Here is a 72,089-nt window from a genome sequence, read left to right as displayed (position 1 = left end):
GTGCTGAAAGCGCTGCAGCAAAAATTGGGTGTGGCTTTGGGGGGCTGTAGGTAGCGCCTGCTGGTTGCATAGTACAGTAAAGATGTCTGATGATTGAGGTGTTAATTGCCTTTTGTAGCCCTTGGCCTCCCACTCAGCTCTTTCCTGCTAGGGTTGCCAACCCCCCCACCCCACAACTTCTTTTTTTTTTTTTTACACTGAGAAAACATTAAAAGTCTACTGATAGGGTGCATTTTTTTATACTGAGAACTTGAAATATTACAAACTCCTATTAGAAACTAAAAGGGGTAAATGGGGGTGGAAGGATAGAGACAGAAAAGGGTAGAGGGAGGAGAGATAAGAACGGGAGGGAGGGAGGGAGAGAACAAGATGGGGGACATGGGAATGTACAGTCAGGTCCATAAATATTGGGACATCAACACAATTCTAATCTTTTTGGCTCTATACACCACCACAATGGATTTGAAACGAAACAAACAAGATATGCTTTAACTGCAGACTTTCAGCTTTAATTTGAGGGTATATACATCCAAATCAGGTGAAAGGTGTAGGAATTACCACAGTTTGTATATGTGCCTCCCACTTTTTAAGGGACCAAAAGTAATGGGACAATTGGCTGCTCAGCTGTTCCATGGCCAGGTGTGTGTTATTCCCTCATTATCCCATTTACAAGGAGCAGATAAAAGGTCCAGAGTACATTTCAAGTGTACTATTTGCATTTGGAATCTGTTGCTGTCAACTCTCAATATGAGATCCAAAGAGCTGTCACTATCAGTGAAGCAAGCCATCATTAGCCTGAAAAAAACAAAACAAACCCATCAGAGAGATAGCAAAAACATTAGGCGTGGCCAAATCATCTCTTTGGAACATCCTTAAAAAGAAAGAACGCAGCCGTGAGCTTAGAAACACCAAAAGACCCGGAAGACCATGGAAAACAACTGTGGTGGATGACTGAAGAATTCTTCCCCTTGTGAAGAAAACACCCTTCACAACAGTTGGCCAGATCAAGAACACTCTCCAGGAGGTAGGTGTAGGTGTGTCAAAGTCAACAATCAAGAGAAGACTTCACCAGAGTGAATACAGAGGGTTCTTCACAAGATGTAAACCAATGGTGAGCCTCAAAAACAGGAAGGCCATATTAGAGTTTGCCAAACAACATCTAAAAAGCCTGCACAGTTCTGGAACAACATCCTATGGACAGATGAGACCAAGATCAACTTGTACCAGAGTGATGGGAAGAGAAGAGTATGGAGAAGGAAAGGAACTGCTCATGATCCAAAGCATACCACCTCAACAGTGAAGCATGGTGGCGGTAGTGTCATGGCGGGGGCATGTATGGCTGCCAATGGAACTGGTTCTCTTGTATTTATTGATGATTTGACTGCTGACAAAAGCAGCAGGATGAATTCTGAAGTGTTTCTGGCAATATCATCTGCTCATATTCAGCCAAATGCTTCAAAACTCATTGGGTGGCGCTTCACAGTGCAGATGGACAATGACCCAAAGCATACTGCAAAAGCAACCAAAGAGTTTTTTTAAGGGAAAGAAGTAAAATGTTATGCAATGGCCAAGTCAATCACCTGACCTGAATCCGATTGAGCATGCATTTCACTTGCTGAAGACAAAACTGAAGGGAAAATGCCCCAAGAACAAGCAGGAACTGAAGACAGTTGCAGTAGAGGCCTGGCAGAGCATCACCAGGGATGAAACCCAGCGTCTGGTGATGTCAATGTGTTTCAGGCTTCAGGCTGTAATTGACTGCAAAGGATTTTGCAATCAAGTATTAAAAAGTGAAAGTTTGATTTATGATTGTTAATCTGTCCCATTACTTTTGGTTCCTTTAAAAAGTGGGAGGCACATATACAAACTGTTGTAATTCCTACACCCTTCACCTGATTTGGATGTAAATACCCTCAAATTAAAGCTGAAAGTGTGCAGTTAAAGCACACCTGGTTCGTTTCATTTCAAATCCATTGTGGTGGTGTATAGAGCCAAAAAGATTAGAATTGTGTCGATGTCCCAATATATATGGACCTGACTGTAGGAGAGAGATGGAGGAAGAGAGATAGGTGATAGGGGGGATGAAAGAGAGAGAGAAGTGAGGGAGAGATGGGGGGAGAGGAATGGGGGGAAAGAGAGGGGGGTAAAGGAGAGAGGAGGCTGAGAGAGAGGGTGGTAAGAGAGAGAGGGGGTGAGTGAGAAAGAAAAGGGGGTGAGGCAGAAGAGGGGTGGGGTGAGGGTCGAAGGATAGAGACAGGAGAGGGGAGAATGAGGAGAGATGGGAATAAGAGGGGGGGGAGAGAGAGATGGAGGAGAGAGAGGAATGGGGGGAAAGGGGGGGTGAAAGAGAGTGAGAGGGGGGAAGAGAGAAAGGAGAGAGGGGAGGAAGGGGGAGAAAGAGAGGGGGGTGAGAGAGGATGAGCGAGAGAGGGGGTGGGTGAGAAAGAAGGGGGGCAAGAGAGAGAGAGAGGGTGAAAGAGAGAGAGAGGTTGAGAGAGGCAAGAGAGGGGGTGAGGGAGAGAGGGGTGATTGAAAGAGGAAGTGTGATGAAGAGAGTGGAGATGGGGTGAGAGAGAGAGGGAGAAGAAGGGGTGAGAGAGGGAGAGAGGGGGAAGTGTGGAGAGACTCTTGTCGTCTCCCCTACCAATGGCTCCTCCTTACTCCTCCACTGCTTTCTGCAGTTCCTGTCCAGGCACACTTCCAACCTCACCTTGGACACAGACAACACAGCATGAGGTTTCATCTGAGGAAATGGAAGGGGTACTTGACTGTGTTTCAAAAAACTATTTTCAGCATCTGATGCGTGTGTACCCAGCCCCGGACCGAGCAGTGTATAGTGGCGGGTATCACATAATTGAGGGATTACTCACAGACACAGTCACATCACTGGCTCTTCCTCTCGGCTCTCTTTCTTTATCCTGGGCTCCCTGTATTATGGAAGCCCAGGTTGCTTTGATAGAGGCCTTCAGCTCGTCTGCATTGTTGGGCTTGGCGTCTCATCTTCCTCTTGACAATACCCCATGGATTCTCTATGGGGTTTAGGTAAGGTGAGTTTAATGGCCAGACAAGCACAGTGATACCATGATCATTAAACCAGGTCCTTTTGCAGTGTGGGCAGGTGCCACATCCTGCTGGAAAATGAAATCAGCATCATCATAAAGCTGGTCAGCAGAGGGAAGCATGAAGTGCTCTAGAATTTCCTGGAAGAGGGCTGCACTGACTTTGGACTTGATAAAACACAGTGGACCAACACCAACAGATGACATGTCTCACCAAATCATTACTGACTTGGAAACTTCACACTGGACCTCATGCAACTTGGATTCTGTGCCTCTCCACTCTTCCTCTAGACTCTGGGACCTTGATTCCCAAATGAAATGCAAACTTTTCCACAGTCCGTGATGATTTGGGGAGCCATGTCAGCTGCTGGTGTTGATCCACTGTGTTTTAGCTTCCAGATGGGCAAAAACCTAGCAAGAAACAGAAACTGTGAGATCTTACTGATAAAACCCACAATAAACATTAGAAGCAATTCGTGCCCATTTGGGCTTAAAGACTAAGTACACCTTTTACAAAAAATAATAAACGCACATGTTTTTGCAGGTAGAAAAAATAAAATTTTTGTAAGAACTTACCGTAAAATTATTTTCTCAGAGTCCTCTGACAGTCACAGCCCGTTCAGATGTTCTTCGCTATTGGGTAATGCGCCCTCTCTGCAGGAGCAGGCTAGGTAGTGAAAACTTGACAAAAAAAGAGTTAAACAAAGACACACCTCTAGGGGGTTGTCCCTCTCGTCAATACCTCAGCTATTCAGTGCTGCTCTTCAGTTTCGCAGCAAGCAGTATAAGAGACAACGAACCCCAAAATAGAGGGACGGGGACTGCGACTGTCAGAGGACTCAGAGAAAATAATTTTACGGTAAGTTCTTACAAAAATTCTATTTTCTCTTACGTCCTCTGACAGTCGCAGCCCATTCAGATGTTCTTCACTATTGGGATGTCCCAAAGCAGTGTAGGTGTGAGGGGTGGGAAAAGACGCAACCAAAGAATGGCAACGTGTCAACAAGGGCAGAGAAAACTGAGCCAACAGGGCAACAGAAGCTCTACAGGAGCTAACCCCAGAAACAAAAATCCCCCCATGAAGAGAAAAAAACATGTCTCTTCAACAAACCGCCGCGCTCAAAACTTGCGGCCAAAGGAAGCATTCGAGGATGCCGTCGCGTCAAGCTTATAGAATTTTGTGAAAGCGTGCACAGACGACCAGATCGCCACTTTGTACACCTGAGCCACAGAAGCCCAATGGCGAAAAACCTAAGAGGCACTCACAGCTCTAGTAGAATGTGCCCTCACAGGGAAAGGAGGCACCTGATCCTTCAGTGAATAGGCCTGAACAATAATCTGTCTGATCCATTTGAAAATGGCTGCAGCAGACGCAGCCGAACCCTTCCGAGGTCCCTCAGGAAGGACAACCAGAGAATCAGACTTGCTAAAAGACTCCGTGGCTGACAGGTAAACCCTGATCGCCCAGACCACATCCAATGAATGCAGGGCAAACACCTTGGGATGCTTGGGCTTCGCACAAAGCGAAGGCAACACAATATCCTCGTTGAGGTGGAAATCCGACACCACCTTAGGGAGAAAAAAAACAAGTTGGTCGTAGGACCACTTTATCCCTATGAACAACCAGATAAGGTGAATGGCAAGACAGAGCCGCCAGATCAGACGCTCTGCGAGCAGAGGTGATATCTACCAGAAAAACTGAGTTTTTGTAAAATCTTACCTGTAAAATTCCTTTCTCTGAGTCCTCCGACAGTCGCCGCCTCTTCATATTAGTCACAATGGGGTATTAGACTTTGCTCCGAAGGAGTAGCTAGGCAACAGAATATGTTAACATTAAAGCTTTTAACATATCCCACCCACAGGGGGTGGTCCCCTCAGTCAATACCCTCCTACTTCCTGCAACCATATCTCAGTTTCAGTGGAATAGCAGTAGAGTATACAACCAAACCCCAAAAGAGGGGCGGGGGCGGCGACTGTCGGAGGACTCAGAGAAAGGAATTTTACAGGTAAGATTTTACAAAAATTCAGTTTTCTCTTACGTCCTCCGACAGTCGCCGCCTCTTCATATTCGTCACAATGGGGACGTCCCAAAGCAGTGCAAACATGAGGGGTGGGAAACACAGCCGCGCCGTAAGGCAACGCAGTCTCCACAACAAAGAAAGGAACCTTCCCAAAGGAAGGACACCAGCTGGGCAACAGGAAAAAAACTTGCTCAACAGGAGCAACAACCCAGGAAAAAACAAATAACCCAGGGATAAAAACATATCCCAACAGCCAGGGGTCCATAACAAAAGGACCCTAAGGAACTGCCGCACTAAGAACCTTGCGGCCAAAGGAAGCATCTGCCGATGCCTGAACATCTACTCTGTAGAATTTTGTGAAACTGTGTACGGTCGACCAGGTCGCCGCCTTACACACCTGGGCCACAGAAGCCCCATGACGACAGGCCCAAGACGTACTCAGACATCTAGTAGAGTGCGCCTTCACAGGCACAGGAGGAACTTTCCCCTGCAAAGCATATGCCTGTTCAATGGTCTGTCTGATCCATTTGGCGATGGTAGAAGCCGACGCCGCCATACCCTTCCGAGGACCCTCCGGAAGGACAAACAAAGAATCCGTCTTGTGAAAAGACTCAGTCGATTTAAGGTAAACCCTTATCGCCCGAACAACATCCAGAGAGTGTAATCTCACCTCCTTCGGATGTTTAGGCTTCGCGCACAGCGAAGGCAAGACAATATCCTCATTGAGATGGAATGCCGAAACTCGCTTCGGAAGAAAAGAAGGATTAGGTCGCAAGACCACCTTATCCAAGTGAATGACCAGATACGGAGACTTGCAGGACAAAGCCGTCAGCTCCGACACTCTGCGAGCCGAAGTGATCGCCACCAAAAAGGCGACCTTCTTGGACAACGAGATCTCCCTGATCTGTTCAAAGGGAGCACGTTGTAACACAGATAGAACGAGATTCAAGTCCCAAGGAGGCAGAGGTTCCCTCCTAGGAGGGACCAGATGCCGCACTCCTTGAACAAAAGTGGCAACCAAGGAGTTAGAAGCCACAGGACGTTGAAAAAGAACGGCCAGCGCAGACACCTGACCCTTGACCATAGCCAGCGCCAAACGCTGGTCGACACCCGTTTGAAGGAAGGACAACACTCGAGAAACCGAGTACGTGCGAGGTGAAAACCCCCTGGACTCACACCAGGCAAAATAGGCCTTCCAAGTACGGTAATAGACCTTCCCTGAGGAAGGTTTCCTCGCGTTGATCAAAGTGTGAATGACCTCAGGGGAGAGACCCCTATCCTTCAGGACCTCGGTCTCAACAGCCAGGCCGTCAAAGCCAGCGACTGTAAAGCAGGATGGAATATCGGGCCCTGAGACAGGAGATCGTCTCGAAGAGGTAGACGCCATGGGGCGTCGACCGCCAGATTCATGAGGTCTGCGTACCAGGACTGGCGAGGCCAGTCCGGTGCCACAAGAATCACCGTGCTGTGTTCCGAGTGCAACCTGCGGAGGAACCTGGACAGCAATTGAATCGGTGGAAACGCATACATCAGTCTGTACTGATGCCACGGGGCTACCAACGCGTCTGATGCGTCTGCCCGAGGGTCGCGCGTCCTTGCCACGAACCTTCTCACCTTGTTGTTCAGACGAGACGCGAACAGGTCCACATCTGGAAGACCCCACTTCGCGCACAACATTTGGAAGACAGCCAGGTGGAGAGACCATGCCCCCTGATCCAGGGTCTGGCGACTCAGATAGTCCGCCTGCCAGTTCTCCACCCCCGGAATGTGAACTGCCGTTATCGCCGGGACATGAGTCTCGGCCCAAGACAGAATGTCGGCCACTTCCCGAGCCGCTCGGGCACTCCTGGTGCCCCCTTGGTGGTTGATGTAGGCCACCGCCGTGGCATTGTCCGTCTGCACCCGAACCGGACAGCCCTGCAGTCGGTCCGTCCAGCGACGAAGGCAGAGATTTATCGCACGCAATTCCAGAATGTTGATCGGAAGGGAGGACTCCCCCTCCGACCAAGTTCCCTGGGCGGACAGAACGCCCAGAACACCACCCCAGCCTGACAGGCTGGCATCCGTGGTGATCACTGTCCATGAGATAGGACGAAAGGACTTGCCCCCCGATATCATCGGGGACTGGAGCCACCACAGAAGATCCCTTCTGGTGCGAAAGCTCAACGAAATTAGAAGATCCAGAGATTGCGGTCGCCCGTCCCACTTGGACAGGATCTCCGCCTGGAGACCCCGCGTGTGAAACTGGGCGAAGGGAATCGCCTCGAAAGCCGAGACCATCAATCCCAGACATCTCATGCACGTCCGGAGGGACGAGCACGGACTGTCCCTGAGGGACCTGACTTCCTCCTGAAGAGTCCTGAGCTTGTCTTCCGGCAGGAAGACCTTCGCCTGGATCGAGTCCAGGATCATTCCCAGGTAGGGAAGACGAACCGACGGACTCAGCGTCGACTTTGGAAAATTTATCGTCCAACCAAACTCCTGTAGAGTTTGCATCGTGACGGACAGGTCCTTTTCCAGACCCTGGCTGGACGCAGACCGAACCAGAATGTCGTCCAGATACCCCAGGACAGAGATGCCCTGAGCTCTCAACAAAGCCAGAACGGGAGCAAGCACCTTGGTGAAAACCCGAGGAGCCGAGGCGAGACCAAAAGGCAACGCTACGAATTGGTAATGATCCTCCGCAATGGCGAATCGAAGGAACCTCTGAGGTGACCCTCGAAAATCGGGATGTGAAGATACGCATCCTTCAGATCGATGGAGGCCATGAATTCCCCCGGAACCAGGGCAGCCACCACCGACCGCAGGGATTCCATGCGGAACCTGCGAACCCGCACAAAGCGGTTCAAAGCCTTTAAGTCCAGAATTGGACGAACCTTGCCCTCCTTCCTGGGCACGGTGAACAGATTTGAATAAAACCCCCGAAATCTGTCCCGATGAGGCACCGGAACCACCACTCCCTGAGCCCTCAGGTCCCGCACCGCTAGGTGCAGGTCCTGCAAACGCTCCGGAGACAGCTGAAGATTTGAGGGAAAGAATCTGCTCTCCGGCCGAGAGAGAAACTCGATCTTGTAGCCAGATCGAACGATTTCCTGAACCCACCGGTCCCGCACGCGGGCCAGCCAGGGTTGAAGAAAAAAGAGCAAGCGTCTCCCCACCCCAGAACTGGGTGAGGGCGCCCCCTTCAGGCCGCACTGTTATGGGTAGAGGGTCCGGACTGACCGGACTTCCGTTTTCCAGACCACGGCTTCTTTTGGGAGCCTTGACCCTTGAACGGTTTGCCCTTGTAGTGCGACCGAAAGGCACGAAAGGACCCCTGAGGAGGCCGAAAATTAGTATGCTTCTTACCAGGAGCCCCCTTAGCCTTGGGGAAGTGGGGCAAGAGCGTGCTCTTACCGCCCGTGATCCCCTTAATCAACGTATCCAAGGACTCCCCAAAAAGGTGAGATCCATCATAAGGCAGATTGGCTAAGGTCTTGCGCGAAGATTGGTCCACCGACCAACACTTCAACCAAACCAGCCGGCGAGACAACACCGCCACGCTTTGTACACGTGCAGCCAACGGCACTAAGTCCAAGTCCGCATCACACAGGTACATGACACCCTGATGGATTTGATCCACCATATCCAATGTCGCCGGCGAGGCCGAATCAGCCACTAGGACGCGCCTAAGCACCTGCGTCCAACTTGCGACAGCCTGGGCTGCCATAAGAGAGGCAAACAGAGCTTTAAGCATCGAACCCGTAACAGAATAAGTATGACGGGCAAGAGACTCCATCCTCCTATCCGTGGCATCTCGGAACACCGGGGTATCCTCTGCAGGAATCGCAGTGGATTTGTTCAAAACCGCAATGGCGTGATCCACCGGGGGTGGCACACACCACCGTTCATCAGTGGCAGGCGTGAAAGGATAACGCAGCCTGAACCTACTTGGCACAGCAAAAGGTTTGCGTAAATTGCGCCATTGTTCCTTAACAGCGTGCTGAAAATCATCAGTGCAGGGAAAGACCTGCGATGTCTTGCGTCTTTTCTGCGTCCCATAAGCCGCCAAGGCAGCGGGAGGACACAGTTCATCCTGCAAACGCAGCGTTTGTTTTATAGAAGCAACCAATTCATCCATGATTGCAAGCTCTTCAGGCGAGCCAGGGGGACAATTATCAACCCCTTCAACCTCAGCCTCCTCCTCGGACCCCACGAGATCCAGGGAGGAACGGGACCCTGATAAGGAGACCCCAGCCATAGCAGCCCCATCACCTTCACCCTCAGAATCAGAAGAAATAGAAACTCTGGGTCTTTTAGTGGATTGAGCAGCCACCAGCATCTGCACCTGAGCAGCAAGGTTAGCCACCACTTCGGCTAAATCCCCCCCTGGGGGGGAAACAGCAGTCCCCTGGCTTCCCACCAAGGTGGCAGGAAATTTGCCCTCCTGAGAATCCATTTGCCCCAAAAAAATATACCGGAGAATAAAGGGTTAACTGCCCCTTTAACAAGCGCGGCGAGCGCAGCCCACCGCACACACACACAAGCACAATGAGACCCCCACAGGGATAAAACTGAACACAGGCAATGGATATAGGAAGGAACAGAAGGATAAAACCTGAGGAGACCCCTGCTGCTGCCGCCTCGATCGGTGCACCCAGAAAAGAGGAAGTGATGCAATCAGGGCGCTCTATTAAAGCCTATGGAAGGCTACAAGAAAATGGCCGCCCGCAGTGAAAACATGCGGCTGGAGCAAGCGCAGGCAAAATGGCGCCGTTTGGCGCCGAAACCGCCGCTCCCCCACTACTGTGATGCATATAACACCACCCATGTAAAAAACATGGCGGGTCGCCGCAGCGATCGCTGTATCGTGCCCCAAACATGACAAAAACATGCCCCACAGCACACAGCCCTTCACACTGTACACAGGCTGACACAGACAGTGCCACACAGCCCCCCCCCCCCCCTGCAGCCCACAGCATGCAGCCAGAGCGATAGGGAGACAAACAGTGTGAACAGAGGCAGGTTACACAGTCCCAGACTGACACCCCCCCGACAGACAGGTCCCCACATAGACACACTTACCTCATAATGGCGTGGGGAACCCGCACAGGCGAACAAGCCGCTGCACATGAGGCAGGGAGAGTCGCAACCAGGACGCACAAAATCGGGGTTAAGAAACCGCACAGCGTCCAGTGAGGTAGCCACCTCACCAATCATCCCTGCACCGAACAGGGATGGATGGTTCACTGCGCCAGGAGCGTTACCTGGCTGAACGCTCGACGGCAGGCTGGGAAGCCACTGACCCACGACCTGCGACCAGGGGGATCAGCCCGAGACCCAGCCCGCACGAATCCTCTTCATCAGAAGAACTAACTAACGCTGACAAAAAGAACAGCTAAGTAAAGAGAGAGAAAAAACTCAAACAAAAAATCAAGAAAGAAGAGAAAGGCTGAGGCAAAAAGCCCCAGCATAGAGAGATCCAGCTACTCCTGACAAGCTAGACATTGAAACTGGGATATGGTTGCAGGAAGTAGGAGGGTATTGACTGAGGGGACCACCCCCTGTGGGTGGGATATGTTAAAAGCTTTAATGTTAACATATTCTGTTGCCTAGCTACTCCTTCGGAGCAAAGTCTAATACCCCATTGTGACGAATATGAAGAGGCGGCGACTGTCGGAGGACGTAAGAGAAAGCTACTTTCTTGGACAACACAGGCAGAGAGATTTCTCTGGTTTTCTCAAAGGGCGGCCGTTGCAATAAACGGACAAGACCAATTCATGTCCCACTGAGGTAAAGGAGCCCTCCACGGCGGAGCCAGACGACGCACCCCTTGAATAAGGTGCGAACCAGGGAGTGAGTTGCTAAGAGACACTGGAAGAAAATGGCTAAGGTCGACAACTGACCTTTGATCGTGCTCCACACCAAACACTGTTCCACACCTTCCCCTCGCCACAGAAAAGGAGCGAGGATGAAACCCTCATGACTCACACCAGGCAATATACGCTTTCCAGGTATGATGGTAAATCTTCGTGGGGTTAGCCTTCTGAGCTCTCAGCAAAGTAGGAATTACAGCATCCGAGAGACCACTGTCTCTTAACACCTGGCTTTCAACAACCACACCATTAAGCCAGAGACCGTAAGGCAGGATGGAAGATCGGCCCAGATCCATCCAGAGACAGCAGATCCTCACTCAGAGGTAGCCGCCAGGGAGGCTCTACGACCATTTGCACGAGGTCCACGCACCAAGACCGACGAGGCTATTCTGGAGCTACCAGAATTACCTGCACCTGTTCCAACGCCAACCTGCGGAGGAACCTGGACAACAGTTTGAATCGGAGGGAAGGCGTAAATCAGCCGATACCGGTGCCAGGGCACGCCAACGTGTCTGTGGCGTCTGCCAGAGGATCTCAGGCCCTTGCCAGAACCTTCCCACCTTTTTGTGGAGACAAGACGTGAACAGATCAACGTCCGGAGTGTCCCACCGGGCACACAGGGGACGAAATGCCTCTGGATGCAGGGAACATTCCCCCTGATTGAAGGACTGACAACTGAGATAGTCCGCCTGCCAGTGCTCCACTCCCAGAATGTGAAAAGCTGAGATAGCTGGAACGTGTGCCTCGGCCCAAGTCAGAATCACGGCCACTTCCTTGGCCGCCCGGGCACTCCTGGTGCCCCCTTGGTGATTAATGCAAGCCACAGCCGTGGCATTGTCGGTTTGAACCCGAACCAGGCGAGCGTGCAACCAAGTCGTCCAATAAAGCAGGCAGAGTTTGATCGCCCTGAGCTCCAGAATATTTATCACAAGGAGGATTCCTCCGTTGACCACGTCCCCTGGGCACACAGGGTGTTCCAGTACACCATCCCAGCCCGTCAGGCTGGTATCCGTGTTGATCACCGTCCACAACAGGGGCAGAAAAGGCTTGCCCTGGCTCAGAGCAGGTGACAGAAGCCACCACGAAAGCTCTGACCTCGTGAGACGGCTCAAACATATCATCCTGTCCAGGGACTGTGGATCCTTATGCCGTTTGGCAAGAATCTCTGCTTGCAGAATACTTGTGTGAAAACTGTGCAACCGGGATCGCCTCGAAAGCTGAAAACATCAGCCCCAGGGACCCCATGCAGGTCCGTAGGGAGGAGAGATCGTTGTCCCTGAGGGACCTGATCTTGCCCTGTAAAGCCCGAAGTTTGTCCTCCTGGAGAAAATGAAAAGAATTTTGGTGGCCCAAAAGAAACTGCGCAAAATTGGTGATATTCGATAATAAATTAATCAAATTGTCATAAATTAATTAAATATATATAAGAGGAATTGCTTCCATAGTGCAAGCTGCAATAAAAACGTATAAAACGCATAAATGTGAAAAGAGTGGAATAAATTGCGCTCAACACTTAACACAACCAAAAAGTGCTTGTGTGCATAAATATGTGAATAAATGGTTAAATAAATAAATATATACAAAATCCTAAATGTGAAAGGTCCTTGGTAAATAAATATCAACAGTCTTTAAAGTGCCCAGTGCAATACAGATCTCTCAGCAATGACTGAAAATCACTCCAACTTCAAGTGAGGGACCTCCACCTTAAGAAACTTTTCTCCACCCAGTGCTCGGGGTAAATACTTCTTACCAAAGCTGATGGACCCCTTAATTACAGGGGGTCTAAAACAGCGTAGATGGTCCACAAATGCCTCCAAGCTATCCTTCAGGTCCCTTGATATAAGACTCAGCTCGCATAAGGAACTCCAAGTATTTCAGGATATTTGTGGGGAGAAAGATAAGGAAACTCCGATAGTGTAGTATGTTCTGGTAATTAGGGTTTATTAATGAAATTGCACTTACTCAAAACATTAGAATCAAATGCCTTCATGCAGTAAATGCAGCATGGGTTCGGTGTACGGGACGCTCCTATGCTTCTGCGTATCACCAACCCGGAACTCCACGGTCTCACGTTCCCGACGCACGTTTCGTCAGACGCGCTGACGTCATCAGGGGATCATGTGACCGTACGTTTCCATTCACAATAAATAGAGGTATCTAGCTGACAACATCCAATCGCTGGCCGGCGGTTTCAGAACCGCCCATTCCTTTCGGGATGCTAGGTTCACTCCCATGCCCGGAAGTGTTCCGCGGCCATTTCTTATTTGGGCAAATCGCCAGTGGTTTACTATAACAAGCCCGAATAGACAATCGGCAGTATTATACTAATACAAAAAAGGAAAAAGGAGGGTCCGATTGCCATACTAAAGATTGAAGGAATGATTAAATGCCAATCAATGTATAACAAATTAAGGCGATGGGATGCTGTTTACAATAAATGAATGTTGTATATAGATATAATACCCTCAATACGATATTTAATACCATACTACATAAACTATATTTTAATAAAATCTTAAATAAAAACTTAAATAAAATTTATTGGTTTAAACATATCCCTAAAAAATATTAATGTGTAGTAAAAATTCATTAAAAATTGTTAAAAAATATTTTATTCATATTAATATTAATAATGGTATGGAAAGATAAAGTGCACTATATTTTCCTATAATTTATGAAATTGCTCAAAGGTATGTTTTTGCAAGTATTTTATAAAATATTTTTAAAATTACATTTTTTAAAAATTGGAAATATAACAGTTTAGGTCGATGTCAATATTCATACCTGACGGCTGTAAAGTCTGCATTTTGTAGATCCATTGGGTCTCATTCATTGAGATCTTTTTAGTCATGTTTCCCCCTCTCCAATGACGATCTACTCTGTCAATACCACAAAAGGTCATCTGAGATGGATCCTTATTGTGATATAGACGGAAATGATTGGAAAGGCTATGCTTGGGAAAGCCTCTCCTAACATTTCCTACATGCTCGTTGATCCGGATAGAAAGCTCTCGTGTGGTCCTGCCTATATATTGTAGTCCACATGGACAACTTATCAAGTAAGTCACATGTGTAGATCTGCATGAAATGAGCTTTTTGATTGCAAATTGTTGTCCTGTGACTTTCGACTGGAAACTGGTAATTTTCCTAGGGTTTTTTCTTGTCATAAGGCAGGCATTGCACCTACCACAAGGAAAAAAACCCTTTACATCCAGAAAGGTCGGTTTGTTTTTTGGGGGGTCAGGTATATTTGGTGCCAGCATATGTCTCAGATTTGGGGCCTTCCTGTAAATAAAATGCGGTCTTTCAGGGAGGACTTTATTCAGAGTTTTATCTTTCAATAAAATCGACCAGTGCTTACGCACAATTGCTTCAACCTGTTTATAATTCCTGCTAAAATCTGTTAAAAACGCTAATTCCCCTTTTGTCTCTGCTTCCTTCTTTTTAGTTTTCAGTAACTCACTCCTAGGCATCCGATGTACCTGGTCTCTAATTTTAGTAACCTCTTCTTGTTTGTAGCCCTTTTCTACAAATCTTTGTGTCAATAAATTAGATTGGGCTAAAAAGTCTTCATCATTTTTACAGTTTCGCTTGATGCGCATGTATTGTCCTTTTGGGATGGCACCCAGCCATTTGGGATGGTGACAACTGCGGGTAGGGATATAACTATTTCTATCTGTTTCTTTGAAGAAACTCTTTGTAGCGATAGAACAACCCTGTTTCACCAATGTTAGGTCTAAGAAGTTTACAGATACTTTGTCCCATGTGGCTGTGAATACAAGGCCGTACTGATTCCTATTCATGTCATCAAGGAATATTTTTAGAGATTCCTCTGACCCATTCCATACTAACAGTAAATCGTCAATGAATCTTTTGTATAGAATGAGTGACGGGTTCAGATTGGCAAAGACTTCTTTCTCTTCCCATTGCCCAAGAAGGATATTTGCCACACTAGGGGCATATTTGGCGCCCATTGCCACGCCTCTAATTTGGTTATAATAACCTCCATCATGCCAAAAATAATTATTTTCCATGGCTAGGCTTAGGGCATCACAAATAAACTTTTTTTGTTGAGGTTTTATGTTGGTTTTAGTGTTTAGGGCAGCTATGGTAGTGTTAAGTACATCATCCTGCTTCAAACTGGTGTACAGGGATTCGATATCAACTGTTACCAAGAAAGTGTTTGGCTGTACTTCTACTTGCTCCAATAGGTTGATCAAGTGTTTACTGTCTTTCAGATGAGAAGGATAAAGTGGTACAATCGGTTGCAAAAAATGGTCCACATATTCCCCTATCCGGGAAAAAATCGATTCAATGCCACTAATAATAGGCCTCCCAGGGGGCTTAGTCTTGTTTTTGTGGACCTTTGGCAACTGGTAAATTGTGGGTAAGCGTGGTGCTTTGGGCACAAGATACTGTGCCTCTTTTTTGGTTAGTATACCTTTTTCTTTAGCCTTTTTCACAATTTTCTCAAGTTTTGATTTTAGACTCTGGGTGGGGTTGGTTCTCAACTTTTGATAGGTGACTTGGTCACCCACTAGTCTGTCCAGTTCTAGTTTGTAATCACTTTTGTTGAGAACTACTATTCCCCCCCCTTTGTCTGCTCCTCGTATGACTATGTCTTTACGGTCCTCTAGTTCCTTGAGGCCCTTTTCTAATTCTTTTTTGGTGTAGTAGTGTTTTAATTTAATTTTCCGCACATCATCTTCTACCATACTTTTAAAAACTTCCAAACAATGGTTGGAAGCTTTGGGAGGATTAAAAACAGAACGATTTTTCAATCCACTGTCCTGATAATCAGCATTATTAGAGGTAGGGTTAAACGGTTTTTCTAAAAAATGTTTTTTAATTTTAAGCTTCCTGACATATTTTTCAATATCTATAAAGGTGTTGAACTTGTCAACACTTTTGTCAGGGGCAAATTTAAGACCAAGTTCCAGTATTTTTAATTCGTCAGAAGTGAACTGGGCATTACTGAGATTAAAGATCCCAGCCCCTAGGACTCTCTTTTCCTTTTGTTTCTTTCGTCCACCTCTGCACCCTCTCCTCTGTTTTCCGTTCTTTCGTTTGGTGGAGGATTTCTTTGGGGTGTCATTTCCTGTTGATAATGGGGATAAGTATCCCCTCCCCATTGCTGCCAATGGTTCTCTTTCTGCCAGTAATTCCCTTGGTTCCATTGTTGTTGTTGGGGTCTCCAATTCTGTGAACCCCTCCCTCGTTGCCAAGGCTGGCCTCTCCCACCTCCTCTGTGTCCCCGCCAGGTTCCATTCGGGTGGTTGGAGCCTCTTCCCCTCCCTCTTTGACCCGGGGCGCCACCTCGCCCCCTCCCCCGAAAACCCTTCTGTTGATTTTCTGGGGTATAGGCCAGAGGGGAGTAGCTGTTATACGTGGGTACATTGTACTGGGAGGTGTTAAAATATTGTGGTCTATTGTTTCTATTTCCAGTATATTCATTCCTACCATTATCATCAAAGTTTGGAGTCCCCCCAGTGGGAGTGAAATTAGGATCTATGAATCTCTCAATTCCCATCTCTCTCACTGCCGGGGACTGTGTAGGGATATTATTAATGTTTGTGGCATTTGGTCCTAACGGAATATCCTGCCATTTGTACACTTTAGACTCTTTGTAGTCCAATAAATCTCTTTGGTATTTATTAATCTTTTTGTTTCGGGTGTCCTTATCTATTTTCTCTAAAAATTTCTGGGTTAATATAATTTTTTCTTTAAAATCAGCATTATCTTTATAAGGTTCTAAAGTGGTTTTTAACTCACTAATTTTTTCCTCCAGCTTAGTCATTTTCGCCTTCCTTCGCGATATAATAAGACTAAGTAGTCTGGATTCGCTGTGGTTAAAAAAATTAAACCATTCTTTATCTAGGTCGGGATCTGCCAGACCATCATTGGGACCTAGATCCCAACGTAACCTTCTTGGCGTTATTTTCATTTTTATGTACTGTTCTAAGGTGGCCAAGTCCCACCATACACGGATTTTCTTTTCAAGTACATTTTTGAGAGTTTTAACACTCTGCTCCATGTCTTTTGAAACAGTACTTTGTGCTGAAAAAATATCTGCTGTGGTCCTATCTTTCATGAAATCAAATATATCCATTGCTGCAGGATCAACACAAATGTGCAAAATAAATGAAAAGAATTTTGGTGGCCCAAAAGAAACTGCGCAAAATTTGTGATATTCGATAATAAATTAATCAAATTGTCATAAATTAATTAAATATATATAAGAGGAATTGCTTCCATAGTGCAAGCTGCAATAAAAACGTATAAAACGCATAAATGTGAAAAGAGTGGAATAAATTGCGCTCAACACTTAACACAACCAAAAAGTGCTTGTGTGCATAAATATGTGAATAAATGGTTAAATAAATAAATATATACAAAATCCTAAATGTGAAAGGTCCTTGGTAAATAAATATCAACAGTCTTTAAAGTGCCCAGTGCAATACAGATCTCTCAGCAATGACTGAAAATCACTCCAACTTCAAGTGAGGGACCTCCACCTTAAGAAACTTTTCTCCACCCAGTGCTCGGGGTAAATACTTCTTACCAAAGCTGATGGACCCCTTAATTACAGGGGGTCTAAAACAGCGTAGATGGTCCACAAATGCCTCCAAGCTATCCTTCAGGTCCCTTGATATAAGACTCAGCTCGCATAAGGAACTCCAAGTATTTCAGGATATTTGTGGGGAGAAAGATAAGGAAACTCCGATAGTGTAGTATGTTCTGGTAATTAGGGTTTATTAATGAAATTGCACTTACTCAAAACATTAGAATCAAATGCCTTCATGCAGTAAATGCAGCATGGGTTCGGTGTACGGGACGCTCCTATGCTTCTGCGTATCACCAACCCGGAACTCCACGGTCTCACGTTCCCGACGCACGTTTCGTCAGACGCGCTGACGTCATCAGGGGATCATGTGACCGTACGTTTCCATTCACAATAAATAGAGGTATCTAGCTGACAACATCCAATCGCTGGCCGGCGGTTTCAGAACCGCCCATTCCTTTCGGGATGCTAGGTTCACTCCCATGCCCGGAAGTGTTCCGCGGCCATTTCTTATTTGGGCAAATCGCCAGTGGTTTACTATAACAAGCCCGAATAGACAATCGGCAGTATTATACTAATACAAAAAAGGAAAAAGGAGGGTCCGATTGCCATACTAAAGAGTGAAGGAATGATTAAATGCCAATCAATGTATAACAAATTAAGGCGATGGGATGCTGTTTACAATAAATGAATGTTGTATATAGATATAATACCCTCAATACGATATTTAATACCATACTACATAAACTATATTTTAATAAAATCTTAAATAAAAACTTAAATAAAATTTATTGGTTTAAACATATCCCTAAAAAATATTAATGTGTAGTAAAAATTCATTAAAAATTGTTAAAAAATATTTTATTCATATTAATATTAATAATGGTATGGAAAGATAAAGTGCACTATATTTTCCTATAATTTATGAAATTGCTCAAAGGTATGTTTTTGCAAGTATTTTATAAAATATTTTTAAAATTACATTTTTTAAAAATTGGAAATATAACAGTTTAGGTCGATGTCAATATTCATACCTGACGGCTGTAAAGTCTGCATTTTGTAGATCCATTGGGTCTCATTCATTGAGATCTTTTTAGTCATGTTTCCCCCTCTCCAATGACGATCTACTCTGTCAATACCACAAAAGGTCATCTGAGATGGATCCTTATTGTGATATAGACGGAAATGATTGGAAAGGCTATGCTTGGGAAAGCCTCTCCTAACATTTCCTACATGCTCGTTGATCCGGATAGAAAGCTCTCGTGTGGTCCTGCCTATATATTGTAGTCCACATGGACAACTTATCAAGTAAGTCACATGTGTAGATCTGCATGAAATGAGCTTTTTGATTGCAAATTGTTGTCCTGTGACTTTCGACTGGAAACTGGTAATTTTCCTAGGGTTTTTTCTTGTCATAAGGCAGGCATTGCACCTACCACAAGGAAAAAAACCCTTTACATCCAGAAAGGTCGGTTTGTTTTTTGGGGGGTCAGGTATATTTGGTGCCAGCATATGTCTCAGATTTGGGGCCTTCCTGTAAATAAAATGCGGTCTTTCAGGGAGGACTTTATTCAGAGTTTTATCTTTCAATAAAATCGACCAGTGCTTACGCACAATTGCTTCAACCTGTTTATAATTCCTGCTAAAATCTGTTAAAAACGCTAATTCCCCTTTTGTCTCTGCTTCCTTCTTTTTAGTTTTCAGTAACTCACTCCTAGGCATCCGATGTACCTGGTCTCTAATTTTAGTAACCTCTTCTTGTTTGTAGCCCTTTTCTACAAATCTTTGTGTCAATAAATTAGATTGGGCTAAAAAGTCTTCATCATTTTTACAGTTTCGCTTGATGCGCATGTATTGTCCTTTTGGGATGGCACCCAGCCATTTGGGATGGTGGGATTATTTTTGGCATGATGGAGGTTATTATAACCAAATTAGAGGCGTGGCAATGGGCGCCAAATATGCCCCTAGTGTGGCAAATATCCTTCTTGGGCAATGGGAAGAGAAAGAAGTCTTTGCCAATCTGAACCCGTCACTCATTCTATACAAAAGATTCATTGACGATTTACTGTTAGTATGGAATGGGTCAGAGGAATCTCTAAAAATATTCCTTGATGACATGAATAGGAATCAGTACGGCCTTGTATTCACAGCCACATGGGACAAAGTATCTGTAAACTTCTTAGACCTAACATTGGTGAAACAGGGTTGTTCTATCGCTACAAAGAGTTTCTTCAAAGAAACAGATAGAAATAGTTATATCCCTACCCGCAGTTGTCACCATCCCAAATGGCTGGGTGCCATCCCAAAAGGACAATACATGCGCATCAAGCGAAACTGTAAAAATGATGAAGACTTTTTAGCCCAATCTAATTTATTGACACAAAGATTTGTAGAAAAGGGCTACAAACAAGAAGAGGTTACTAAAATTAGAGACCAGGTACATCGGATGCCTAGGAGTGAGTTACTGAAAACTAAAAAGAAGGAAGCAGAGACAAAAGGGGAATTAGCGTTTTTAACAGATTTTAGCAGGAATTATAAACAGGTTGAAGCAATTGTGCGTAAGCACTGGTCGATTTTATTGAAAGATAAAACTCTGAATAAAGTCCTCCCTGAAAGACCGCATTTTATTTACAGGAAGGCCCCAAATCTGAGACATATGCTGGCACCAAATATACCTGACCCCCCAAAAAACAAACCGACCTTTCTGGATGTAAAGGGTTTTTTTCCTTGTGGTAGGTGCAATGCCTGCCTTATGACAAGAAAAAACCCTAGGAAAATTACCAGTTTCCAGTCGAAAGTCACAGGACAACAATTTGCAATCAAAAAGCTCATTTCATGCAGATCTACACATGTGACTTACTTGATAAGTTGTCCATGTGGACTACAATATATAGGCAGGACCACACGAGAGCTTTCTATCCGGATCAACGAGCATGTAGGAAATGTTAGGAGAGGCTTTCCCAAGCATAGCCTTTCCAATCATTTCCGTCTATATCACAATAAGGATCCATCTCAGATGACCTTTTGTGGTATTGACAGAGTAGATCGTCATTGGAGAGGGGGAAACATGACTAAAAAGATCTCAATGAATGAGACCCAATGGATCTACAAAATGCAGACTTTACAGCCGTCAGGTATGAATATTGACATCGACCTAAACTGTTATATTTCCAATTTTTAAAAAATGTAATTTTAAAAATATTTTATAAAATACTTGCAAAAACATACCTTTGAGCAATTTCATAAATTATAGGAAAATATAGTGCACTTTATCTTTCCATACCATTATTAATATTAATATGAATAAAATATTTTTTAACAATTTTTAATGAATTTTTACTACACATTAATATTTTTTAGGGATATGTTTAAACCAATAAATTTTATTTAAGTTTTTATTTAAGATTTTATTAAAATATAGTTTATGTAGTATGGTATTAAATATCGTATTGAGGGTATTATATCTATATACAACATTCATTTATTGTAAACAGCATCCCATCGCCTTAATTTGTTATACATTGATTGGCATTTAATCATTCCTTCAATCTTTAGTATGGCAATCGGACCCTCCTTTTTCCTTTTTTGTATTAGTATAATACTGCCGATTGTCTATTCGGGCTTGTTATAGTAAACCACTGGCGATTTGCCCAAATAAGAAATGGCCGCGGAACACTTCCGGGCATGGGAGTGAACCTAGCATCCCGAAAGGAATGGGCGGTTCTGAAACCGCCGGCCAGCGATTGGATGTTGTCAGCTAGATACCTCTATTTATTGTGAATGGAAACGTACGGTCACATGATCCCCTGATGACGTCAGCGCGTCTGACGAAACGTGCGTCGGGAACGTGAGACCGTGGAGTTCCGGGTTGGTGATACGCAGAAGCATAGGAGCGTCCCGTACACCGAACCCATGCTGCATTTACTGCATGAAGGCATTTGATTCTAATGTTTTGAGTAAGTGCAATTTCATTAATAAACCCTAATTACCGGAACATACTACACTATCGGAGTTTCCTTATCTTTCTCCCCACAAATATCCTGAAATACTTGGAGTTCCTTATGCGAGCTGAGTCTTATATCAAGGGACCTGAAGGATAGCTTGGAGGCATTTGTGGACCATCTACGCTGTTTTAGACCCCCTGTAATTAAGGGGTCCATCAGCTTTGGTAAGAAGTATTTACCCCGAGCACTGGGTGGAGAAAAGTTTCTTAAGGTGGAGGTCCCTCACTTGAAGTTGGAGTGATTTTCAGTCATTGCTGAGAGATCTGTATTGCACTGGGCACTTTAAAGACTGTTGATATTTATTTACCAAGGACCTTTCACATTTAGGATTTTGTATATATTTATTTATTTAACCATTTATTCACATATTTATGCACACAAGCACTTTTTGGTTGTGTTAAGTGTTGAGCGCAATTTATTCCACTCTTTTCACATTTATGCGTTTTATACGTTTTTATTGCAGCTTGCACTATGGAAGCAATTCCTCTTATATATATTTAATTAATTTATGACAATTTGATTAATTTATTATCGAATATCACCAATTTTGCGCAGTTTCTTTTGGGCCACCAAAATTCTTTTCATTTATTTTGCACATTTGTGTTGATCCTGCAGCAATGGATATATTTGATTTCATGAAAGATAGGACCACAGCAGATATTTTTTCAGCACAAAGTACTGTTTCAAAAGACATGGAGCAGAGTGTTAAAACTCTCAAAAATGTACTTGAAAAGAAAATCCGTGTATGGTGGGACTTGGCCACCTTAGAACAGTACATAAAAATGAAAATAACGCCAAGAAGGTTACGTTGGGATCTAGGTCCCAATGATGGTCTGGCAGATCCCGACCTAGATAAAGAATGGTTTAATTTTTTTAACCACAGCGAATCCAGACTACTTAGTCTTATTATATCGCGAAGGAAGGCGAAAATGACTAAGCTGGAGGAAAAAATTAGTGAGTTAAAAACCACTTTAGAACCTTATAAAGATAATGCTGATTTTAAAGAAAAAATTATATTAACCCAGAAATTTTTAGAGAAAATAGATAAGGACACCCGAAACAAAAAGATTAATAAATACCAAAGAGATTTATTGGACTACAAAGAGTCTAAAGTGTACAAATGGCAGGATATTCCGTTAGGACCAAATGCCACAAACATTAATAATATCCCTACACAGTCCCCGGCAGTGAGAGAGATGGGAATTGAGAGATTCATAGATCCTAATTTCACTCCCACTGGGGGGACTCCAAACTTTGATGATAATGGTAGGAATGAATATACTGGAAATAGAAACAATAGACCACAATATTTTAACACCTCCCAGTACAATGTACCCACGTATAACAGCTACTCCCCTCTGGCCTATACCCCAGAAAATCAACAGAAGGGTTTTCGGGGGAGGGGGCGAGGTGGCGCCCCGGGTCAAAGAGGGAGGGGAAGAGGCTCCAACCACCCGAATGGAACCTGGCGGGGACACAGAGGAGGTGGGAGAGGCCAGCCTTGGCAACGAGGGAGGGGTTCACAGAATTGGAGACCCCAACAACAACAATGGAACCAAGGGAATTACTGGCAGAAAGAGAACCATTGGCAGCAATGGGGAGGGGATACTTATCCCCATTATCAACAGGAAATGACACCCCAAAGAAATCCTCCACCAAACGAAAGAACGGAAAACAGAGGAGAGGGTGCAGAGGTGGACGAAAGAAACAAAAGGAAAAGAGAGTCCTAGGGGCTGGGATCTTTAATCTCAGTAATGCCCAGTTCACTTCTGACGAATTAAAAATACTGGAACTTGGTCTTAAATTTGCCCCTGACAAAAGTGTTGACAAGTTCAACACCTTTATAGATATTGAAAAATATGTCAGGAAGCTTAAAATTAAAAAACATTTTTTAGAAAAACCGTTTAACCCTACCTCTAATAATGCTGATTATCAGGACAGTGGATTGAAAAATCGTTCTGTTTTTAATCCTCCCAAAGCTTCCAACCATTGTTTGGAAGTTTTTAAAAGTATGGTAGAAGATGATGTGCGGAAAATTAAATTAAAACACTACTACACCAAAAAAGAATTAGAAAAGGGCCTCAAGGAACTAGAGGACCGTAAAGACATAGTCATACGAGGAGCAGACAAAGGGGGGGGAATAGTAGTTCTCAACAAAAGTGATTACAAACTAGAACTGGACAGACTAGTGGGTGACCAAGTCACCTATCAAAAGTTGAGAACCAACCCCACCCAGAGTCTAAAATCAAAACTTGAGAAAATTGTGAAAAAGGCTAAAGAAAAAGGTATACTAACCAAAAAAGAGGCACAGTATCTTGTGCCCAAAGCACCACGCTTACCCACAATTTACCAGTTGCCAAAGGTCCACAAAAACAAGACTAAGCCCCCTGGGAGGCCTATTATTAGTGGCATTGAATCGATTTTTTCCCGGATAGGGGAATATGTGGACCATTTTTTGCAACCGATTGTACCACTTTATCCTTCTCATCTGAAAGACAGTAAACACTTGATCAACCTATTGGAGCAAGTAGAAGTACAGCCAAACACTTTCTTGGTAACAGTTGATATCGAATCCCTGTACACCAGTTTGAAGCAGGATGATGTACTTAACACTACCATAGCTGCCCTAAACACTAAAACCAACATAAAACCTCAACAAAAAAAGTTTATTTGTGATGCCCTAAGCCTAGCCATGGAAAATAATTATTTTTGGCATGATGGAGGTTATTATAACCAAATTAGAGGCGTGGCAATGGGCGCCAAATATGCCCCTAGTGTGGCAAATATCCTTCTTGGGCAATGGGAAGAGAAAGAAGTCTTTGCCAATCTGAACCCGTCACTCATTCTATACAAAAGATTCATTGACGATTTACTGTTAGTATGGAATGGGTCAGAGGAATCTCTAAAAATATTCCTTGATGACATGAATAGGAATCAGTACGGCCTTGTATTCACAGCCACATGGGACAAAGTATCTGTAAACTTCTTAGACCTAACATTGGTGAAACAGGGTTGTTCTATCGCTACAAAGAGTTTCTTCAAAGAAACAGATAGAAATAGTTATATCCCTACCCGCAGTTGTCACCATCCCAAATGGCTGGGTGCCATCCCAAAAGGACAATACATGCGCATCAAGCGAAACTGTAAAAATGATGAAGACTTTTTAGCCCAATCTAATTTATTGACACAAAGATTTGTAGAAAAGGGCTACAAACAAGAAGAGGTTACTAAAATTAGAGACCAGGTACATCGGATGCCTAGGAGTGAGTTACTGAAAACTAAAAAGAAGGAAGCAGAGACAAAAGGGGAATTAGCGTTTTTAACAGATTTTAGCAGGAATTATAAACAGGTTGAAGCAATTGTGCGTAAGCACTGGTCGATTTTATTGAAAGATAAAACTCTGAATAAAGTCCTCCCTGAAAGACCGCATTTTATTTACAGGAAGGCCCCAAATCTGAGACATATGCTGGCACCAAATATACCTGACCCCCCAAAAAACAAACCGACCTTTCTGGATGTAAAGGGTTTTTTTCCTTGTGGTAGGTGCAATGCCTGCCTTATGACAAGAAAAAACCCTAGGAAAATTACCAGTTTCCAGTCGAAAGTCACAGGACAACAATTTGCAATCAAAAAGCTCATTTCATGCAGATCTACACATGTGACTTACTTGATAAGTTGTCCATGTGGACTACAATATATAGGCAGGACCACACGAGAGCTTTCTATCCGGATCAACGAGCATGTAGGAAATGTTAGGAGAGGCTTTCCCAAGCATAGCCTTTCCAATCATTTCCGTCTATATCACAATAAGGATCCATCTCAGATGACCTTTTGTGGTATTGACAGAGTAGATCGTCATTGGAGAGGGGGAAACATGACTAAAAAGATCTCAATGAATGAGACCCAATGGATCTACAAAATGCAGACTTTACAGCCGTCAGGTATGAATATTGACATCGACCTAAACTGTTATATTTCCAATTTTTAAAAAATGTAATTTTAAAAATATTTTATAAAATACTTGCAAAAACATACCTTTGAGCAATTTCATAAATTATAGGAAAATATAGTGCACTTTATCTTTCCATACCATTATTAATATTAATATGAATAAAATATTTTTTAACAATTTTTAATGAATTTTTACTACACATTAATATTTTTTAGGGATATGTTTAAACCAATAAATTTTATTTAAGTTTTTATTTAAGATTTTATTAAAATATAGTTTATGTAGTATGGTATTAAATATCGTATTGAGGGTATTATATCTATATACAACATTCATTTATTGTAAACAGCATCCCATCGCCTTAATTTGTTATACATTGATTGGCATTTAATCATTCCTTCAATCTTTAGTATGGCAATCGGACCCTCCTTTTTCCTTTTTTGTATTAGTATAATACTGCCGATTGTCTATTCGGGCTTGTTATAGTAAACCACTGGCGATTTGCCCAAATAAGAAATGGCCGCGGAACACTTCCGGGCATGGGAGTGAACCTAGCATCCCGAAAGGAATGGGCGGTTCTGAAACCGCCGGCCAGCGATTGGATGTTGTCAGCTAGATACCTCTATTTATTGTGAATGGAAACGTACGGTCACATGATCCCCTGATGACGTCAGCGCGTCTGACGAAACGTGCGTCGGGAACGTGAGACCGTGGAGTTCCGGGTTGGTGATACGCAGAAGCATAGGAGCGTCCCGTACACCGAACCCATGCTGCATTTACTGCATGAAGGCATTTGATTCTAATGTTTTGAGTAAGTGCAATTTCATTAATAAACCCTAATTACCAGAACATACTACACTATCGGAGTTTCCTTATCTTTCTCCCCACAAATATCCTGAAATACTTGGAGTTCCTTATGCGAGCTGAGTCTTATATCAAGGGACCTGAAGGATAGCTTGGAGGCATTTGTGGACCATCTACGCTGTTTTAGACCCCCTGTAATTAAGGGGTCCATCAGCTTTGGTAAGAAGTATTTACCCCGAGCACTGGGTGGAGAAAAGTTTCTTAAGGTGGAGGTCCCTCACTTGAAGTTGGAGTGATTTTCAGTCATTGCTGAGAGATCTGTATTGCACTGGGCACTTTAAAGACTGTTGATATTTATTTACCAAGGACCTTTCACATTTAGGATTTTGTATATATTTATTTATTTAACCATTTATTCACATATTTATGCACACAAGCACTTTTTGGTTGTGTTAAGTGTTGAGCGCAATTTATTCCACTCTTTTCACCTCCTGGAGAAACACTTTTGCCTGAGCGGAGTCCAAGACCATGCCCAGGTAACTTAGGTTGACTGACGGGGCAGTGCCGACTTCTGGAAATTGATAGTCCACCTGAAACACCTGGAGGGTCTGAACCGTGACCACATAACCCCCCCTCAGATGACTGTCCCAGGGACATGGGGGGTAGCATCACTCACCATACCACGGACCGCGGGCTCCGCTCCAATATGGACCACCTTCCACCCTGAGTGGGGGTGCCGTCAGCTGAGGGGGGACGCTGCAACACAGGGCGTTCTAGAGTTGAGTCGTCCCAAAGAAAAATCTCCCCATCCGTCAGGGCACCGTCGTGGCGAGGCCTGGGCAGACCAATAACCTGCGCACGCTCGTAGACCAGGCTGGGGCACCATAAGGATCTAGATTATCCAGTGCGAGGCCCAGCCCAGCTGTTGCTTGTAGTTCTCCAGGAGGAGAACTACAAGCAAGGAAAATAAAATAAAAACTGAGACAGGAGTCCCAGCAGGGAACCTAGTCCTACTCCTAAGCTAGGCAGCAAGAAACTGAAGAGCAGCACTGAAAAGCTTAGGGAAATGTCGGGAGGGACAGCCCCCTAGAGGTGTGTCTTTTTTTAACTCTTTTTGTCAAGTTTTCACTACCTAGCCTGCTCCTGCAGAGAGGGCGCATTACCCAATAGTGAAGAACATCTGAACAGGCTGAGACTGTCAAAGGACGTTAGAAATATCCATTTATTATTTTTTTAATGAAGCCTGTAAGGCATTGCACCTGCAGTCAGCAGATCGTGGGTGCAGTGCCTGGATCCTGCAGATACAGGCAGATAGTTACTGATTGGCAGGATGAGCCAATGGACTAAGAGTGCTCATCAGGGCTCCAGCATTTCAGTGAGAACTAAAAGTCACTGTCCTCAGAGAGCGATAATACTCGTAATTCATACATTCACAGAACTCTGTGAATGAATGACACAGCCGTGTGGGTGGAGCCCCGCACAGTCACTTTATTTTTTTTTTATTGTGACAGTGGGTCCGGGGAAAAGATCCCCCCCCCCCCCACTGTCACAGTGCTGCTATATTTAAACTAAATAAAACAAAATGAATCTCAATTTGCGTGTGTTGTTCTTCTGAATGAACCTAAAAAAAGGAAACTATAATATAAATAAAAAAAGTGTCTACAAAAGATATTGAACCTAATAATATGTCATTAATCCTGTGTACAATGTGATTGCAAACACACATTAATAAAATCCAAACACATAAGTACTAAATCCAAAATTTTAAACGTTTTCCGTAATATTTGATTCACAGTCTCTCTTTAGATTCTCAAAATGTCTTCTTCCGTGATGGTGAAACACCCACACCAGCAAACAATATCATGATGTGCTTCTACATAGAAGCCTCGTGCCATCACAGTACTCACAGAACTCTCACCCTAAAACAGATGTAAGCAGGCATGTACATTTATCCTCCAAGGTATCTCCAATATTTAGATCAGGGGTGTCCAACCTTTTTACCTTCCTGGGCCACAGTGGAATCAGGAGGAATTGTTTTGGGCCACACATAAGATACATTAACAATAAGGATAGCTGATGAGCAGAAAAAAAATCGGGCAGATCACAAGTTAAGGATCACTGATATAGATAATGTATCTGGGTAATAAAACTTCATTTTTTTGTAATGTTTCTTTATTATAAAAGAGGGCAACATAAAACGAGTGCGATATTTGACACTTTTTTTTATAAACGTATTAATATCTGGTTTGATGGATGTAGTAGCAATTTTCAAGTTGTTAATCAAATATTTTGGTTCTAATTTTGTTCTTCGTGTGCTTCATCCACTATGTTCTTCGTGTGCTTCATCCACTAAAAATAGTTGCTCACAAATATAGGTGGGATATTTTTCTTTGGGAAGATAAAACGTATTAAAGGTCCAGTAAAGAGACACTCAAATATTTCTTCAGCCGCATATGATTACGAAGTGTAAACAGATTTTTACAAAATGTTCCCCAAGAAAAAGGAAAATAAATCAACATTTTTAGGTAAGTTTACAATTTTAGGTTGGGCTGCATTCATAGCAATCTTGGGCAGTAGGTTAGAAACCCCCGATTTAGATCCTCCAACTCTTCCTGTCCACCAGGGACTCTCTTATTATATTTCCCAGTAGCTCCAGCAATACATGTTAAAAAAAGATATAGAAAAGCCCCCCCATAGTGCAGTAAATTAGTTCCAACCACTTTATTAAAATTGCACTTATAGTTTTAAAACTTGTAAAACCGCATTAAAACATAGGAGAGTACTGGGAAGTGCTTCCGCATACATCACTTCCGGTCCCACGTCTGCCTCTGCTCACGCCCTACAGGTTATGTCATGATTATGGTACTTCATCAGAAGTTCATTATCATTTTTATGCACTTTTTATTTATGCTTTAGTTTATGTTATACAAGTTCATTCATAAGAATCACACACCCAAATTGAGGTTTATCATTTAAATTTATTTAGTTTAAATATAGCAGCACAGCATCACTTTATTTACTTTTAGAAACTGGAACATGTTAAATATTCCCAGGGTTTTTTTTAGCGGGGAAACACAGTTCCGTCACCTCCAGCATCGAATTTATGTAATGACAAGGAGTGCTGGGGTGTGCTGCAGGATCTATTAATTGAGGGATCTATTCTAGCTCGAGGGGATCTGGTTTTGCAGGGGGGGGGGTCTATTGTTGCTGGTGGGGGAACCTACTGTTGCTGGGGGAGTTCTACTGTTGAGGGAGGGGGTCTATTGTTGGCTGACAGAGAATTTATTGATGCTGGCTATGGGGGGATCTGTTGTTGCTCCTGGGAGTCTTTTGTTGCTAGGGGAGAAATTTTGTTGCGGGTGGTCCATTGCTGTCAGGGAGATCTATTGTTGTAAGCGGGGAGCCCTATGGCTACTGGCTGCAGGGGAACTATTTTACTTCTTTTCTTGTTCTCAATACCGAATTCCATACAAATTACTCAGCAACACAAAATGATATGTTGTATTCTCTAAAAGGGACAGTACTGGGAGGTGGGTAGGGGTGGAACCAAGGAATGGTGCAAGGAAAGGGGCGGTAAAAGGGGTGACCCGGAAAGGGGGAGTTCCTGCACCTATTTTCTGAGAAAAAAAGTCCTTCACATTCCACCCTAAATACAGGTGGAACATGTAACATATTCCAAAGGTGAACTTACCCCTTTACATTCTAGTTGAATAGAAAAAAAAAAAAAAAAAAAAAAAACATAGCAACCAATAAGATTCTTTTTATCCTCCTATTTTCAAATCTTTGCTTGAAAAAGGCCAGCTCAGAGGTAACTCTCCACTCTTATAAACACAGACCTTTTTCTTTCACTATACATATATATATATATATATATGGTCAAATCCTTGTGTAGTCTAAGAAAAACGGCACAACAATGAACACATTTGCATATAATCATTTATTTAAGCACCAGAAAGGGCCAATGTATGATATAATATATTGGCACAAGACAGCATTGTTCATCCTGGCTCTGGCTGACTGACTCCATACAATATTGCAGTGGTTACCTGTCTTACATTTTATATAAAAAAAAAAATGCTTATTTATATTTTAACAATTGTGCTTAGTAAAAAGAGTATGAAAACCTTGCAAATCGTTATTGTTGAAGTAAAAACATTATTACAATAAAAAAAGTTCACATTTTTTTCTGAAGTTTTCATCCCTTCTAAAATCATTTTTGTTCATTTAAAAGTCACCCTGCATAGAGAAAACAAATGAAAGTTTTCCTTACGCTGTATAGCAGCCAATAGAAGTTACTTGCATTTACCTTAGGCTGGTATCCACTGCCAGTGCCCCCTAAAATTCATAAGGACAGGGCTCAGCATGTTCAATCACACTACACAAGTAGTGTGGCAATTGGCTGCTCAGATGCCCAGCACTGAATTTAAAGGAGGGTAGTGTCACTTTGTGCACCCTATTTGTATATAATGGTATTTAGGGAGGCTTTAGCAGTTGACTCAAATGAAGGACAAGCGAAGTAAACCTATGGTGCTTGTTGAGCAATTTCATGCTTACGTTAGTTCTTTTTTTTTTTTCTGTATACAGATTTAAAATTGCATTATTTTATAATTGTTACCAATAAAACAAAATAATGTGGCACATTTTTAATCCACCTCACAAGTCATCATGTAAGGTTTCTGTTCAGTGGTTTAGTCCATTTTCTTTTTTTAAATAGCAGTGTACACCCAAAAAGAAGAAGAGCACCACCATCTGAATTTCAGCTGTAAAGAAAAATATGAAATTCAATTTTAGCTTTGTGTACTATAGGTAAAACACACATGAAACAATTTGCAGAAAAACATATGCTTACTTAACTCAAGAGAAGAATGCATTGTTTAAAAAGGATAAGTTCACCTTTACAAAAAAAAAAATGCAACATTTTTTTGCAGGTAAAAAATGCAAATATTCCTTTCTTTATTTTTTTGTTAGGAGCCTGTAAGGCATTCAACCCACGATCTGCAAATCATCTGTGTAATGCAATGGTCCTACAAACCGCCTGTATAGCTGTTTGCCCATACCTCCGATATGGGCAGGCAGTTACACTCTGACAGGAAGCTCAATGAACTACCTAGATCAATCAACATCAATCAAAAGTTCAGTTGAGCCGAGATGCCAACAGATCCACCTCGGGAATGTCCCACCGGAGACACAACTGATGATACGGATGAAGGGACCACTCCCCTTGGTCCAACGCCTGCTGACTAAGGCCTGCCGACTGAGGTAATCCGCCTGCCAGTTTTCCACCCTGGGAATGTGTACGGTAGATAGGGAGGGAACGAACCATTCTGCTAGTCTTAGAATGCCAGCTACCTCCAGAGCTGCTAGGACCCTTTTTGTGCCCCCCTGGTGATTGACATAAGCCACGGCCGTGACATTGTCCGATTGAATGTGCACTGGACATCCCTGAAGATGATCCGTCCAATGTTCCAGGCACAGTCTGATCGCTCAGAGTTCTAAACCATTGATCGGTAGCCTGGACTCTTCCGGTGTCCAGATCCCCTGAGCAGAATTTTTGCCAAGGATGCCTCCCTAGCCGGACAGGCTGGCATCTGTGGTGACCACTGTACAATACATGGGGAGGAAGGATTTGCCCAGCCGAAGCCACTATTACAGGGACTCTTTCGTTCCCCGGCTCAGCCAGATTCGATTGTCCAGAGACTGCGTGGTCTTGTCCCATTTGGCCTCCCTTTGCAGGGGTCTCGTATGGAACTGTGCAAACAGAGCCGCCTCAAGGTAGACACCATCAGGCCCAGCACCCACGCGCAATTCCCAGAGAGATGACCATCTGCTGGACAGCAGGGGACTAATCACAGCCTGCAGTTTCTGGAGTTTGTCCAGAGGAAGGAGCACTCTGGATAAGGCCAAGTCCAGAGTCAGACCCAGATAGTCCAGCTTTGTGGATGGAACCAGAGCAGACTTCTGAATCCAGCCGAACTCCCTCAGAGTTCATATGGTGTTTTCCAGGTTTTCCATCAGAGCAGTTGCAGACTCTGCTCGCACAAGGAGGTCATCCAAGTAGCCCAGTACTGGGATTTCCCTGTTGGCTTAACGATGCTAGCACTGGGGCTAAAACTTTTGTGAAGACCTGAGGAGCAGAGGCGAGATCAAAGGCGAACACCACAAACTGATAATGCTCCCCCCCGGCAAAGCAGAGAAAGCGCTGGTGACTGGCACATATTGGAATGTGAAGGGAAGCATCCTTGATGTCGATAGAGGCAAGAAAATCCCCCTCATGCAGGGATGCCACCACCGTGCGAATGGACTCCACTCTAAACTTCTGCACCCGCAAAAAGCAGTTCAGCGCCTTGAGGTTCAGAATTTGACGAGTTAAGAAGATCAGAAGCTGTGCCATCAATGAACGAAAGAGAAATCAAGTTTTACTGTTACGGCAACAAAAGATGAGAAGAAATTTTCAATTTGGGAGACCTGTTCATGTAACTAAGCCAGAGGAGATTTCCCCTTTGTGTGTCTAGTACTCCATTAGGTCCGCCTTGCCTGTGGCTGACAGCGAATGACACTGGGTTAATTTCATAACTGCTATTCAGCGTAACCGTGGCTTTGAAATTTGCGCACTGCCATCTGCTGTCAATCACAGGCAAGGGGGACCAGATGGGGAACTAGTCTCAAAATTCCTGATCAAGATCCCCCACCTGAGAACTCAAATTCATGGTCGATGCACTAGTTGGATGGGGAACTCTGATTCCAGTCAATCAGGTCTGTCTTGTCTGTGATTGACAGTGCACAGTAGTTGGCAGATTTAAAATTAGCTATTGGACTGAATAGCAGCTATGGATCTGCCCATTGCCATACACGGTCAATGAAAACTAAGCAGACCTGAACGGGAACTAGTCTCTCAGTTCCGCATTGAGCTCCGCCACCCCCAGTACAAAACTTTTCAGCCATGCGTCTGTCAGTGTGATGGGCACAGTGGTCGGGGAGGGAGGTTGGGAGGGTGTTAGTGCACTACAGAAGGCGTGTCCAGAATGGACAACCCCAGTGCATGCATCAACAGATTCATTTGCAGGTCTGTGACAGGTACATGAATCAGGTATAAGCACTGTTATTTTTGGTGCTACACCCTGACAGAACTCTAAAGAGGTGCCTATGACACCCTTTATGAATTGTTATAGTGCCAGCCAAGACTATATTTATTAATGTTTTTTTCTTCCTAATCGCTTCAGTACAGGGCATTTTCACCCCCTTCCTGACCAGGCCAATTTTAGCTTTTAGAACTGTCGTACTTTGAATGAGAGCTGCGTGGTCATGCAACACTACCCATATTAAATTTTTATATTTTTTTCACATAAATAGAGCTTTATTTTGATGGTATTTAATCAGCACTGGGTTTTTATTTTTTTGCTAAATAAATTAGAAAAAATACCGAAAAATTTGAAAAAAAAACCCACATTTTTCTTTGTTTTGGTTTTAAAATTTTGCAAATAATTTTTTAATTTTGAAAATTTAGGCCAAACTGTGTTCTGCTACACTTCTGTGGTAAAAATAACCCAAAATCAGTATATATTATTTAGTCTGTAGGAAAGCTATAGAGTCCACAAACTATGGGATATATATTTGTCATTTCTTGAGGCCCAAAAATGCCAGGACAGTATAAATAACAGCTTTTTGGAAAGTAGACATTCCAAGGTATTTAGTAAGAGGCATGGTAAGTTTTTTAATGTTGTATTTTTTTGGAAAATGAATAAAAAATAATAATTCACAATTATTAGAGCAATATATTGTTAAGTGATTATTATTATTTTTATTTACACATTATGATTGCTTAGATCAGTGGTATCATTGGTATAAGCAACCAATTTTACTGACCAAAACTGATTCATTAGTGCATTTTGTTGTGAATAGCCACAGCTAATTACATGGTACAGATGGGCTGTGATTGGCCCTGTGTGTACCATATGATCACTGTGACCAATCACAGCTAGCAACACAACTGTACACAATTAATGACATGAAAGGAAGCCATCCATTGTTTACAATTGTCATGTGATCTGCTGTGATTGGTACTGGTAGCAGGCCGGTACAGTGATTAGTCATCAGCTATGTCTGGCAGACAAAGTTGGTGACAGATTGCACCGCGGTGCGTTCTGGAAAGGCATCATATGACGTCCACCCAGAACGAAAAATGTCCCACCCAGCCATCAACTGATAATAGGCTGTATGGGAAGTGGTTAAACAGAAAACACATTCTAGGGCCCCATTTAGGAAACCAGGAACACAAATAGCAACAAAAGGAGGCCACTACACATTTTAAATAAACACATACAGTTTATGCGGTGAACCAGAAATATACACAGTGCAAAAAAAATAAAAATGAATGAGGTTATGACAGCACTTCTCATCCAGGGCAAAAAACCCTAAATCACATGTGTCAAACACATGGCCTGTGGGCTGAATTTCATGTGGCGCTCACACCTCTTTTGTAGCTGCAGCACCCCCTCAACTCCACCCCCACCTTGTCTCAGCAGTTGTCTGCAGGGAGGAGAACAGACCTCCCCTACGCAATCCTGTGCTTCAGCCACGGAGAAGCTCGTCACTACCAACCCCCCCCCCCGTCTCAGCAGTCGGCAGCAGAGAAGAGGACAGAACTCCTACAGATCCTGCACCTCTCATCTCCACCTCCCCTGGTCTCAGCATTCAGCAGACTCTGGCAGCTGACTCCAGCCCTCCTCCTGTCCCCCTCCAGACCCTACACTTTCTGCTTTCCATCCCTGCCTAGCTTCTTCCTCTTAGCAGCATACGGTAAGGGGGTGCACTGTGATGTAAGGGAGGGGAGGGGGGTGTCTCTTGCCATTGGAAGTAAAGATGAGGGGGGGGGGGTTGTTGTGCTCTGAACATTTAGTCTTACAGATACAACTGGCCCTCCTTTGAGGGCAACCATAATGCTGATGCAGCCTGAGATGAAACTGAGTTTGACACCCCTGCCGTAAGTGATATCAGAACACATTAAAGGTTCATTTTCAAGGGACTGGGTTTGGGGCTGCTCACATGCACGACTGTCAAACTGGAATAAGCGTCAGTAGTGTCTGTGGGACCACTGCGATCTCATACACTAATGGGCTGCCTACATGCAGCACATGGCAGCTCCAGACACTTCAAGACACAGCCTTTTCACGGACTATGGGTGTTGGCACCTGTGTAAACGAGGCCAGAAAGTGTTCTCAAGTTTTAGCATATCCTCCTTTTTAAATACTTACAAATGTTGTTATAATCAGCAGAAAATATGCAGTAATAATATTTCGATAACTACTTCAAGTATACATACCACAGTATTTTCTCCTCCAGAAAAAGAATGTTCAATGCTTTTCATTTTCTGACTCACTTCTGTCTTTTTTCTTTTTTCTAAAGAAGTTAAAAAATGTTTCTCCAAAGCTCTTGCTAACGGTCATCTGAGTGGCTGCACTTGCACTTTTAGGTCGAGGGATACTCTGTAGAAGATTATCATATGAATGCTTTTTCCATGCAAATGATTTTTGAATCAATAAAGTAAATTTAACAAAACAATGTAGAATTCTAGGCAAATTAAAATATGGTTTAGTGCAGTTATAAATAATTCCAAAATAATTAAATTTTCCAGAGACTAATAGTATATTGACCCGAAATTGATCTTTGTTTTAAAATTCCATAATCCACTCTGCATACTAGAATCTAAGCTAAAAGTGAGACTTGGTTGTACTAAAGTGCTAACAATTCAGACACTGGGGGTAAAGAGGAGTTGTTTAGGTGGACTATAGAATGGAAGAGCACAGAAAGGGCCCCTTCTTAGTGAGACAATTCTCATTTAAAGCCCACCAAGCCGGATGAAAGAAGGGGGCGGTGAAAGCCACGGGCTCTGAATAGGGGTGTCACCATCTCGTAATATAGGGTGGCAGACAGTGTTAATTACGTTGACTAAAATAGGACTAAAACTAAAATGGCATTTCAGTCATAAGATCAAAATACAACTAAAACTAAAATTAAATTTTAGTAAAAAATAAATGACTAAAACTAAATCGAAAATTGACATAAAAATTAACATTACTCTGCTGGCCATTTCTAAATCGGCAACACAATTTTACCCAGAGCCTGTAATAATAGCACATTAAAGTTTAAACATATAATGAACTACCGCATAAGCATAAGTAAGGGGCATCTACTGAGCTGCTGAAAAGGCTTTTCTTAATATTTAATGTTGGTAATATATTTAGGTAATATGTGAAATGACATTCTAGCCAATAGAGTTTTTTTTTTTTTTTTTAAAGTTGCACTTTTGTTTGTCAAAAAGCAATATTTTTGTTTGTTTATGAAACTTGGTTTTATTTATAAAGACTTATATATCACAATGGCTAAATCTGTGTCTGTAGTGCATGTTCAAACCCTAATACCATAAATAATAACAAATGATTAGATTTTCAGGCCCCGTTCACACTGGGGCGATCCGACTTCCCGGGGCGACCTCCGAGGTCGCGGTGCGAGCAGCGCGCCGCGACCTCGGAGCGGCCGGCACGGACTTCATAACATTGAAGTCTATGACGGTCGCTCCGGGTCGCCCCAAAGAAGCTCCGGACCCTTTTTCTAAGTCGGAGCGACTTGTGTCGCTCCTATTAGAACGGGTCCGCAGCTTCTCTATGGAAGGCGACCTATGGCGACCTGTGAGGCGACCAGGTCGCCTCACAGGTCGCCCTAGTGTGAACGGGGACTTACTCCAGGAGTATATAATTAGTTTGGAAATTCTAGAGAAATTTTTAAATAATGCATTACAATTTACCCAAACCCTTTCGATTTGTATTGAACTAAAATGTATGAGATTTTAGTAGACTAAAATGTACTGGAATTTTAGTCGACTAAAATAGGTCTAAAATTAAAACAATTCAGATGACTAAAACACGACTAAAACAAAAATGGCATTTTAAACAAAATTAACACTGGTGGCAGAGAAGTGCGAGTCACAGGATTGGTTTAGGAAAAAATTTTGTAAAGTAAAACGCTTTTGTTTGTTTCTACTGCATAGTTAACTGATTGGCTTTTAGTTCTGTTTAAAAAACAAATAGGCAACAAATTTTTAGGAATCTATAAACTGTATTTTATATATCAGGGATAACTCTATCAGGCAGAATAAGGGCTTAAAGAAAGGTGAACACACTGCAGATATTGGAGCAGGGTGTGAATTGCTGTCCCAAAGTTAAGCGTTAAATGATAACTCCAGGCAAAACCTAACTAACGCTAATCCTGCTCTGTGCCACATTCTAACCCTAATCTAACTCTGAAAAGAATAAATCACTGTACTTACCTATTCTGCAGCCAAACCGGTCCAGTCCCAGCATTAGCTGTCAGCGGTGGCTTCAGCATGGAGGCGGGTGCAGGAGAGGCATTCGACAACGGAAGCCCCATAGTAACTCTAAGTGTGACGTCACCTCCCAGGCATTTTACAGCCATTGTTGGTCCTCTCCTGCACAGATCTTCCACTGCCGGAGACTGGACCAGATCGGCTGCAGAATAGTAAGTACAGCAAATTTTGCTGTACAGGGTTAGATAGATTAGGGCGAGAACATGGCACAGAGCAGGTTTAGCGTTAAGTTGGTTTCAACCAGTTGCCAACCGCTTACATTATATTTACGGCGGCAATCTGGCTCTTAAAGGCAGAACGACGTAGGGCTATGTCGCTCACCTGAAGGCCACTAGGGGGAGAGTGGGGAAGCCGCTGCGTGTGTCAGACGGCTCAGATTGCCTCCTGACACCGGCGATCTCTCCCTGCTGTAAAAACACAGCCGACCGTCTTTCTCCCTGAAATGATCACAGAGCTCATATGATCCTGCTATGTAGGATCGCATATCTCTGTGATCATTTCGCAAGCCCAACCCCCATTAGGTTAGGATCACTCCCCTATGGTCACATTTAACCCCTTGATTACCTATACTGTTAACCCCTTCCCTGCCAGTGTCATTATTACAGTAACAGTGCATATGTTTAGCACTGATTACTGTAGTAATGTCACTGGTACCCCCAAAAGTGTCAAAAATGTCAGTTAGGGGTCCGATCTGTCCGCCGCAATGTCGCAGTCCCGCCAAAAAAAAAAAAAAAAAAAACCCGCAGATCACCGCCATTACTAGTTAAAAAAAACAAAAATAAAAACAACATTAAAAATGACATAAATCTTTCCCGTAGTTAGTAGATATGATAACTTTTGCGCAAACCAATCAAAATACGCTTATTGCGATTTTAACAAAAATATGTAGCAGAAAACAAATTGGCCTAAAATGGTAAAAAATTTAGATTTTTACTTTTTTTTTTTGAGAATGTCAAATAGCAGAATGTGAAAAAAAATTTTTTTTTCATAATTGTCGCTCTTTTTTTGTTTATAGCGCAAAAAATAAAAAAAAAAAATCGTACAGGTGATCAAATACCACCAAAAGAAAGCTCTTCTTTGTGGGGAAAAAAAGACGTAAATTTCGTTTGAGTACAGCATCGCCATGTCCATTAAATTAACTCAGTACCAAATTGCAAAATAGGGCTTGGTCATTAAGGGGGCAAATCCTTCCGGTCCAGAAGTGGTTAAAGTCCTACCTAACAGGTTCAGGCATTTGCTGTGATAGTGCCATAAAATGTTAAGTTTTCCCCAAATTTCTCTAGCTTTCACCCACAATCAAAAAATATACTGTTATATAGGATTTGAACAAAACTGGCTCTAGTGTGAGACTGGGTGACTGTGGTAGCGACATTAGACTGTAAGCTCCACTAAACCACATGTTCTACATATGTAAATGTTATACAAATAACAGAAAAATAAAGAAGGTATGGGAACATTTACTGTGAAGATTTGGTCAAATTCATCACTCATTCGCCTCAGCTCTCTTCCATATCGAGCTGCAACCATTAGAGAGGATGGAGCAGAGCGGGAACGTGAGCGAAAATGTTGAAGCTCTCCAACATTATCTGTCTCTAAGGCTTCTGAAGCAGATTCTGTCCGATGCCGAGGTTCTTTGGCTGTAAGACAATACTGTTAGAAGAAATAACTTTCAAAAGTGTAAAGAATATATACAGTAGAACAATGTGGAGTATAGAAAGTAAAGCAGAGTATACAGCACATCATGCTGTGAAAAATACAGTATAATGTATAGCAAAGTTTGCAGAATAATAATGGTGTAAGGTATAAATATTGTGCAGCACAGTGTGCAGAAAGGAACAATGTGACAATGACAAAATATGCAAAACGGTATACAGAGTGGAGTTGGGTAAACTATAGAAAGTACAGCATTGAGTCGAGTGGTGTGAAATATTCAACACACAGGAAATGAAAAAGAAAAAGCTGAAGTGTTTGACACAGATTCACATTTAATAAATCAGGCCCAGAATGAACAAAAGTAATACAGCGAAGGGGACTGTACAGTGCGAAGAAAACAATGTAAAGCATAGTAAGCAGAGTGGGGAGGTGTGATGTATAGGATGTACAGCATAGTGTGCAGAGTGGAGCTGTATATAGTGTACAAAATGTAGTGGTAAATAGTATAGTATTTAAAGCATAATGTGCAGAGTGGAATCATGTGGATTCTAGAATAAAGAGCATAGTAAGCTTCATTGAAGTATGAAATGCACACTGTATAGGGTTTAGCATAAAACTTTACAGCACAACGTACAACTTGAAGTGTGGCATATATGACATACAGGACAATATACAGAGAAGAGCAGTGTAGTAGTAAAAGTAGTAGTAGTAATAGAGTATGTAGATAACAGTGTGCAGAATGAAGTGGTGTTCAGAGAGGAGTCAAATGCAGCAGTATAGGGGACACAGTGGGGTTGATTTACTAAAACTGGAAAGTGCAAAATCTGGTGCAGCTGTGCATGGAAATCATTTAGATTCCAGTTTGTTTTTTTGTCAAAGCTTAACTGAACAAGCTGAAGTTAGAAGCTGATTGGCTACCATGCACAGCTGCACCAGATTTTGCACTCTCCAATTTTAGTAAATTAACCCCAGTGTGTAGTATTGCTCAGCAGTGAAGGTATTAAGTAATAGTGCTCAACAACAGATATAGGAAGAAGCAAGAGTCCCATTTGGATTAGATCTGCTGCATTCAAACTTCAGTGATGGCCATAAAAATAAATAGCTGAATGTAATTTAACTGAAATCTGTCAAAGCTGATGACCTGCTGAAAATTGTAGCTAATGGATGAGGAACATGTGTACAGAATATGAAAGTGCAGTGAAGGGTAAAAGAACCTCATCTTGGGGGACACAGCACAGCAGGGATGTAAGGGAGGGCTAACGATGAGATAGAAAATGAGCATAGTAGAGCAACATACAGTGCCTTGAAAAAGTACTCATACCCCTGGAAATTTTCCACATTTTTGTCATGTTACAACCAAAAACGTAAATGTATTTTATTGGGATTTTTTGTGATAGATCAACACAAAGTGGCACATAATTGTTAAGTAGAAGGAAAAAGATAAACTGATTTCAGGGAAGGACTCCACCTCGTCACTGGAAAGAAAGGATAGCCTTAGGTGTTAAACTACCCTTGTCTTTGTGAGTAATGGAAGACTTACAAGAGAGAGCCACTAGCCTCAAGGCATACCAGACAGACATGATAGCAACCAAGAAGGCCGCTTTAAAGGAGAGAGAATTTAAGGGGATTTCTCTGATGGGTTCAAATGGTGAGGTCCTAAAGAAGCATGGAGTGCTGCAAGGGGGGGGGGGGGGCCTGATCAAAGATACAACTTGAATGAAGATTGTGACAAGAATGAGGCCAGGTCCTGTTTGTAGGAAGGCCAGAACACCAAGCACAGGGTAATCTTTGGGACCGATGTGCCTGTGCTCACTCCAGGCAAAGAAAGTATTCCAGGTCTTTATAGGAGTGGTTTTTCTGAGTCTAGGAGTATAGGAGGACAGACTCAGAGATTCTTCTGTCCCTCAAGAGCTGGGCTTCAACAGCCATGCTGTTAATGCCAGTGACTGAGAAGCAGGATGGAAAAGGGGGCCACGGGACAGCTGGTCTAGCCGATTATGAAGAGGCCAGGGGTTGTCTCTTTGTATTCAAAGTATGTCTGTGTACCAGGTTCTTCTGAGTTAGTTTGGTTCTATGAGAATCACTAGTTTCTCCTCTTGCTCTATTTTGTGAAGCAGGTGAAGCTGGTGGAAAGGTGCTGATAAGCTGTGACTGAGACCAGGAAATTATCAAAGCATCCAATGCAGTATCCTTAGTTCTGGCCACTAACAGAGGTAACTTGTTGTTGAATCTGTAGACCAGGATATCCATGCCCGGGTCCCCAAACTCCAAATTTAAGGTTAAAGATGTTGTGGTGAAGGGCCTTTCCCCTTTGTCTTGGTGGCGATGGCTGAGGTAATCCTACTTTCAATTGTCCACTTCTAGAATGTGGACATCAAAGATCATTGGACAGGGTTTCTACGTCGAGGAGATGATGAGGCCCTCTTCCTTAAGGACTGCATAGCTCCCGATACCCCCTTGGTGATTTATGTAGGCCACAGCTGTGGTGTTTGATTGCACCCTGTTTGGGTGTCCTTGAAAAAGGGGGGGGGTCCAGAGGTAGTGCAGAGTCATTCTTAGCCCTCTGTGCTCCAGGATATTGATGGGGAGCTTGGCCTCCTCTGGTGACCATGTTCCCAGAACTGCAAGGGCCTGGAACTCTCCTCCTCCAGCCTGAAAGGCTGGCATCTGTCGTTATTACCTTCCTGTATTATGGCAGAAAGGACTTCCCCATTGTCGAGCTTGTTCCATTGCAGCAAGAGGTTATATGGCAGAGGTCTTGAATAAAAATTTGCCCAATGGAACAGCCTGCAAGAAGGCCACCATGAGATCCAGAACTTTCTTGGAGAAGCTTATAGAGGGAAAATCGCTTTGATTTCAGGTCAGGAGCATGAGTTCTGAGAGAGAGAGCAGTTTTCTCTTTAGAAGGAAAACTTTTACTTGGGCTGTGTCTAGAATTATGACCAAGTACTCCAGGTGAAGAGAAGGTTGGAAGGCAGATTTTGGAAATTGACCACTCAATCACTCAACCGAAAGCCTGAAACATCGGAATTGTCCTGTGATGCATTGCAGAGAGCTGGACAGGAAGGAGGAGGAGAAACCTTCAGAAGAAGTTTGTCTAGATAACCTGAGCCCTTAGAAGAGTAAGAAGATGTGTAAGGACCTGTGTGAATACTCTGGAAGCGAGAATATGCCAAATGGCAGTGCAACAAGTCGGAGGTGAGTGTCTCAAACAGCAAAGAGTAGAAAGAACTGATGAGCAGAATAAATAGGAATATACAGATAGGCATGTCAAGTTCACAGAGAAGCAACCACTGAACATGCAGATTCCATGCAAAATTTTGGAATTTGAAGGTATTTGTTCGGGATTTTAGGTCCCGGTTAGGAGGAATGCACAAGTTGAATACTGTGAACAGGTTTAAATAAAACAACTGGAACAACTACCCGTTGAGACGAGAAGAGAAATCTGTCCCAGGGAAGTCCTCTGACAGATTTTTGTGGATTAGAGAAAAGAAAGCAGTAATGGGGGTAGAGTTTTGAACTATATTTTGTACCTCTTTGAAACCACTGTTTGAACCCACAGATCTAGGATATCTGTGACCCAGAGATAGGCAAACTGTAACAGATGTTCCCTCACTTTTAAGAGTGAGGATGCCCCTTAATTGAGAAGAGGTCTTTCAGGAGGACTTAGTGGGCTTTGTGGGCCAAGTCTTGAGCTGAAAGGATGGGCTAAATTGAAGCTTACAAGTTGAAGCCTGGGAAGAGTGTGGAGGTACTCTGCAGTTTGAGGAGCTAAAGGTTCCTGAGAAAAGCATTTTGTAACTTCCCACTGGGGAAGAAGAACCTTTCCTCCTGTGACATATTTGCTGATTTGTCAAGTGATTAACCAAAACAACATCATCCTTCAAAAGGCATGTGTGTAATTTCTCAGCTAAAACATTGTCCTGGAATCTAGGATCATGTTAGTTGATCAATACCTTAGTCCAATTAGCTGTGATTTGGCAACCAGAAATTGCAGCAATAGCTGGTTGTAGAGCTGGGCCATTAAAAGTATCTCAAACTTTCTATCCACAGAATCCTTGAAAGAAGGACGGTCTTCATTTGGAACAGTGAGGTTTGATTAGTGAGTGAATGGAGTGAGTTTGTTTAGGAGTAAGATGGCAGGGTCTATTACCAGGACAGACCACTGTTTTTGCAAACTCTTTTTCCACCAGATAGAGCTCGGCAATGCTTTTTGGAGGGGTGAAAACCTTTCTGGATTGACCCAATTGTTCATGAATGGAGAATGTTTTTTTTTAGACTTAATGGGTCTCTTTGTACCCAAAAGGGCACGGTGAGATGGAGGGAAGCGAGAATACAGAGACTTTCGCACACAGTAGAAATGAGCATATTAACATTGGTAAGCATATTGCATGAAGCCAAAATGTCCGGTGCATAAAAGCCTGAGGGTGAGAAATCTTCTGTGGCCCTCTCTAACAGTTTCTGGGTCCTCTTCATTCTCTTCTATGTCTGCCTCTTCTAGGGCAGGCATATCGGACAACGATGGCTGTACTAAAGCCATGAGTTGTCCAAGGAATTGTGATATATCTATCTATCATGCCCTTGGAAACAATGACGAAACGCATTAGAGCATGACCACACGGCTCTCACTGAGTGACGTAGATCAGCATCCCCTGACCGAGGATCTCCGCTGGTCGGACATTAGCGGTGGGTTTTTGATGCTGCATGCTCTGCTTATATGTATTCTGGTGAGTGTATGACCATTGGGAGAGGCTTCACGCGGTGTACCCTGTGAATACTTTCTGATTAGCTGATATATGGACTGATCAATTTTATGTCATTGTGATCTATTGGACTATTATGATATATTGATGGTTCTGTCTCAATAACTAATTCTAAGGGGTGCTGTGTTAGTTTAGCATTAATTTGTATGATTGAATACCCATATGATCTATGTAATTTTATGCTGTTCCCAGGCATGGATTAATCTCTTATAGGATTATTATTATTTGATCCTTTCTGGGGATTATATATATCCATTTGAGTGTATAAACGTGTGGCTTTTTCACATTTAGGAGTGTGCAATAAGGCCTTAACCTATATTCACTCATCCACTACTTATTTTATTAATTAGTGTTTAGCGCTGCTTGATGTTGTAGTTCTGTGAGCTTGTACATCCTATTACGATATCCATCAAGTATTTTCTTCAAGAGGACAGTTCGATAGTGTTTCTAATACAGATCTATGAAGTCACTGTTTTCTCCAAGTCTGTCCATCTTTTATTCTGAATTGAGCCCTTAAGAAGGGGGGGGGGGGGCGACATTGCCCCTGAAACACGTTGACTGTTTTTATATAACTTTTTCTAATCAACAATTAAAATTATCTTAGACTTATCTGATTTTGGTGCTCTTTTGTGTATTTGTATGGTTTGAATTACTGTTGGGTGCTTATTGGAGGGAAGTCTTGCTTCCTGTTTGGATGCTAAAACACTTGTAAGTTTAAAGTTCCTGGTGTCCCTTTGATTATGTTGTTCTGGAGAGGTGTAGAAAAGACTGCATTAGGCAGGTAGACCGCTTGTTATATGTCTGAGATAAAGCTAGAATCGGTTGAAGAAACTGGTGTTAAAATTAGGTCCAGCTCTGGTGCAAGGGAAGCACCATCACTATGAGTGTTGTGCCATCCTTTAGCAGAGCGAATGTTTGCATGAGCTTTTGCTGTGGCTCCCTTTTTTCGGTTTTCACCATTGTTACAGGTGAGGGTATTTCCCTGTGGTATACTCACAGAATTGGTTGTGGAATTGGGATGAGTGAGTCCGAGAAAGGGTATGAAGCAACCTGGTTGCAGACCGTACTGAAACGAAGTGCTCATATAGGAGTATCTTAGAATGGACTGTAGGAAGGAAGAGGCAGTCAATTTTGCAATGTCGGGAGTGATGTAACACCTGGTTCTCCACCTGAGACTAAGCTCTCAGTGATTGAATTTTAGCGACAAATCTGAAAAGTGTACATTGTAAAAGTGAATATGTTTTAAAGCTACAGATGACGCTGTGTCCACAGCGAAACGCGTCTAGCCATTGGCCGAGAGGTTAGCCACGTGATTTCCGGCCGGTGAAGCGCACGCTGCGGGAGCAGCTGACCACCGCGCCGTTTACCTTTTACAGGCTTTTAACACTAATATGTTTGTGAGTATTCCCACTGTATTTACCTCAATAAATGAAATTTTAAAACGATCTTCACTATGATGAGCTTTTGTTTTCATGAGGATACCTGGGATTACTGAACACTGGTAAAGGATCGCTTCCGACATCTACACAACAGCCCTTAAGGAGTACAAGGAATTCAAGTAGACATACAAAGGGGAGAACCCCACAAGCAGCACGGAACAAGCATCAAGCATTGTTTTCCCATTGAAGGACTGTTGTATGGACATTTATGATGCACTGAGTTTGCACTTTATAATATGATCTAATCATTGCTTTTTTAGCACAGTTTTTGCACAGCATAGGTTTTGCACAATATCAATTTTTCTTATATGTTATTTATTGCACTTGATTTGCACAGAATTATTTCATATTTAATTACTGAATATAGTTAATTTTAGCAGCGCTGCAAACACTTACCTACACTTCTAAAAAGCACTAGCACTTTTTTCTTGCAGCAGGCAGCTAACATTAGTGAACACACCATATTTATTGTATTTATTTATATATTCACATACCACAAGCGCGAGGTCTCACAGTCCTACATGTTTTAAACACATTTCACTTTCCTCATATTGATAAGGTATGAATACATGCTATTCAGGATTGTGGGGCTTATAGTAAGTGTGACCCTGATCCTGTCTTACGTGTCAATATCAATAGATAGGCATTTCATCCTGGCTTTCTCTGTAGGGGTGAAGATGTTTAGAGGGTTATAGAGGGGGTGCCCTCAAAAGCTTGCCAGTGTGGAATCAACTGAGGGTAGCAGCCTATAACCCAGGGCCTATTACTATTCAGTCTGTATCCTGTACTGTACGATTAAGATAGGGAGGCTGCAATTTTATTTATTTTGCTATGTGAAATGGGAACATATAGGAACATGTAAAAATCCACTCTATGACAGTAAGGGGAGTAAGGCAAAGAACAAGAGAGCACTAAGTAAAAAAAAAACAGGATGAGGGGGTTCTAAGGAACAGAGCAAGGGCATAAGAAAGACAACTGCCAGTGGGGAGAATTGCAGCAAAAGACTAGGAGAAATTGAGCGCTAAGATTCTTGCAGCAGTGTATACAGAAGAGTGGTGAAATTACTAAAAAGCTGCACACAGGTGAAGGAGAGAGGTCCAGGGAGCTGCATACAGATGGGTGACTGGTTCCAGGAACTGTACACAGAGGAAAGGGGTGGAAGGATCCAGTCAAGGGATGGGGGAAAGGGTACTAAATGGTGACAAATGCTCCTTGAGTTGAAGTTCCTCAAATTTAAAAGGAATAATTTCTTTCTTAGAATACAGAAAATACTGTGAGAAATAACATGATCGCCAGTGCAATGCTAACAATATGGAAATTATTTACTTTTAGCCATCTCGTCCAAGATATACCTTTTTTTTGTCTCAAGTTAGGGGAACTCTTGTGTCCAGGATCTCCTCCAAAAGCTGGAGGATTTGTTCCAGAAAATACAGACCCCCTTTCTGGCGCTGGAAACTCTTCAATACTAAATATAGACTTGTGAGAAGAATCCCCCATCTAAAAAAAGAAGAAAGTCATTTCTGAGTAAAAAAAAAGTCAATTTTGTTTATTTAAAAAAAATGATATACTTGCCTGCTCTGTACAAAGCGACCCTGAACCTTTTCTTCTCAGGTCCCCTACCAGTGCTCTTGGCTCTTACACTTATCAGTGTGCCACCATAAGAAGCCGCTCCCTCTGGTGGTACACCTGTGGGCTTAATCCAGAGCAGCACCCCAGATGTTTTGGAACTACATTTCCCACGATGCTCATGCACTCTGCAGTGTAGTTGAGCATTATGGGAAATGTAGTTCCAAAACATCTGGGGTGCCAATGTTCGCCATCACTGCCCTAGACAGCTCTGCCCCACCCCCCGCTACCTCGTCACATGATTTGACTGATGGCGGTGGGCATAGACAGGCACAGCACTGGATCAAGTAAGGCCTCGGGTAAGTATGAGGGAGATTGCAATACTGTTAACTAAATATTTTTTTTTACTTTAATGCAGGGAATGCATTAGGGTAAAAAATGTTTTTGCTTTAAAACCACTTTCAACCTAGTTGCCACTTAGTCCATCGGTCACAGTAATGGACCAACAGTGGGAAGGGGCAGTTGCGTATACAGTGCCTTGAAAAAGTATTAAAGAGGTTGTAAACCCTGCAAAAGAAAGACATAATGAGCTAGTATGCATCGCATATTAGCTCATTATGCAATACTTACGTGCCGCTGACTCACCTCTATGACGGGCGACATGTCTAGTCGCCCGTCTTCCGGGATCGCGGCATCCGGCCATCTGATTGGCCGGAGCCGCGGTGACGTCACGGCACGGGGCTCTGAAGGAACGGCACGATCGGCCGTTCCTTCAGAGCGCATGCGCCAGTGACGTCACTGGCGACATGTAAGGTAAATATCTCCTAAACGGTACATGTTTAGGAGATATTTACAGTACCTATAGGTAAGCCTTATCATAGGCTTGCCTATAGGTACAAGTTGTAGAGGAGGGTTTACTTCCTCTTGAATACCCCTTAAATATTCCACATTTTGTCATGTTACGACAACCAGACCTTTCACTATTTTTACCAGTCTCTGGACTTGAATTATACCAGAATGAAACCCTGATGGAACTGATTATTTAGATCACTGCAAGGAAGGTTTGTTAAAATGTGCATTTTTAGGTGTATTAATGCAAATGCAATGTGGATAAACCCATGCATCGATGTGTGGTGCATTGTGGTGCCATTCATTGTGAATGGAACCCCAACGCATTATACAGTAGTGAGCAAAGCACCCTCAGTCCATAACATCACAATGCATATGCTGTATGTTGTGGTGTGCTGCATTAAAAAATTAAAAGATCATGAACATTTTTGAGTGTGTTGTAAAGACATCTTAATTTTTTTCCTTAAAGTATTTGTTACCCCTAGATTTAATATTTATGATATGTGTCTGTGTTACCATGTACTTGTAGTAAAAAGTATCCTGTTCTTTTCACTGCTTCATTTGTGTGAAATACCTGGTCTCCCTGGTTTCCTATTTTAAACTGACCACGCCAGGCACAGAAGCACATCTATCTCAGTGTGATCAGTTTTCTTCTTTGCATTCTACTTAGGAGCACAACTTGTCTGTACTTCATTGGTTAGACTTGGGCTGACACACACCCCTGCACAGCTAATCACAGGGAAGATCAGTGTACAGCAGTTTCTCTGCCTCTTGCTGCCATGTCCCCATGTAGCCTCCACTATTACCTCTTATACAGCTGAGAACAAAAATCATGTGATAAAAAAAAAAAGAAGAAGGAGAGGGAGCGGCAGTGCAGGGGGAGGACACAGGGGTAAAGGGAATCAGTGGGCAATACATAGAGAAGATCAGATTTCAGAATAGCTATGATTTAGCACTGTTAGTAGTGTGAAACGCGTCAGCTGTCTTTGATCCATACCTCTGTATGCTGTGGTATTTTATCCTCTTTTCAATAAATATTTGCATTGGAGTGCGGCTGTCCAGACACACACACTTTTTGTTCTATATGGCTTGCCCAATGAGCCTGCACCTGTGCTGTTACTGTGAAGATTTTTGAAGGCATTTCCACCTGGAGCGGTGTGTGGTTTCTATCAGATTGCTGGTGGCGTGGGAAGGCATACAACAGGCATCAGAGCAGAGGGAACACTGCAATGCTACAGTGGCAGAGGGCGGCGCTCACATTTTTTTATAAATAGTTGTGATGTGTGCGACTTGTTAACCACTGATCACAGCTATTTATTATTTGCCAGAGTCTATGGGACCATCCTGCTATAAGTTCATGGTTGCTGAAGCGACAATGAGCATATAACCTAAGGGAATGCAGCCGAGATTAGGGGGGTTCATGGTTGCTGAAGCGACAACGAGCATATAACCTAAGGGAATGCAGCTGACATAGGGGTTACTGAGCTGGCCTGCTACAAGCAGTTGTGTTCTGACATAACCCTTATGCTGGTGGCTGTAAAAAGATTAAAGTTTTGATATTAACTATGGAGTAAATCTCTAAAAGAAAACCTTTTCCTGAAAAAAACATGGATGCTGTCATTGCAATATTCTCGTAATGAAAAGGTTAGTGGCCTGGCAACTAACCCAAAAGAAGTATGCAGGTAAGTCATTTTGAATTGACTCTGTTTATCCATCCCTTAAGGTTTAAACAGTTGTGCTGGGGTGCAGAGAAATAGGAGCAGGTGCTCTAGACTAATGAGTCAAAATTTAAAATTTTTGGCTGCAACAATGAGTGTCTACAGGCAACAGAGAAGAAGTTCCTTGGAAGTTTGGGGCTCCATTTCTGCAAATGAAGATGTAGATTTGTTCAGGATCAATAGTGTCCTCAACGCCGGGAAATACAGGCAGATACTTATCCATCATTTCATACCATCAGGGAGGCGTGTGATTGGCCCCAAATTTATTCTATAGCAGGACAACAACCCCAAACATACAGCCAATTTTATTAAGAACTATCTTCAGGAGTAAATTAAAACAAGGAGTCCTGGAAGTGATGGTTTGGCCCCCATAGAGCCCTGATCTTAACATCGAGTCTGTCTGGGATTACATGAAAATACAGAAGGATTTGAAGCAGCCCACTGTGGTTAGTTCTCCAAGATGTTTGGAACAACCTACCTTCCGAGTGCCTAAACCACTTCCCGCCCCTGTTAATGTCATATGACGTCCTGGACTTGAAGCTTGCAGCTACAGGCATCATCCAGATATCTTTCTTTTCAGCTGCGATTCCCTACAATGTAAAAGCCATCCTAGCGGCTCATTAGCTGCTGGATTGCTTTTACAGGCAGCGGGAGGGGATGCCCCCCCCCCCCCAACACACGTGAGGTATCGCCACAAACGTTATAGCAAGAGCAATATTTCAAGCACTATACCTCTGTAACTCTCAACTGGTAACCTGTACAAAATTTTAAAGCAACGCCTATGGAGATTTTTAAGTACTATAGTTTGGCGCTATTTCACGAGCGTATTTGGGGGTTTTGTGTAATTTTCTAGCAAAAAAAATACAAATTTTTACATGTAGGAAAGAAAAGTCAGAAATGGCCTTGGTGGGAACTGGTTAAAAAACTGTGTGCAAGTGTACCTAGAACTATTGGTACTATTTTGAAGGTAAAGGTTGGTCACACCAAATATTGATTTCATTTGGATTTCTCTTCTGTTCATTTTCTTAACAAAAATAAACGAATAACTCTTCTATTTCTGAAAGCACTCTTAATTTGCAGCATTTTTTCCCACCTGCCTAAAACTTTTGTACAATACTGTACATGTGTCCATTTTTTTCATTTCTATCCGGCCAAAATAGTTAGCTATAATAATCTAAATCCTGCTATGAAAGGTATCAAGAGAAAACAAGGGGTTACAATGTTACTATGAGTTATAAATGGGTTAAACATATGTATTTAGACTTTATTAAATGTATTAAAGCTCCGTGATTTGATTCATGTAATTGCATGAACAAATCTGCCCCCCAGCGTTACAGAAATCACTCAAATCAACCCCTGCACATGACATACACAAAGTGCTTGTGACAAACAAACAAAAAACATTAAACAACAATTACATTTTCATCCCAAAAGTACCCACACACAAGCTTGTTAATTTGCTGGCCCACTGATATGTTGCACCAGGTCTGTTGCATGCACCATAGGCTGCATTCACATGTCAGCTTATAATCGCGGGCAGAACCGCCGCGGTTCCGCCCGCGATTCCGAGATTTATTGCAAATCGCGGGATGCCTAGCGTTGCCCGTTGATTTGCAATAGCCCCCCAAACGCCGAGCGATGTTGCCGCTATTTACGCCCACCGAATCGCGGCAACATCGCGCAAACAAAATCGCGGGACGCAATACGCTCCAAAGAAGCTCTTGTACTTTTTTGGAGCGTATTGCGTCCCGCTATTTTGTTTGCGCGATGTTGCCGCGATTCGGCGGGCGTAAATCGCGGCAACATCGCTCGGCGTTTGGGGGGCTATTGCAAATCAACGGGCAACGCTAGGCGTCCCGCGATTTGCAATAAATCTCCGAATCGCGGGCGGAACCGTGGCGGTTCTGCCCGCGATTATAAGCTGACATGTGAATGCAGCCATAGGAGATCTGGGATTGCCTGTAATTGAATATCCCTTCTGGAGCAGGCTCTATATGTAACCAGAGGGGGCTTGTCATAAAAGTGTTACTAAACCCACAACAGTGAAATCATTCTGTATATGCAGTAAAGCATGCTTCTTATACTCCCTGTGGAAGATAAGGGGTTAATCCTTAGCATTGTGTTTAAAGGCTTTTTAATCACCTCTCTCTGATCCTCTTTTTTCATGGTCTCCAAAAAATAACCTAATATTTATAGAGCCAGGGGGCAGGCTGTACATGTTCAGTTTGATGTGGATTTCCAAAAAAAATTTTTTTTTTCTTGAGAGAGTGCATGTGATTAGCACAGGTCCAATCAGCACTGTCTAGACAGAAGATCAGGGGAGAATGAAAACTCATCCTACAAGCTTTACTAGGAACTAATACAAGGGATGATAAGGGGGAAAATATTGGGACTCTAAATGGAGCACATGTGTCAAGCGCCCCATCCCTAATATGTGTATATAAGAGACAAAAATTGGGACTTTAACTACTTCAATACGGGGGACTTTCACCCCCCCCCCCCTCTTCCTGCCCAGGCCTATTTTCAGCTTTCAGCACTGTCACATTTTGAATGACAATTGCGCGATCATGCTATACTGTTCACATATGAAATTTTTATCATTTTTTTCACACAAATAGAGCTTTCTTTTGGTGGTATTTAATCACCGCTGGGTTTTTTATTTCTTACAAACAAAAGAAAAAAAAAAAGACAGAAAATTTTGAATAAAAAAAAAAGTTTTTCTTATTTTTTTGTGAGTAAATTTTTAAAATAAATAATTTTTCTCCTTCACTGATGTGTGCTGATGAGGTGGCACTGATAGGCTGCACTGATGAGGTGGCACTAATATGCCGTACTGATGGGCACTGATAGGTGGCACTAATGAGCATTGATTGGCGGCACTGATGGGTACTGAGAGGTGGCACTGACGGGCAGCCCCATTAGTGCCGCCAGTCAGTGCCCATCAGTGCCTAGATGAGCAGGCACTGACTGGCAGCACTATGGACACTGATGGTGGACACTGATTGGCACTCTATTTCACTTTCTGTAATCAGTGCCCTGATTACTTGTCCTGTTCTCCCCTGTGAGGAGGAGCCGCTGAACGGCTCTCCTCGCCACACACTCTGACAGTGTGAGACGAGGAGAGCCGATAAATGGCACTTCCTCATTTACATGTGACTGGCTGTGATTGGACACAGCCGATCACATGGGTAAAGTGCCATGTCATTGGCTCTTTACCAAGATCGGGTTCGCACCATGTCCTAGCAACATGACGTGGTCACGATTGCCACACGAGAGAGGCCGCTTTGGTGCGCTGTTATATGGCGGTGTCCCAGAACAATAGCTGCACCGCTCCGCCGTCATTTGACGGTGGGCGGGCAGCAAGCGGTTAAATGGGGTGAGAGACAGGTTGCTAAAACTCATAGCATAAAAAAGGTTTATTGCGGTACATACTTAAAAATGGACTGACGCGTAGCATACATGCATATAGGAGTATTACTTGGTACATATTGTTCACAGGGAGACACACTGTAATTCATATATACAGTCATGTGTGTATATATATATATATATATATATATATATATATATATATATATATATATATATATATATATATATATATATATATATACACATACATACAGTGGGTACGAAAAGTATTCAGACCCCCTTAAATTTTTCACTCTTTGTTATATTGCAGCCATTTGCTAAAATCATTTAAGTTCATTCTTCTTCCTCATGAATGTACACATAGCACCCCATACTGACAGAAAAACACAGAATTGTTGACATTGTTGCAGATTTATTAAAAAAGAAAAACTGAAATATCACATGGTCCTAAGTATTCAGACCCTTTGCTGTGACACTCATATATTTAACTCAGGTGCTTTCCATTTCTTCTGATCATCCTTGAGATGGTTCTACACCTTCATTTGAGTCCAGCTGTGTTTGATTATACTGATTGGACTTGATTAGGAAAGCCACACACCTGTCTATATAAGACCTTCCAGATCACAATGCATGTCAGAGCAAATGAGAATCATGAGGTCAAAGGAACTGCCTGAAGAGCTCAGAGACAGAATTGTGGCAAGGCACAGATCTGGCCAAGGTTACAAAAAGATTTCTGCTGCACTTAAGGTTCCTAAGAGCACAGTGGCCTCCATAATCCTCAAATGGAAGACGTTTGGGACGACCAGAACCCTTCCTAGAGCTGGCCGTCCGGCCAAACTGAGCTATCGGGGGAGAAGAGCCTTGGTGAGAGAGGTAAAGAAGAACCCAAAGATCACTGTGGCTGAGCTCCAGAGATGCAGTCAGGAGATGGGAGAAAGTTGTAGAAAGTCAACCATCACTGCAGCCCTCCACCAGTCGGGGCTTTATGGCAGAGTGGCCGACGGAAGCCTCTCCTCAGTGTAAGACACATGAAAGCCCGCAAGGAGTTTGCTAAAAAACACCTGAAGGACTCCAAGATGGTGAGAAATAAGATTCTCTGGTCTGATGAGACCAAAATAGAACTTTTTGGCCTTAATTCTAAGCGGTATGTGTGGAGAAAACCAGGCACTGCTCATCACCTGTCCAATACAGCCCCAACAGTGAAGCATGGTGGTGGCAGCATCATGCTGTGGGGGTGTTTTTCAGCTGCAGGGACAGGACGACTGGTTGCAATCGAGGGAAAGATGAATGCGGCCAAGTACAGGGATATCCTGGACAAAAACCTTCTCCAGAGTGCTCTGGACCTCAGACTGGGCCGAAGGTTTACCTTCCAACAAGACAATGACCCTAAGCACACAGCTAAAATAACGAAGGAGTGGCTTCACAACAACTCCGTGACTGTTCTCGAATGGCCCAGCCAGAGCCCTGACTTAAACCCAATTGAGCATCTCTGGAGAGACCTAAAAATGGCTGTCCACCAACGTTTACCATCCAACCTGACAGAACTGGAGAGGATCTGCAAGGAGGAATGGCAGAGGATCCTCAAATCCAGGTGTGAAAGACTTGTTGCATCTTTCCCAAAAAGACTCCTGGCTGTATTAGATCAAAAGGGTGCTTCTACTAAATACTGAGCAAAGGGTCTGAATACTTAGGACCATGTGATTTTTCAGTTTTTCTTTTTTAATAAATCTGCAACAATGTCAACAATTCTGTGTTTTTCTGTCAGTATGGGGTGCTATGTGTACATTCATGAGGAAGAAGAATGAACCTAAATGATTTTAGCAAATGGCTGCAATATAACAAAGAGTGAAAAATTTAAGGGGGTCTGAATACTTTTCGTACCCACTGTACATACATACACACACACGCACACACACACACACACACACACACATATATACACAGTGGGGATCGAAAGTTTGGGCACCCCAGGAAAAAGTTTGTATTAGTGTGCAACTGTGCATAAAGAAGACAAGGAAAGATGGAAAAATCTCCAAAAGGCATCGAATTACAGATTAGACATTCTTATAATATGTCAACAAAAGTTAGATTTTATTTCCATCATTGACACTTTCAAAATTACAGAAAATGAATATAGAACAGAAGGATCGTAGATAAATAGAAGAGATGACAACATCCAAAGAGCTTAACGCGTTATGTGGATAACTCCACTTTCTCAGGAGCAGAACTTATGACATTTTAAGTTCATGACATACGGTATTGCTGAGCCTGAAACGCCGGAAGTGTCTGCCCCGGAAGCTGTGGTGGTAAACCACGCGGAGAAACCGACCACACACATAGAAGTCCCCACAAACTTCGGAAACTTCAGCATATAATATGTGGGAGTGTGGAACAATGGTGGCAAAATTAATAATATTTCAAGTACATGACATACGATATTGCTGAGCCAGAAATGCCGGAAGTGTCTGCCCTGGAAGCTGTGGTGGTAAATCACACCAAGAAACCGACCACACACAAACAATTCCCCACGAACATCGGAAACACCAGCATATAATATGTGGGAGCGTGGAACAATGCGGGCAAAGTTACTTGGGTGCCTATGTGAAAACAAGGTCCGAATAGGACGTGTTTGTGCCAAAAGTGAGGGGCTGGAGTTTCCTTATGTTCGTGGGGAATCCTATATGTGGGGTCGCTTTCTCCACGTGGTTTACCAGCAATACTGCATGTCATGAACTTGAAATATAATAAAGATGGCGCATCCGCTCCTGAGGAAGTGAAGTAATTCACAAAACGCGTCAAGCTCTTTGGATGTAGTCTTTTCCATTTATCTACGATCCTTCTATATTAATTTTATAATATGTAGTACATTGGTTTATACCTTTGATTAGGTTTATACCACTTTTGTACATTTGACCATTTACCTACTGGGTACTTAAACCTTCCTGCCCAGGCCAATTCTCAGCTTTCAGTGCTGTCACACTTTGAATGACAATTGAGCGGTCATGCAACACAGTTCCCAAATTAAATTTTTTTCAAACAAATAGAGCTTTTTTTGGTGGTATTTAATCACTACTGGGGTTTTTATTTTTTGCTGAACAAACCAAAAATGTTGAAAAAACAAACAGTTTTTATAGTTTGTTATAAAATTTTGCAAACAGGTAATTTTTCTCCTTCATTCATGTGCGCTGAAGAGGCGGCACTGATGGGCACTGATAAGGCAGCACTGGTGGGCACTAATGAATGGCACTGATGGGCACTAATAGGTGGCACTGACGGAAGGCACTTATGGGCACTGATAGGTGGCACTGCTGGGCACTGGGGCACAGATGATCCTCTACTCTTCGGGACCGATGTCCCTCTGACAGGAGCCGGCGATCGGCTCTTTTTTCTTTTCTCCTCATGCTGACAGCGTGAGGAGAAAATAAAAAGAAAAAGCTGATCTCCGGCTGCTGTTTACATCATGTGATTAGGTGTGTGTGTGTGTGTGTGTGTCTTCCCTGTGAACAATATGTAGCAAGTAATACTCCTATGTGCATGTATGCTACATGACACTCTATTTTTAAGTATGTACCGTAATAAACCATTTTTATGCTATGAGTTCCAGCAGCCTGTCTCTCACCTCATTTAACCACTTGCTGTCTGCTTACAGTAATAGTACTGCGGCAAAGTGGCTCATTATCGTCTGACGACGTAGATCTACGTCATCAGACACTCCCCTTTCTCGTCGGCGTGCGCGCGGCGCCGTATGCTCGCTCCCGCTGTATTCAGTCACAGCGGGAGTCGGGCCAGGGGAGGAGCAGCGGCGATCGCCGCTGCTCTTCCCCGATCGTCGGAGATCTAGTTCAGATCTCCTAAGTGACAGGCAGGGTCAGATTGCAGGGTTCAGCATAGCTGAACCCTGGATCTGTCCTTGTGTCACTCAGTCACCTCCCCCCACACACGTTAGTAAGCACCAGGCATACATTAACCCCTCCCTCTCCAATAAAATTAACCCCTTCCCTGCCAGTGTCATTTTTACAGTAACAGTGCATATATATAGCACTGATTACTGCAGTAATGTCACTGGTAACCCCAAAAGTGTCAAAAATGTCAGTCAAGGGTCCGATCTGTCCGTCGCAATGTCGCAGTCCCGCAAAAAAAAAAAAAAAATCGCAGATCGCCGCCATTACTCGTTAAAAAAAGAAAAACACCAAAAATGACAGAAATCTTCCCCTTAGTTAGTAAACGCAATAACTTTTGCGCAAACCAATCAAAATACGCCTATTGTGAATTTTTTTACCAAAGGTAGCAGAAAACAAATTGGCCAAAAATTTAAAAAAATTTTGATTTTTACATTTTTTTGGGGGGAATTTCATATAAAAAAAATGTGAAAAATATTGTTGTTTTTTCAAAATTTACGCTCTTTTTTTGTTTATAGCGCAAAAAGTAAAAATTGCACAGGTGATCAAATACCGCCAAAAGAAAGCTCTGTTTGTGGGAAAAAAATGACGTAAATTTCGTTTGGGTATGGCGTCGCACGACCGCGCAATTGTCAGTTAAAGCCGCACAGCGCCGAATCGCAAAAAGTGGCCCAGACGTAAGACAGCAAAATCCTCCGGTGGTAAAGTGGTTAAAGTCCCAATTTTTTCCCTTATCTAGGAACTGATACAAGTCACAAGGCTGCTAAATACTGCCAATGAGAAAAGGTTTTTATCTGTTTATATTTACTAAAATGATTCTATTTCCATGTTCCGTGCACTGTGGGAGACCAGATATAGTGAATGCAGGCTCCTGGGATTAGTAACACTTTAATGCAATCCAGATCACGTACACCACATGCTTGAGAACAGGGGAAAGAGTAGCTGCAATGGGCACGTAGCCTTCCCAGGGACCACCTGTGATGCTGGAGAACACCAGTGCCTTGGGGAATCCAGGAAGTTGTTGAAAAAGAGGTTTTCCAAAAGGAATTTCTGTACTTCATAAAATGACATTTATGCTGTTTTTATACGGATGGACACACAGTGCTGCATGCACCATTCAACTTTGTGTTTGGGGGGGGGGGATAAAGGTCCCCTTGCTGCTACTGTAGGCCTCCTTACAGACAAGTCTTGTAGCGGGAAATCCCCAGAACTTTCCTGTAGCAGGTGACACATACAGCCATTCACTTGTATTGGCAGTGGTAGGCGTCGCTTGTTCTCGTGTAAACATGGTTTTTTCCCACACATGCCTGTATTTCCCAAAACTGAAAAGTGACATGTTCAGGGAAATACGCTGTACATGCATGCGCAAACGCTGATGTAGAGGCATTCACTTGTATTGGTGACTTTGGAAAAGCACCGGGGATATTAGGCTATAGAGCAGTGTTTCTCAACTCCGGTCCTCAGGGCACACTAACAGGCCAGATTTTAAGTATTACCTTGGGGAGATGCAGACTAGAGTACTGCAATCACTGAGCAGCAAATGATTTCAGCTGTAATGTATTTCAGTTTTCATGCAAACCTGGCCTGTAAGGGCTCTTTCACATGGGCTTTCCGTGTGAAAGGTCCGCTGCGGGACTTTTTTTTTTTTTTTTTTCACGGAGCGGATGACATTCCTGTCATCCGCTCCGTAGGTCCGCATATCATCCCATCCGTTTGCGGATGATATGCGGACCTAATGTAAGTCTATGGGGATTGCGGATGACACCGCTGACATCCGATTTTCCTTCCTTTCCGTTTTTTGAACGGAACAAAAATAGGATTTTTTCAGTTCCAAAAAACGGAACAGAACTGACAGGAGGAAAATCGGATGTCAGCGGATGGTATTCCGCTGACATCCGCAATGCCATAGACTTACATTATGTCCGCAAATCATCCGCAAAAAAATAGGATGATTTGCGGACATACGGAGCGCCCGTGTGAAAGGGCCCTTAGGCTCCTTTCACACTATCCGTCCGTCGGACGGATTCCGTTTTTCTCAGCGGGGGATCGAGCCGCCGATCCCCCGCTGAGCAGGAGGATGACAGCGGTGTCTCTGCGCTGTGTGCGGAGACACAGCTGTCAGTTCCCCATGCATCTCTATGGGGGAAATCGGATGGGAACGGACCGTCGATCCGTTCTTATCAGATTCCATCTGATCCGCTGGACAGATGGAAAATAGGGTTTCCATCCATCCAGATTTGACGGATCGGATGTCAGCGGACATGTCTTCGCTAACATCCGATCCCTCATAGAGATGTATGGGGGGGGGACCGTTCAGGTCCGCCAAAAAAACGGACAGGCGGATCTGAACAGTCTGCCTGTGTAAAAGGGGCCTAAGTCTGCCCTGAGGACCAGAGTTCAGAAACAGTGCTATAGAGAGGACTCTGCAGCCTCTGGACCACTGTGCAGAGTCTGTATAACATTGAGTCCCCCCCCCCCATAGTTCTCAGCAAACCTTCTCCTCCATAGTACAATGCCTTAGCACCCAGCCATCTTTCCTGCTCCCCCCACCTCCCAAATAAACCCAGACAATGTCTTTACCTCTCCCAGTTCTCCTGGAAAGCTCCTCAGACTCTTAGAAGTGGGTGTAGGTTTGTGTTTATCTCAGTGACAGTGACCCCAGCTCAGGTGTCACCTCTTCTCCCAGCCGGTGTCTGTACAGCTATATTTATCGCGCTCATTCCTCCACCCCCCAGTCCTATGTTTATTTTTCTCTTTCCTTCCGGGATCCTTCGCTACCCCCGCCCACACATTGTCTCCCTAGTAACAGTCCTCTGCTTTCACCAATCGATCTCTGAATCGTCGTTAAGCACCGCCCGATGGCTGGGTGACGTCTTCTCTCACGTGACACGTAAACAATGGGTTACTATGGCGATCTGCTCCCGCTGTCCTCTTTGAACCCTGCTCGATGTTGTTTTCCCATGTTGCTCAGCGCTTGGTTTGCGCAATCTGCGTATCCTCGACGCAGGACGCTGTAAACAAGCGTTGTGCTGGACGTTGTGTCTGAGCTGGGAAGTGTTGAGGATGCTTCTGATAGTGCAGATTTTCAGTGCAGGGAATGCATGTTAATAAATATTCATTTATTCTGGCCATTGGAATGCAGTAAAACTCAGAAGTTAGATGTGCCTAACGTTTAGGTGCGTTCTGCATTTGTTTCTGTTCTTCAGCTCCTCTCCTGAATGCTCCTTTGTTGTTTTTTTCAGCCTGTAAACGCTTCCCTTCTTTTACTGAATTTTTATTACAATTTTCCAATATAACAGAGAAAATAGAACCGTACAGTAACAATGAGTGCGTTTAGAATGACAATAGAGGTTGTACTTGGTTTTCTATCCAAGTGCTAAGTGGAAGAGATAACAGTCCGATACTGAAAAAAAATATAAGAGGAATAAATGCCTCGTACACACGTGCAGATCGTCGGCCGAACGATCGGCCGTCTTTTGTCCAGGGCTGTCGTGTCTGTTGAAAAGTGCAAAAGACTGCACAAGAATTTTGTCCGCCGACTACAGCCGACTGCAGAAGTGATGTCATGTGATGGTTAACTTTCCCTGTGTTTTTTCTTTTCTGAGCATGCCGAGTCTTGCAAATCTGCTGTCTGTCGGCCGAAATCTGTACTGACTGGCGAACAATCGGCCGCTCTGGTGTCGGCATACAAAAATTTTAATGCTTGCACAACAGATTCTTTTCGGCCGAAAGTGCGCTGTCGGAAGCATCATACTAACAAGCCTACAATCGGTCGTCGGCCGAAGCTTTTCGGCCGACAATCTGCACGTGTGTACGGGCCTTTAGTGTCGTGTGCCACTAAAGTGTTTGGCTTAAAGAAAAGATGGAAACCCTAACACATAGGTGTAGCATCCTACAAGATAGGTGCGAGGCAAAGTATAGTGGGCCTTGGCTGCCTAACAGCAGGGCCATGATTTTCAGCTGGGCTGTCATGTCTCCCAGGTGTTGCTATTGAGACTGGGGAGTCTCCCCACTGGCTCCATGAGAAGGGTTCTCATTGGGCAGTGGAGGAACCCCAATCAGTGGCACATTCAGGCCTGTATCTACCCCAGAAAGGCAGATTCTGCCGCACAGGATTCTGGGAGTGGGTAAAAGTTTAAGGGGAGCGCATGACGCAGCGTCTTTGGCGGGAAGCAGAGTCCCAGGAGGGAGAGTATGGCTGTCTCTCCTGTCAGTAGGATCGGGTGTCCCGGGTGGCTTGCCTGAGGGGACTGAGTGAGCTGAGCTGCAGAGAGGATCCGGTGTGCCGAGGACCAGCGGAGCAGAGAGGGTCCAGTTTCAGGAAAGCATTCCCAGTTTGTGAGTACTATAACTGCCCCTGGGGGTCTGCCTAGCAGAGGGGACCACTCCGGTTAAGGTCCAAGGGATCCAGGAGCCAGCTAGCGGTAAAGGAGGTGCCAGTGTTGACCCTGAAGTTCAGAGGGGGTGCCAGTGTTGACCCTGAAGTTCAGAGGGGGTGCCTAGTGAGAGGACCCTGAAGTTCAGAGGGGGTGCCTAGTGAGAGGACCCTGAAGTGTAGAGGGGGTGCCTAGTGAGAGGACCCTGAAGTGTAAAGGGGGCACCAGCGGTTGGACCCTGAAGAGTTAAAGTGTACAGTGTGCAGTGTACAGCGTTGAGAGTTGCAGCAGCACAAGCAGTTACAGGAGCTACCTCAGTCAGTGAAGGGCTGGAGGGAGCTGTTTACAGGAATTTTTAGCTAACCAGAGTATCAAGAGTGTAGTCCAGGACTTTTGAGCTAACCAGAGTGTTTAAGGTCAAGTTCTAGCACAAGTTCAGCAAGTCAGTATTTTTCAAGTGCCAGCAAGCGTTGGTCGGAATTCAGCTGGCGTCAAGACAGCGCTAACAGGCATTTTTCTGCAAAGTGTCCCAGTTGTACCTAGTTGAGCCAGAGGAGTATCCCACTCATTCCCTTCTCCCATCCCCATTATCAAATAAACAAAACAAACCAAAGATGCCGGAATGGTCATTGTCTCCAATCTCACCACTTGACGATTCAGCTTAAATGGGCTGAAGGTGTCACCGGTAACAATGGCAGACCCACATTAGACCCAATGCCTGGAAAATCTGCTACATAGGCGTACATAGAGATGCTTCTACAGGCAGAAAAAAAACATTCAATGCCTGTATCAGCAGCTCTGTGAGCATGAGGGCTTATGCATTTTAGAATATACACAGGGCTTTTTTTTCCAGCAGGAACGTGAGGGAACGCAGTTCCGGCACTGAATGTATGTAATGGCAAGGGGTATTGGGGAATGCTGAAGGCTCTATTGATGCTGGCAGGAAGCTATTTTTGTGTGGGGGTCTATTGTTGCTGAGGAAGCCTATTGTTGCTGGGTTAGTTAATTGTTGAGGGAGAGGTCTATTGTTTCTGGCTGCTGGAAAATCTGTTGATGTTATTAGGGTGGTATTTTGTAATGGCCAATCTATTGTTCCTGGGGGAGTGTAATGTTGTGTAGGGGATCTATTTTTTCTAGGGTAGGTCTAGTGTTGCTGGGGGGTATCTATTACTGCTGGGGTGGTCTATTGTTGCTGGCTGCAGAGGATCTATTTTACTGCTTTTCTTGTTATCATTAACAAATCCCTTACAAATTATTTAGCACTACAAAATGATACTTGCTTCTGTACTCTCTACAAGGGTTGGTACTGGGAGGTGGGTAGGGGATAGAATCAAGGGACGGTGCTCAGGGGTGGGAACTGTGAAGGGGGCAGAGACAAGGAGTGACTCAGGATGGGGGAGTTTCTGCACCTATTCTTTGAGAAAAAAAAGCCCTGCGTATAAATAAAGGAAAAACTTTTTTTTTTTTAATTGGTACTAAACCCAGGACCCTGCAATCACTATATCCTAGTCTCCCAAAGTACACATGTGCAGAACATGGAAATGCAAATTTTAAATACCCTTTTTCGTCAGCAGTATATAGCAGTCTTGTGACTTCTATGAGCTTCTGGATAAAGCTTGTAGGAGGAGTTTTTATTCTGCACTGACTGTCCTATCAGGATGCAGAACCCCTGACCCTCTATCTGGATAGTGATGATTGGCACTATGCTGATCACATGTACCCTCCCAAGAAAAAGAAAAACTCTCTAGCAATACAAACCAAACTGAGCATTTGCAGCCTGCCCCCTGGCTCAGTATTATCAGGAAATACAGTGCATTGCGAAAGTATTCACCCCCCCCCCCCTTGAACTTTTCAACCTTTTGCCACATTTCAGGCTTCAAACATAAAGATATAAAACCGTAATTTTTTGTGAAGAATCAACAACAAGTGGGACACGATCATGAAGTGGAACGAAATTTATTGGATATTTCAAACTTTTTTAACAAATAAAAAACTGAAAAATTGGGCGTGCAAAATTATTCAGCCCCTTTACTTTCAGTGCAGCAAACTCTCTCCAGAAGTTCAGTGAGGATCGCTGAATGATCCAATGTTGACCTAAATGACTAATGATGATAAATAGAATCCACCTGTGTGTAATCAAGTCTCCGTATAAATGCAACTGCACTGTCTTAGAGGTCCGTTTAAAGCGCAGAGAGCATCATGAAGAACAAGGAACACACCAGGCAGGTCCGAGATACTGTTGTGGAGAAGTTTAAAAACAGATTTGGATACAAAAAGATTTCCCAAGCTTTAAACACCCCAAGGAGCACTGTGCAAGCGATAATATTGAAATGGAAGGAGGTGCTTGTGGAGTGTCATTAAATGCATTTCTGCTGTTGTATTTGTTGCACTGTGTAGTTATACAAACAGTTACGGGCAGCCAAAGGATGGGAAGGGGTTAACTGTTAACTGTGTCTAGACTCTTTCCTGCTTTCTGAGTCCTGTCCTCTGCTGCAAGCCACATAAATACAGGGGGTGGCTCAGAGCACAGTCTCTCTTCCACATGGGATTTACAGAGGAAGAACTGCTGCAACATGTAGTCTTACTGGACCATGTTGCCCCCTTCTGGGTCACCCTGCTGGAATTCTCTCTGGACTATAAACCTACCATCACTGGACTGTTACTGTATGAACTCTAAAAGGTATTAACCTGGGCGTCCTGAATTAGTTAGTTAGAGGCTAGATTCTCTTTCTTGTACAGTGTGCTCTTGTACTGTGTTGCTGAATCTTTAGTAAAGCTGTTAGCTGTTGCAAGCCTGGTCTGAAGTTATTCAAAGGGGTGCATGGTGGTCAGTGGGATGTCATAAGAAAAGGGCCTGTAAAGCACACACGGGATACAAAAGCAAGGCCACTCCAAAGGATTAATTCGGCAGGAAAGTTGGAGAGCAGTGTAATGTTCTGGTACCTCTGGTACCCTTATTCCACTTTCCATTCCGTGTATGCGTCCCAACATTCTCTTCTGGTAGGTGCGCATACACCTTTAAGACCGATGCTGTCATCACTGAGCGCCGCAGAGCAGCTATTTCAACCGCCGGCGTTCTCACTCACATGTTCATTCAACCTGCCTTGCATCTATGCTTACAAGCGTGTCTCGCTGTGGAACCTCGCTACAGATCCCTGTATCTCGCTACCAGGATCACTTCCTCAGACCCGAACCTCGCTACTGATCCCTGTATCTCGCTACTGGATCACTTCCTCATCACCGGACCCTTCTACTACTATACTATAGTGATAAGTACCCCGCAGGGGAAACCTCCATAACTTACACTACTACTATTGCATTAAGGACTGTTACATCCTATCCATACTATCCTATCATCTGCACTGTTACATAGATTGCTAGCTCTTGAGACTACTACCATCTATCATCTTCACTGCTGCATAGATTGCTAGCTCTCCTGTCTACTACCATCTATCATCTGCACTGCTGCATAGATTGCTAGCTCTCCTGTCTACTACTATCTATCCTTGCACTGGGTTAGTCTATCCTGTATTTGTCATCTGCTGTCCTCACCACCTGTTAGCATACTCAATACTAACCTATCTGCATTCCTAAATACCATCTTGAACTCTCCTGTACAAACCTATCAAGTGCTTACCATCCTTGTCACTGTTCACACCTGTCCCTTCAGCACATCACCTTCATACTATCATATACATCCTATCACTCCAGGAACATCTCATTGAGTGTGTATATATCTGTATGTTGAAGCTGACAGGCCCACGGTGATGAGTCCTGGAGAGTTGGATCTGGTATTCAACACATCTCTACATGACTACTGAGTGGAGATTTTGCAGCTGTAAATCCAGCCTATAACAAAAACGCAGGAGCGTTACAGATTGAACGAACCTTAAAAATGGATTCAGCAGAATTACCCACTCAAGTGACACAATTAACACAACAAGTAAAAGCGTTAATACTTGCTCTGACTGACGTACAAGAAAAGAATCAGACTTTAACACAGCAGGTAACCCAGCTCTCACGGCTTACTGCTGTTCAGCCTCCTGAACCTAAAATAAACCCCCCTCTAGTGTTTACAGGCGACCGGAAAAAATTTCGGGAATTCAAAAACGCATGTCAATTGCTTTTTTTGTTAAAGACTCGTACATACCCCACTGATCAAATAAAAGTCTGTACCGTTATTTCATACTTGACGGGTGATCCACGGGCCTGGGCAGACTCTCTCTTTGAGAAAAATGATCAGATTCTCAACACCTATTCTTTATTCCTAGCGGAACTCACCAGCTTATACAATGACCCCAATAGGCAGAGTACTGCTGATATGCAGTTGAGGGCCTTGAAACAAGGAAGGAGACCTGTAGAAGACTTTGTATCTGAGTTCAAAAGATGGACCCTTGATTCAGGGTGGAATGACACATCTTTGCAAACTCAATTCAGACTCGGGTTATCGGAAGCTGTTAAAGACGAGCTCGCCCGAGCGGATTTACCTGGCACCTTGGAGGCCTTGATACAACTTAGTATCAACATCGACAGACGACTGCGAGAAAGAAGGGCTGAAAAGATGGGAATGCCATTGTCTAGTCCTTCTCGGATTTCGGCCGTTGACCCTACTCCCATGGATGTAGGAACCATACGCCCACCTTTAACGACTACTGAACGAGCTAGAAGAACATCCAGAAATCTCTGCATGTATTGCGCATCCCCGGATCATTTGATAAGCACCTGTCCCCTTATTCGCAAAAAAGAGGGTGAGTGTTCACATGTCTTGCTGGGAGGATTAACGACTTCCTTTTCCAGCCCCTATCTTTTTGTTCATTTAATATTACAGTGGGACCAAACTAGGATCACCACCAAGGCTATGGTCGACACTGGATCTTGTGGAAACTATATTGATACACGCTTTGTTACCTTAAATAAAATACCTATTATTTCAAAATCTAAGCCTGTTTCTGTTAGTTTCATTAATGGTATTCCACTGTCTTCTGGTCCAATCACCAACCAGACACAGGCACTCCTTGCCACTACCAACGAGTCACATGTGGAGACCATCACTTTTGATATACTATCCTCACCCCATTTTCCTATTATTTTGGGACTTCCCTGGTTACACACACACCAACCAATCATAGATTGGAAAAAACGGACTTTGGTTTTCCTTTCTCACTATTGTGAGAATACGTGTAACCTCCCATCTTATGGGAAGATTCTGTCTGTGGTGTCAGATGAAATTGCACCACTATGCTATCAGGATCTGTCCGAAGTGTTCCTTGAGAAAAATGCTCAAGTGTTGCCTCCCCATAGGGATTACGATTGCACTATCGATCTACTCCCTAACAGCAAATTGCCTTTCGGTCATGTTTATCCCCTTTCACAGGATGAACTTTCTCATCTCAAGGAATACTTGGATGAGAATTTGACAAAAGGGTTCATTAGACCCTCTACTTCTTCCACTGCTGCAGGACTTTTCTTTGTCCGCAATAAGGATTCCAGTCTCAGGCCTATTATCGATTATAGGCAATTAAACACGATTACGATAAAGGATCGCTATCCTTTGCCGCTTATCCCTGAACTTATTGAACAAGTGCGTGGGGCTACTTATTTCACCAAATTAGACCTGAAAGGGGCATACAACCTAATCCGAATCCGTGACGGGGATGAGTGGAAAACAGCATTCAGAACCAGATACGGACTATTCGAATACCTTATGATGCCATTCAGGCTATGTAATGCTCCCGCAGCTTTCCAAAGATTCATAAACGACATCTTTAGAGACTTACTTGATGTCTGTGTTGTAGTATACCTAGACGATATACTTATCTATTCTCGATCTATGCCTGAACACATAAAACATGTAAGACTTGTGTTGTCCAGACTGCTCTCACACAGTCTATACGTGAAATTAAAAAAATGCCTATTTCATAAAGAAGAAATATTATTTCTAGGATACTTCATATCCAAAACTGGAATTAAGATGGATATGAGTAAGATATCCTGTATTCTAGACTGGCCTATACCAACAACTCGTAAGGCCCTACAGCGATTCCTAGGATTCTCGAACTTCTATAGGAAGTTCATCAAGAACTTTTCCGCCATTGTGAGACCTCTCACACAACTGACAAGTATAAAAAAAACATTCAAATGGTCAGAAGAAGCAAATCAAGCTTTCTGCTTGTTAAAATCAAGCTTCACTTCTGCTCCCATACTACGCCATCCAAACCCATCCCTCCAATATATTCTAGAGGTAGATGCGTCAAATATGGCAGTAGGAGCAGTTCTCTCCCAACGACCAACAAACACTTCATCACTCCACCCAGTTGCTTTCTTTTCAAAATCACTAAGCAGCCCAGAGGTAAATTACCAAGTGGGTGAAAAGGAGTTGCTTGCCATAAAATTGGCACTGGAGAATTGGCGACATCTGCTCGAAGGTACCAAGTTACCAATACTCATATATACAGATCATAAAAACCTTCAATACCTCCAGACTAACAAAACTCTTTCCCACCGGCAGGTACGATGGTCATTATTCTTTTTAAGATTTAATTTCTTAGTGACCTATACGCCTGCAGACAAAAATAAAAAAGCGGATGCGCTATCACGACTAACCGAAGATAACTGCGCCGAAATCCCTTCCATTCCCATAATACCCTATGAACGCATTATTGGTGTTGTCCGATCCTTGAAGGAAGAGATTTTGCACAGTATAGGAATGGATTCACCTCCACCACAACTAAGTACTGATGCAGAAGGCTTCCTCTATTACAATGACAAACTTTACATACCCCCTACTATGCGCACCAAGATCTTGGAGTTATCGCATGATGTACCCATGGCAGGACATATGGGTATGACGAAAACCTTTAATTTGCTCACCAGGCAGTTTTGGTGGCCTGATATGAAGACGTCTGTACAAAAATTTGTTTCTTCATGTGACATCTGTGCAAGGTCCAAAATTGACACTACAAAACCATCTGGACTACTTTGTAGTCTACCAATACCCCAGGTTCCATGGGAAGTTGTGTCCTTAGATTTCATAGTAGAACTACCACCTTCCAAAGGATTTAATACCATCCTAGTGTCAGTGGACCACTTGACAAAGATGGCACATTTCATCGCTATCCATAGACTACCTTCATCCAAACAAACAGCGGAACTACTGATGAAACATGTGTTCAAGTTGCATGGAATTCCAAAGACTCTTTTGTCCGACCGTGGTTCACAATTTATCTCTAAATTTTGGCAAGCACTTTGTCAAATTTTACGCATTGAGCAAAAGCTCACTTCTCCCTACCATCCTCAGACCAACGGACAGACTGAAAGAGTCAACCAGTGCATTGAGCAATACCTACGCTGCTACACATCATACCTGCAGGATGATTGGGTGGATCTCCTTCCTCTAGCGGAATTTGCTTACAACAACGCAACCCACAGTACTACGAAGCAAAGTCCGTTCTACTTGAACTATGGGTTTCATCCCACTCTTCTTCCACCACGCATCCTGCCATCGAGTAACCCAGTAGCCTCGGATTACCTTACCCAAATAAAAGACTCTTTGGGTTTACTCAATACTACCATATCACACGCTCATAGTCAACAAAAAAGGTACTACGACCTTCATAGAAGACCTTCTCCTCAGTATGTAATTGAGGACCTCGTTTGGCTATCAACAAAAAATTTAAGATTAAAGATCCCTAGCAAAAAGCTTGGGCCTTTATTCTTGGGACCCTTCCCAATCACGAAACTAATTGGAAAAGCTGCAGTACAGCTCACCTTACCGGCAGATCTCAAGATCCATCCCATCTTCCATGTGTCGCTATTGAAGCCACATGTTCCTAACCAAGGAATAAGGCCTACCATCCCACCTCCACCTCCTGTACAAGTTGAAGGCGGAGAAGAATATGAGATAAAGGAGATTCTGGATTCTCGTATCCACAGAAGAAGACTCCAATATCTAGTACGATGGAAGAACTATGGGCCCCAAGACGACACTTGGCTGGATACCTCTGATATACATGCCCCTAGACTGATTCGCAATTTTCACTCGAAATACCCGGAAAAACCAGTTCTAGAGGCCTTCCGGAGCCGGCCTTAAGGGGGGGGTACTGTAATGTTCTGGTACCTCTGGTACCCTTATTCCACTTTCCATTCCGTGTATGCGTCCCACCATTCTCTTCTGGTAGGTGCACATACACCTTTAAGACAGATGCTGTCATCACTGAGCGCCGCAGAGCGGCTATTTCAACCGCCGGCGTTCTCACTCACATGTTCGTTCAACCTGCCTTGCATCTATGCTTACAAGCGTGTCTCGCTGTGGAACCTCGCAACAGATCCCTGTATCTCGCTACCAGGATCACTTCCTCAGACCCGAACCTCGCTACTGATCCCTGTATCTCGCAACTGGATCACTTCCTCATCACCGGACCCTTCTACTACTATACTATAGTGATACGTACCCCGCAGGGGAAACCTCCATAACTTACACTACTACTATTGCATTAAGGACTGTTACATCTGTAGCACCACCCCCGCAGGAGCTGCTGATTATATTATTGGGTCTACACCCTGCCTAACAACCCAATCAAATTGGCTCAATCCCTCCTCAGGCACAACTGACCCAGAATAGGACTGGACTATCAAATGGATACGCAGATTGGAATACAATACTTCAATATGCAACAATACCTTGTTACCTTCTTGAATGGTAGTCCTTCTGGGTGACACAATGGAACAGCACACAGGATTGTAATTAACCAAACTTAGTTTACTATATATCAAATTGAATAGGGGAGATACAATACAATACAATACAAGTCCATAAAAGGTTATTTAAAACAGCTTTAAAAAGATAAAAGAATACCCCACACTCCTCCTTCTCTAAGGCTAGACACAGTACCAGATAGGTAGGCCTATCTGAGTCCCTCCCCCAGAGTTCTCTTCTTTCTTGTTGATCTTCGCTAGCAAGATTATTGAATAGAGCTCATTTGTAATCCAAATTAGGAATGAAGATCAAGAGAGAGAAAAACAACGAGCTGTTAGTTGTCACCGCAGGGTGTATGCGTAACTGAGCAATAACTTCTGTAAGAGAGATAAGCCTCTGGCGACTCCTTTTCAGACCTTATTGTTTGTCTATGAGTCTCCTGAGAGAGTATGCTGATAAACCCCGGGGTTTTATCACCTCCTGTTGCGCTACCGCTATCTGTAGATAAAACTATCTCTTCGGCAGATAAAGTCAGTTATTGGGCATGTGCCCTCTCACCAACAGAAGTTTCCCCTTTGCGCGCTTCCACTGCGGTCTCAGTCCTTTGGCTATGTGCCAGCCGCGCGAGGTCCTTCTGGCGGATGACTTCCGGTCTCTGTCAACAGCAGTTTGACCTCCAGGAATATGCCTCGTGCCTGAGATGGGACGGTTCCACGTCGTCCCTCCAGGCTAAATGGCTTTGGCCCAATATCCGGCACCAGTCCTTCACTCTCGCTCGCTGGTTCCTCAGAATCCAGCGCAGAAAAAGGCCCCCCCGGCTTAGCCTCTCTCTTCCTTTAAATAACTTCCCCCATAGTGCTGTGCGGTGCAGCCGTGCACCCTGGATCTTGCAAAGCAGCATGGGAGATGTAGTTTCTTCATCTTGCCAAAAGGAAGTCACAGCCCGGGAAATTCCATGCAGCTACCACTAGAGGGAGCCTAGTTCCTTCCCACATATCAAACAGTGTCTTTAGGCATATTTAACCCCGCTACACACTCCCCCCACTTGAGAAACTTTGGTCCCCAAAGAGGTCAACAGTATGTACCCTAGTGCATAGGTTGGCATTATACAACAAAAACATTAACATTTTGCTGAAATAAGTCAATCTGAATATATCCAATTTTGTATTCTGATAGCAGTGCAACAGTAAAACGATAAAGTGCAGTTAATAAGCAAATAAGTGATTTCTACAGTGTTAATATAGTGCTGATTTCTAGTGCTTTTATATAGTGCTCCTTTAAAAAGCACATGTGCATTTGCAATTTCTTAAACACTTACATCTTAAAGTTTGTGTTGTTAAAAAAAAAACATCAAAAGGTGAGAAAGAGAAAAAAAACATATAGTGAGGTCAGAGCAACAAAATGTGCGCAAACATTAACTCACAAAGTAAACCAAATTGTGAAAAAAACTGTGCTTATTATAATTGCCAAACCCAATATCCTTATGTACAAACTTAAATGCAAACGTTTTCTACTTCAATACTTTGTTCTCATGATCTCTCACAGACCCCCGAAACTTGGGTGGCTTGTACAGATGTGCCTGGGGGTGAGCTAGGGTTGTCCCCCACCAAATCTACAGTGGGAGAGCTAGGCTGATCAGGAGATCTTTTGGAGGTAAAAACAGCTTCTTCCGAACATTCACCCAATTGATCATAGGTCAGTCTCTTAGGTGGGTGAATGACTCTCCTTTCCCTCTGTTTCCGTGGAGGCATGCTCTCAGAGGTACTAGGATCAGGCACTTCTGAGGATTCTTCAATGTCCACCTCCTCATGTTCCAACACAGAGGAACCTGATGGTTCAAGAGCGGTCAGTTCTTCTTCAGAGAAGGGTGCAACCTCCTCCTCAGGATCTTCATCCTCAGCTGCTTCTTCTGGAAGCATATGAAAGGGTATGAATTCAGGGGCTTCTGCCCGAAGGGCTCCTCTATCAGCCAAGTCAGATGAAGACAGGGAGGCAGGTATGGGTTCTGGCAACTGAAATGACCACAACCAGTCGGGTACCTCCTCTTCATCTTCCAAATCTTCAGATGGAGAACTTCCCTCTCCCTCATCTGGGAGCATCGTCTGAGATCTGGTAACTGGTCT

At 43.5% G+C, this 72,089-nt stretch overlaps 1 protein-coding gene across 1 annotated transcript; it reads right to left on the bottom strand.

Moving 5' to 3' along the window:
* Positions 1-30,324: 30,324 nt before the first annotated feature.
* Positions 30,325-59,681, bottom strand: BAD (BCL2 associated agonist of cell death). The gene is made up of 5 exons (XM_082271099.1): positions 59,476-59,681; positions 46,844-46,988; positions 39,098-39,273; positions 35,576-35,738; positions 30,325-31,016 (listed from the first exon to the last, which is right to left on the bottom strand). Exons 2-4 carry the CDS (start codon positions 46,986-46,988, stop codon positions 35,607-35,609), a joined length of 453 nt encoding a protein of 150 aa, XP_082127225.1. The 5' UTR covers positions 59,476-59,681; the 3' UTR covers positions 30,325-31,016; positions 35,576-35,606.
* Between the last annotated feature and the right edge of the window lie 12,408 nt (positions 59,682-72,089).

The sequence above is a fragment of the Pelophylax lessonae genome (assembly GCF_965119305.1).
Source record: "Pelophylax lessonae genome assembly, chromosome: 10".
Taxonomy (NCBI): Eukaryota; Metazoa; Chordata; class Amphibia; order Anura; family Ranidae; genus Pelophylax; species Pelophylax lessonae.
Note: the sequence above shows the minus strand (reverse complement) of the source record. Positions and strands in the feature narration are given on the sequence as shown.

Coding starts and splice junctions, on each gene's coding strand:
- BAD (XM_082271099.1), bottom strand. CDS start 46,988: ATGGGGGATTCTTCTCACAAGTCTATATTTAGTATTGAAGAGTTTCCA. Junction 39,274..46,843: donor TAACTTGAGACAAAAAAAAG/GTATATCTTGGA, acceptor ATTGTCTTACAG/CCAAAGAACCTCGGCATCGG. Junction 35,739..39,097: donor AATTTGACCAAATCTTCACA/GTAAATGTTCCC, acceptor AATCTTCTACAG/AGTATCCCTCGACCTAAAAG.